The sequence below is a fragment of the Falco cherrug genome, chromosome 2 (genome assembly GCF_023634085.1).
Source record: "Falco cherrug isolate bFalChe1 chromosome 2, bFalChe1.pri, whole genome shotgun sequence".
Classification (NCBI taxonomy): domain Eukaryota; kingdom Metazoa; phylum Chordata; class Aves; order Falconiformes; family Falconidae; genus Falco; species Falco cherrug.
The window spans coordinates 47,344,535-47,416,623 of NC_073698.1; the positions used below are offsets into that span (position 1 = coordinate 47,344,535).

General features: G+C 39.4%; 1 protein-coding gene across 2 annotated transcripts; it reads left to right on the forward strand.

The window, feature by feature from the left end:
- The first annotated feature begins 527 nt into the window (after positions 1 to 527).
- Positions 528 to 48,019, forward strand: NDFIP2 (Nedd4 family interacting protein 2). Of its 2 annotated transcripts, XM_055701918.1 has the most exons (9): positions 528 to 671; positions 19,368 to 19,524; positions 20,944 to 21,071; positions 24,951 to 25,010; positions 28,163 to 28,250; positions 37,278 to 37,402; positions 40,491 to 40,557; positions 44,261 to 44,366; positions 46,206 to 48,019. In XM_055701918.1, the coding sequence occupies exons 1-8, from the start codon at positions 636 to 638 to the stop codon at positions 44,362 to 44,364; spliced, it is 765 nt and encodes a 254-aa protein (XP_055557893.1). In that variant the 5' UTR covers positions 528 to 635; the 3' UTR covers positions 44,365 to 44,366; positions 46,206 to 48,019. The 2 variants fall into 2 exon arrangements, with proteins under 2 accessions (XP_055557893.1, XP_055557894.1); XM_055701919.1 differs by lacking the exon at positions 24,951 to 25,010.
- The last annotated feature ends 24,070 nt before the right edge of the window (positions 48,020 to 72,089 follow it).

The following is a 72,089-nucleotide window of genomic DNA, read 5'->3' on the forward strand; positions in this document are numbered from 1 at the left end:
AATAGGCGGAGGACGGCCGCCAGCACGGCCAGCCGACAAGCTCTGGTCAGCACAACGTGCAGGCCTGCAGCAGAGCCAGGGCCCCTCACAGCCCTCGGCCTACTGCATCGGCAGGAGGCAGCAACCCTCAGCGCCTTCAGCAGCGGCAGCAAAGATGGCAATGCCACAGGCGGGAAACCGCAGGGGGAGACAGGGGGCTCAGCACCCGCGAAGGAAACACGGGGAAAGGAGCGGCACCAGGGCGACGGGCGGGGGAAGAACGCGGCGCGCGCCTCCCACCCCGCAGCCGCCAGCGACGCCGCACGCCCTCCGCCGCCGGGAGAACATGGCGGCCACCGCCCGCCCCCGACGGCCCAGGCACGCGCTGCCGAGCACGCACACGGCGGCACGTCACGGAGAGCGGGCGTTCCCGCCGCCGAGAGCGGCCGTGGCGGGCCAGGCACCTCCCTCGGCGGGGGCGGGGCGGGGCGGGGCGGGGCCGGGGCCGGCTCCGCCGTCGGGGTGGGCGGGAGGCGGCCGCAGCGGGGGAGGGCCGGGGCGGCGGTGGCGGCTCGGGTCGAGCGGGCGGGGGAAGGGCCGAGGGACGCGGGGTCGGTCAGAGGAGCTGCGGCTGTGCGTGTCGGCGGGCGGCCAGGATGGATCACCACCAGCCCGCCAGCCGCTACCGAGTGGTGAGTGCGGCGTCCCCGGCGAGGCCCCGCTCGCCTGCCCCCGCCCCCTCGGGTCGGGGCGGCGCGGGGAAGGGGGCGAGCGTGGCGCCCTTCCCCCACCCCCCAGCTCCCGGCTCCCACGCGGGGGGGTCTGGCAGGGACCCCCTGGCATTTCTCCAGCGCCGGTAAGGGCCCGCGCGCGGCCCCGTCCCCAGCCCTGCCCTGGCGGCGGCGGGGCTCTGACAGCCCGGCCTTGCCCGGGCGGCGCGGCCTCGGCGGGCGCCGCCTCCCCTCACTGCCCCCCCGTAGCCCTGACGCCCGACCTCGGCCGCGCTGCCGGCCTGCACGGGAAGCCGCCTTTGCCCGCCCCCCTTTGCCTTCCTCCGGCTGCCCCTCGGCGGTTGGTCCTGGCCCGGGGGCGGGGGCGTTGGGTTTTCCCGAGCGTCCGCCGCTGGTGAGGGGGCGGCGGGCCCCGCCGGGCAGCGGAGCCGGGGCCGGACGGCGGTTCGCGGCGGCCTGGCTGCGGAGGTCGGGAGGGGGTAGGGTTAGCTCTCGCAGGTCAGGACGTGCCTGGGAGCGAAGCGGCGTTTCGGCGCTAACACCTGGTTATTTTTCATAGTTCGTAGCTCTCTGGCACAGGGATAGAGCGTGGTGCGTGGTTTTGTGTTGTCATCTTTAAGCCCGTGTGTATACCCTTACACGTGCACGCAGGTTTCCTGCAGTTCAGATGCAGGGGGCTGTAAGCCGCGGAAGGCTGACCTTCGGCCAGCCTCCGTGTGTGTCTGTCCACGCGCACAAGCGCACGGGAGCGCGCTGTCCTACTGAAGAACAGCCTTCGGTGCCTTGCAGTTCACCGAGTCCAGTTCAAACGGCTGTTCTTTCCTTCCCAAACTTCACTACAGAAATAAATGATGCAGAGATCTTCCTCCTGCCCAAATTGTACTGCTTGTTTCTTACAGGCGCTACTTTAATGTTAATTATACTAACCTTAACAGTCATTACTTGCAAGCCAATTACAGTCAAAATACATAAGCTTTTCTGACAGTTGGTCACAAAAATGACTTGGGTCCAGTCAGCCTCCTCAAAAGTGTCCGTTTTATCCTTCAGTCCTTTGTACTTCGTGGCTTTGCTGTGTATGTAAGGATATACTACAGAAGTCTGAAGTCTTTGGTACTTCAGATTTCTACTACAGTATTCTAGCCAAATCCTGAATTATTTGGCTTAATGTTTGTATTTTACGGCTTAGGCAGTGAAAACAGTGTCCACAGAAGTGATCACATTTACTTCTGTACATATGTAGTACTAAGTCCTGATACTTATATTCAGATTGTTCCTATGTTATGATTAAAAAAAATAATATATGAAAACCCTTGTAATAGGTTTGGAATATTTCTTTTGATAGTTTTACAATGTGGGAAATTTTTGTATGCCTTTGGATGACTATACACTGAGATTGTCATATAGCTGATGAATACAGCTAGCACACTGTGACTCTTTGGGAGTGATATATGTCTTTAGGATGCTAGTCAGTTGCCAAGTGCTTTACAGGTCAGTGCTTTCTAGCACACTTCTTTTCCTGCACCATGCTGCCATAACCTGGAGTCAACAGAAGTCCTAAAGTTGTTCTTTTTTCTTTGCAATGGAGAATGAAAATGTTGGCAGAGCGCTTTCTTAAGAGCCCGCAAACACTGTCTTCACCGAGGCCTGAAGTAACCTGGGTATGATTTAAAAGGCCTTAAAAGTATATGCTATTAAACTTCAGACAAATATAAGGGAAATTTTAATTTGATTACTCAGAGGAGTAGAGAAAAACATGGTAAGATGGGACAAAGAAATAATTTGTCTCTTTAATATTTTTATGTTATATTTGATTAGGAATTTCCAGCAATTGTGCTGGTGCCTGACTTGGTAAGTGCTCTTTGGTGCAGCCTTTCAAAATGGGTAATCTAAATATTCAACGGCAGGAGTTGGCCTACTTAGTTCCCCATGTATATTAAACTTTGTGGTCAGTTGTGGCACTGAATTTTGTTACGGAAGTGTTCTCTGAAGCCTTAGCAATTGCAGCACATTAAGTTCCATTAAATTTGTTGTAAGTCACAATGAAAGTGCTTCTTAATCTGTGATGGACTCTAGAGTTTAAAATACAACCTTACTGATTACTGTCCAATAGGAAAGAGTGTGTTGTTTTATCTTCTCTGTGTTACATCTGACTGCTAGACATTGAGATTTTTGTAGCATTATTTATTTACTGTGTCGGGTTGGAGAATGGAAGGAACAAGGTAATTGTAGATATACTTTTTTACACCTGATTATTCAAGCATGTGATCTTAAATGTTATGGTGTATTTGCTTACACAATAGCTGTGATAAGTAGAAAACGATAGATTACTGCAGATTTTACGGTTGTGTCCTGATTTTTAAGGACAAAATATAGAAGAAAAATACTACTTAACGTGGCTAAAATCACATTAGTTTTGTGAACATCCCACTCCCTAATGCTAAGCTTATGAAATCTGACTGGTTCTGATATGCTCACTGTATGTCTTCCCCCCACTCCCGGGCTCCCAAACAGTAAACCACTTTTTTTTCAATTGTTGCCATTATGCTTTTACTTCTCACTGATTTGTTTTGCTGTATGCAGGGCAAGTTCTCTTTTAAGTAGAAAGAATTATCATCAAAAGAATTACTGACTTGCATTTCTGTTCCTGGCACTAACAGTAGCATTTCAGTGAAGTTAAAGGAGCTATCTCACTGCTGCCTCTTTTTATTTGTGGTTTCTTCCAGTAAATTAAACGAAAAGACTATAAGGATGGAATGCAATTTAATTTTGAACTTTAGCACAAAAAGGCAGTTTCATAACTTCTTATGAAATAGAAAAAGTCTGATCATAAAGATAACTCTCAGCTTCTCTTGTTTTTTATCTGTCAGAAGTAGCGCTAAAGCTTCTTTCTGCATCTTTTTCTTTCTTGTGCATCTGTGTTTTACTTAAAAAGTAGTTAAAAAATGTTCAAACCAGGCAACTGCTAAAAAGCCGGTACTTGGATTTGCAGCAAAGTGTGGGCAAAGAGGCAATACATCAGCATTACGTAACTATCTGCTTTGGGCATTGTCATTTGTATTGCATTCTGCCCATCCTTTTTTGTCCTGTCTTCGTAGGGCAAAAAGACAGCTAATTGATGGGTAAGAATTTGTCATGCTTCCCTGCAGGAATATGACATCAGAAGTAAATTAGCCAACCTTTGTTGGCTTGCTTTACTTCCTCCCCGCCCCTCCTCACTCCCTCCCCCCCGCCCCCCCCCCCCCCCCCCCCTTAGTCACCTGCACCCTGCAGTCCTGCTGTTGGTAAACATGCTTTAAAATTTACATTCATTACAGGTATAGTCAGGTCAGTTGTATAATTTCCTTATTGTTAGGGTTGTTTTTTTTTTTTCTTCCTCTGTACTACTTGTTGGATAAGGGGTCCAAGGCATCAACTTTAGAAAAATTATAAGAAAAATTCTTCAGTGATCATTCTCCTGATTCTTTTTACCTTCTAGCTCTTTGTTATCTGACCTTAATTTGTGCATTACTATCTTGCCTGAAATGTCTGCTCCTAGTCTAGCTGGTTTGCAGAAAAAGGAATTTGAATGATGCTTTGTGAATATATACCGAAACAAAGAAAAAAGAAATGCAATTGTTTTCTGTGGTGGGTAAAACTGGGTGAGCAACTAAGTACTGAAGCTCGAGATGGCCTTTTTTCTGTGAAATGTGATTTTTTCCAGGTAACTGAGTCATGACGAAAGACTTCACGTGCGTATGAGTGATTTAGGCACAGAAATCCTGTTGAAGGCTGCAGGACTTACATGCTGAACTGCTTAAGAATTATAATCAACTCACAGCCCCCCCCAGTCTATCTTAATTAAGGCTTTGAGTTATCACTATAACTCAAGTTATAGTGTATATATAGTGTATAGTATAGTCAAGTAGTCATCAGTCTTTTACTTATAGGGTGGTCAGAGCTAGATAGGTAAGTGATAAAATGGGTAGGTAGCAAACCAGGACAGATGGAGCAGTCCACATGGATGTCAGTTTAGCTGTCACTGAACTTGTCATGCCACTGTAGCACCTGCGTTTGCTGGGGTTTGTAAGTGATGTGATGCAAGGGCAGCCTGCTGTTGTACAGCACTTTACAGGGGTAAAGAAATTGTGATTTTTAAAAAGTATGTGAATCTTGTATGAATATAAATTGTGTGTGCTTTTTAGAAACAGGGCTAAGAGATGAAAATTGCCACTGTAAACACTTTATTCCAATCTATTTGCCTGCATAATGCTATATATTTTGAATAGTTTTAGAATTATCTCAGGTAATGCTTAATTTTCTGTATCTCAACTCCGTTGTCATTGACTCTTTTGTCTCACAATGTTATTTGGTTAAAAACCTTAATTGAAGTCAAGTTGTCATTGTAGGTCTCAAACACATGAAAGTCAGCCTACACAGGAAGTGTGCACAAAGAAAAATATCTTCCTCCATTCTTTCTTTTCACAGGGCTGAGCCTAATAGTGATTGGCAAATAAAGCCCCAAGTACTGTTTATTCTACACCTTGATATAAGACTCCTAGCTTATATTTAGCATGTTTTCTATAGTATGTATTGCCTTTGGAGAACTCTTATGTAATTGGTGTTGCTGAACGAACTAGGTTACGATAGGGAAATTCTGTTGCTTTCCACAGATCTGGTGGTGATGCTGTAACTGGAAGATAAAATACTTTATCTAGGGGACTGTTTATAATACTGAAAAATACTGAGTAAAGATGCCTGAAATTATAAGTGTTACTGTTGTTTGCATGTGTTGGTTGCGCTGATAGAGATATGAACCTCTTAATCATTGAAGATAAAATTTTTCAGTGCACTGGCTTTTTGCTCATGGAACACCTTTAATAGTGTAGAAGGGCAAATGAGAATCTTCTGAAGTGAGGTAAATGGCACTTTCAAACAATGGGCTATCCTTGCATCTCAGTTTTTCTTTGGAATTTAATAATGAAATATTTTAAATTTTAATTTTTCTCTAACTTTTTTACATGTGACAAATTTGTGTATTAAACATGTTTTGGTTTTTTTTTTTCAATGAATAGGTTTAATATTTTTATACACACTTTTTCCTGTTTTTTATGAAGAATTCTGCCACAAATGAAGCAGAAGAGTTGTGAATGTTGAGGTACATTTGCAGATATAGTAGTGATGCAGGTAATGGTTAACAAGTAATACGTTTTACATTTTTTTCAATTTTTATTTAAGTTTCTAAGTACTTTCATGTCTTACATGAGCAAGGAAATAAACCTCAGATCTCTTGCTATGTTTCTTTTAAGTCAAGGTGATGAGATACCAGACAGGTACAATCCTTTCTGTCTATTCCTCTTCGTAAATTTAAAGTAGGGTAATTTAACTTAGTGTATTGCCATCACGGTCTGTTTTTTGGATCTCTGTCAGAGGGCCACAGATAAAACACACAGCTCTACAACTGATTCACAGGAAGAAATGGTGGCTTACTGGTACAGGGGGAGTAACAGCAGTTAGAATAGTTTCCTGGTTCTTTATGTGGGCACAGGTTGTGCCGTGTAGGTAGTTTTCTTTTTGGCGTGGGCACAGAGGGACATAAGGTAGTTGCATACAAACTGGTTTAGCGTTACAGGACACCAGTTTTACTGTACTGAACAAAAGGAGTAGTAAAAACCAGCAGAAGGTACCTGGATTGCTATACTCAGGTTTTTCTCCAAAGGTCTTGTTAGGCCAGAATTTAAGGTTGAGTCTGCACAAGGGCAGTGCAGGAGGAGAGGACAGGAACAGGACTGTCCTTTTTGGTGGCAGCAAGCTGTTGGTGTGGCTGAGCCAATCTTGTGAAACTGTGGGGTTTTTTGGTTCTTGAAAGACACACAAAACCAAAAGAGAGGTGTGCCTGATCTGTGCAGTGACGCTAAGTCATGTAACGTAAAAGCACAACTTCAGGCTGTGGCAGGTATTGCATGCTGCATCTAGTAAGTCTTCTAATCCTATTTAAAAAAGCAGAAGTTCAGTAACAGGAATAGAATACCTTCAAATAGGACAGTTCTTAGCAGAAGTCAGCTGTGATGTTGCCAAGCTAGGTGCTTTTTTCATGCAACTTTAAAAAAGAGAAACTGTAAGCACTCTTCTCAGCTTGTTTGTGTCTGAAGAATGTGGTGGAAACCACATCAAGATAGTCTCAGAAATCACAGAATGGTCAGAGTTGGAAGGGATCTCAGGAGGCTGAGTCCAACCCCCTGCTAAAGTAGGTTTTCCTAGAGCAGGTTGCACAGAATTGCATCTGGGTGGGTTTTGAATGCCTCCAGAGAAGGAGATCAAATGCTATGTTAATATAAAATTTTAATAGCAGTCTTCCAGATGGGGAAAATTAGTTACTTATGACAAATGGCTAATTCTAGGCTTATTTTGAAATTTTCTTTCTGGTGACAGTGTTGACAAAACAAGGAAGATGTGGCAACTGGTAATGTCATTACACTTAACTTTGCAAGACCTCAGTGCCTAATTTACAGTCACAAATCTGAATATTGTATTGTGTTTCATAGCTTCAAACCTCCTGATCTTCAGGTGTGTTGGCTACTTTGGAAAGGGGAATGAACAATTGGATGTATACCTGTACAGCCACATTAGGCAAGCTATTTCCAATCAGAGGAGAAAAGTAACCTTAATAGCTTATGAGTAAAAAAAGAATGAAAAATTGGCCACTTGTTAGGTCGGAGAGGCACTGCTAACTCTTCCTACTGAAACTGAGCTATTGCACAGTCAGGACTGTGGGTTTGAGCTGCTGCAGGCTTAGGTCTCCCACTTCCTGGGCAAGTGCTGTCACAGCTAGCTGAGTTTAGTGAAGTGGGTACCCCCTTTGCCAGCTGTGTTTTTAATGAAAATGATGAACCCTGTTTTGTGTTGAAGTCATTTCAGACTTGCACAACTGGGGCTTACAGCACATGTCAGGATGCGGATGCCTTATGGCTTTGAGATTTACAGTGAAAGCGGAAAATATATTTCCCTTTTAACATTTAAGCGTTTATTCCACTTAAGCGTAATTTCCATTATTGTACACTAAGATTAACCTAAAACTGGTACAGTCTAACTTAATCACTTACAGCCAAAACATTGAGTAATTCCCCAACGCCATCCCTGGCTGTGCCTCCTCCAACTGTGTGTGTAATGGACAGAATGATTTAGAAAACTTTGAGTGGCGTAGACACAAGAAAATCTGGTCAATAACCCATATGTTACTTGGTTTCCATTTGTAATCCCATTTTTCTTGAGTTACTGTTCCAGGTGCTTGGCAGAGATTTGTCATCTTTCTGCTTGTAAAACGTGGCTTTCCAGTGAAAAAAAAAAAAGAACAACAAATTTTGGTCTCCCAACTGTTGAATGGTAATTTAACACAGTTTGATCATTTTAGCTCTGAACAATATTTTACCTTTTGACAGTAATCCTATTAATACTGACTGATTATTGTTGTAAGAGAGGTCAGAATCATGTCCTTGGTAAAGATGTATATGAAGCTTGAAGTATTGAATTTAATTTTGCTTTTCCCTGATTAATCTGAAAAGTTTAGGTAGATCAGACTTGAGGAAGGGTTGTTAACAAGGGGATGCTTACAGTATCGGTTATCTCCTTACTGCAGAAAATACATTTGGTGTTTTTTTGTGGTTTGGTTTTTTTTGTTTTGGGTTTGTTGGGATTTTTTTTGGTAAAGTAGCACAAGCTTATGTTTAAGCTTTGGTTGTGGTTAGTATAGTTCACGTTTGTCATCTTTGAACAATGCCTTTGGTAAAGCATGAGGCAATTGGGATAGGAGTTTTGGGTGATACTGAAGCCAGTTGTCCATTTTGACCATGGTACTTCGCATTAGTTGTCATATTTTTGAATTTAAGGGGAACAGTACTTAAAAGTATTTTTAAGGAATATACTGAAGCATTAAGACTTAATTGAAACTGCAGACTTGGGGTCACAAAACTGACTTGCATCAAATGCATAGAATAAATTATCAGGAAAAAGACTTGCACAAACTGTTTACTCTTAAAAACCTGTTCCAAATTCTAGAATGAGAGTTCATAATTTGAACAAACAAGCAGGCCGCTAAAGCCTTGCAGTGCTGGGCCACAACTGATGATGAGTGATGGGGTCCGTGTTCCTTTATTGCTTCCTGGACTGCCGCTTTTTGTGGTGTTGTTTTGCTTATCTGCCTTATAATCAAGCAGCCTGCTGGAAAGCGCCTGCTTCCAGGTGTGTGCATCATCTGTCTAGCAACTGCAGGGTCCAGAGAACTGTCCTTGGGGCCACATATTTTGTATGTTTGTTTCAAAGTGCTTAGTCGGCACTCTTTAACAGTAGGGTTGAAAAAACTCAGTACTATCTGTTGAGACATAAACATACATTTTTCAAAGAAAGGGCCTTTAATGTTCATTGCTGTTGCGTGGGTTGTGTTTGTCTTTGCTACTAAACTATATTAAACCTGTGAATCCCATAGTGGATGGAGGAGAAAGAAGACTGCAAATCAAAATGAGAATCTCTTCAGTAGAGCCTGTTCTTCTGGATGCAATGCACAATAAATGTGTTCAGCTGGTGTTTTGTATGTGTGTGGGCTTTTTAAGCTGTTTAAATTTCTCCGTGTTATCTCTGTAAATTGAGGAGCTTGAATACTCCATTTCCAGTTACTAAGAAAATGAGTTACGCTGAAAGTCAGGCACAATTGACCTGCTAATAAAAATCGAGAATGTTTGCTCTTATTGATTAATAATATCTTCTGATCTATATTTTATGTAATTAATTATTTATTTCATTTTGGGCTACTCTGTACTATTGAGTAGGAAATTCTTCTGCTTGACTAGCTTTATTCAAGTACGCAAGCAATAAAACTGTGCTGTCAATAAAGTTGAGACATTTGAAGTTTTTCTTAGAGTTTTCCTGCAGAATTTTCAAGGACGCGTAAGTACATGTGATATAGGAGACACAAGCTTGATTTCTTTTTTTCCTGCTTCTCTGAAATCAGGGACTTAAGGCGAAGCTGTGTACTGCTTTTGCAGTTCAGTTTCCATGATACTTGTCCAGGAGGAAACTCCTCTTTTTCTTTATCCCTCCCCTTGCATAATGAATTTGCCATTTTTAGCATCCTCCTCCATTGTCTTCATTAGGAAGCTTTGTGCGTAAGCCTTCCTACTGTACTTGGGCCTCTAAGTGAAACACGAATAATATATTTAGAGAAATATTCAGCTTTTTCAATCACATTTGAGTTTTTCAGCCCAGATGAATGTAGGCTAAAATGGAAGCTGGAACTAACTACTGAATATTGAGTTTGTTTTTGGTGATGGCCCTGTCCATTTCCTAATTTTACAGGCTTTCCTATTCCCTCGGCTTTTACAGTTTATATGTCTTGTATGTTCTATGTGACTTTAGAGTGACTGGGATCTGCTTTCTGTACTGACTCTATAAAGCTGCTGATAAGTAAAGATAAGACCTTTTTGACTTGCAGTTCTTGGAGCTGTCACTGACGGTTTGCTGAAGCTGTTAGTGGCAGCTGCCAACAAATCCTGATAAAATGTTGTCTATCATCAGGGAAGATAGTGAGAATGAACAGAAAGCATCATTGTATTAAACCAGGGACCTGCTCGCTTGTTGGGTGCTGTATGCATTTTTGGTCGTTCACAAGAAGAGCTTATAGAGGAGCTACAGAAGTTAAAGGGAAGCAGGTCTTAAAAGTGGTGTCTGAACTGGGTGGTGGGGCATGGAAGTGATCCAGAGTTGCCAAGGCAGTGGATAAAGCAGTTGTGGAGCTGTAATTCACCAAATTGTGCAACAGTAAAACCAGGGAGCGCTCGCCGGTGTTTGGTTTAAATCAAGGAAAAGAAAAACCACAAGGAGAAGTGAACATACACAGTTTGTTAATACACAAGATTGAGGCAGATATTATTAGCAGATTCAGGAACACAAATTTGTATGGATCAAATCCATAACATGCAAATGGAACAGGCAGAGAAGGATACTTTACCAGCCATAATATAACAGCTGTGAATGTCAGGGGAGTCTGAAGAAAATGGATGGCAAATAAGTGACTAAGGCTTGTGTGCTGTCCATGTATCTCCTGGTGATTGTATTGGAGATGGAACACTTCCTTAGACTGACTGCTGGTCTCAGTAACAAACTTCTGTTTAATTAGTATGTCTCTTCTAACTAGAAAGCACTCAAGGAGGAGAGCCTGATTTTGTACTTTGTTTATAGAATTTAAACCAGTTTCTCAAGCTGTTCTCAAGTTACCATTTGACAAATAGGAGGCTACATAGTAATCTTTTCAGTAACTTCTAAATTCTAGAGTAGATCAGAGCTGCAGTACCTCCTTATGTACAAGCTCTAGAGTAAGCTTTTACAAACTTTTTTTTTAGAAATATTTTTTGTATCCATGCTTCAGGATTTGAAAAATGTTGGTCCCAGCCATAGTCTTTATTAGTATTTGAGATACCAGGTTTTTGTTTGTGAATGTCATGATTAATTTCTGTAACAATGCAGTAGGAAAAACTCTTGGAAACCATGGGCAATTTATAATTTTACAACAAATATGAAGCATATATTTGTTTGGATCATACCAAAATTCCAGTGTTCAGAGTTATTTCTGAGGAATTCTTTAGGAGAGAAGAAACCTAAAAAACATAAGTGGGGAGAGATGGCTATATTTTCAAGAATAACACTACTTTTTTAGTAGCATTAGTCTCAGAATATTTATTTTTCTAGAAGACTTCTTATATTGACACATGGTATGTTACTGTCCTTAAAAGCAAAAGTAGAGCTATTAGTAAATGTGGGGGACAGGAAGGAAAAGGTGTCTTAAAAGTCATAGGGAATGAATGCAAATGTGTACGTTGTGCTGTTAAATGTGTAATTAATTGTTTAAATCTGGATTGTAGTCAACAAAAAATGAAAGAGCAAGTAAAATGTTATATGTAAAGTAGCCATTGGGATGGAGAGATATATCTATATATCTATCTGTACACATACATATACATAATAATTTTACTTTTTTTCTTTCACCAATTCATGTTCACCATTGTTTAGGGTGGTTGGGTTTTTTTCTTTTTTTCTGACATGCTTATAACCGTCTTTAAAAAAGCACTTGAAAAATCTAGTAGGTTAAAGATCCCTAGTTGAAGAGAACTGACTAAAATGATTTAACTATCGCTTAAGTGAAGTGCATGTGTAACACTTTCATTTGCTATTGATCACTTAAATTTAACCTGAGGAGTCTCCCTTTGACAGAAAAAACACTATGCTGCAACATACTTTCCAACAATATTCAGTATAAATCTCTGGTAAATCTTTTCGGTAGAAGTTTGCCTCCAGAGGTTGTGGGTTTCCATGGTACCTAATCCTTATTTAGCAGACACATTTGGTATTTCTACACAGCTGTGGTACGGCAGCAATGGACTTCTGTTCTGCTTTCTTGCTTCTAGTGCAGAGTTTGCACCCTTGACCTTCTAACCTATTGACTACTGTTGAAAACTTTATGCATCAATATAAGATACATCAATAAAAAAAACAAAGATGAAGGGCTATTGCTAGATCTGGGTATGTGATAGCTGATGCTTGCCAAGTGGTGGGATGGTGGGGAAAAAATGACGTGGATCTGTTCTGTGCAGTTGGGAATTCTGATCAAATCTGATCACTTAGTTTAAATACGTAGAAGCAAAAAGCTTAAATATGCTGGATTTCTGTGTTGTGCTGGAATGTACTGAGGTACCTTATAAGCTTAATTGCTTAGTATTTTAGTATTTATTAATTTGAAGGCTCCCCCATCTCTAGAGGATGGTGTTTCTCTGGAGTGTTGTGGCTCTGGCCAGGACTGTGTTTCAGGAGTGTGTTTGGTGCTGAACTGCATATAACTATCTTCCTACTAGTTGGTCTGCACAGGTTCGTGGTAGGTTGGTGTTACAACAGGCATTTGAAGGAAAAGGCATGATGGTGTTATAAACTACCTTATTGGTAGAGGATAAAAACTGATACTGAGGAGAAAGCTAGTAAGTTAAAATACAATGTGGTTTTGTGGGGTTTTTTCCCCTCAAGAAATCTTGTATTTTACAAAATTGTGAAATACTTCTTTCAAAGGCCATTGTGGCTATGTTTGTTTCCTGATGAGCAGGAAATTTAAAATATTTATTTTGCAGGAGGATTTATCTCTTCTGCTCTTATAATTGTTATCTAAGTGTAATTACAGATTATTTGTTTTAGTTTTGATTGCTCAGTGGCTGCTAGTGACCTAAATTAGGCTGATTGATCTTAGCATGATGGCATTTGAATGGGTTGATGGTATAAGTTTTATGGGTTTTTCTAAAAATAAAAGGTAATAGTTGATAGTGTGAGCTGTTGAGACTATTGGATGTCATTCAGAAACAACAGATAGGTAGACAGAGGTCAAAGCTGTCTCCAACATGAAGTATTTTTATAACAGGTTCAGAATTACACTTTATTTCAAGATTTCCTTTGGTTTTTTCCCTTGAAAATCCCTAGATTTATATTTTGCTGCTTACAGATGAATAAACCTATTTGTAGAATACTAAAGCTCAAAACTGCAAAATGTAGTTACAAAACAAGCATTTAATACACAGCCTGTATTTGTTCAAGTGAAATTATTTTTATGTAGGTAGAGAATTCTGCTATTGAGCCTCAGTCTCAAGCCTCATTTGTAGAGAACAGTTTAGTACAGTTTTACAAATCACTACTACTAGGCAGGTGTAAAAGGCCTTTGAATTTTTCAGCAAATGGAAACATCAGGTGTAACACAGAGAGCTAAGGAGCTTCCTGAAAGCTTAATGAAGATGATAGCATGCTGTTGGTTACACCTCTCATATTTACTACAATAGAATTTTGGTGGAATAAATGTCCAGTATGGAAGATGTAATGAATCTAATGCAGAAACATTGGAATAATTTTTGTGCATTGCACCAGCAATCTTGAGATGAGTCTTTCATATCCATCCCTCCAGCACTAGAAGCTGCAGTAAGTGGATATTTTTGGTTGACCTTTTGGCAGTCTGAAAAACTGACTGTGGAAGACCAAAGGGTAAACTTATACAAAGTGAAGATGGTAAACCTCTGTTGCTGAGTGTGTTGCTTTTTCTGGAGGAAGTGTGTCAGCTGACTGGTTTGCACATGAGGGTTGAACTTGCATGATCTATGTGGTCATCTCCACGCTTCTACTTAACACAGAATACAAGGTCCAGCATTACAGAGCTTTTGTGCACTTATTTGTTTTAAGGCAGTTTGAAAGAAGCCATCAACTGGTCAGTTTAAGGTCAAAACTGGAAGAGCCTGACTTCAAAAATTTAGTGACATTTGAAAGATGAGAAAGGAGGGCACATTAAAAACACTTGTAATTTATGGTTGCTGGTGAGAATTGCTGTGAAGCTCTGTCTTTGGTCCAGACAGAACCATCACTACTAAAACATACGCAAAAACTTACCTAAAAGTCAGGCTTTGTCAAGATAAGCTAGTAATAGAGGTATAAGAGGAAACAGGAAAAGAAAGCTGGCTCATTGTTTGGGTTTTTTTTATCCCTATATGGCAGTGCATAATTTTATGCTATACTAAAGAAATGATAAAAATAGCATGAAAATAGTTTATGTTTATAAAGAAGGTCTTTTAAAATGCTCGCAATATGCTGATGAAGTTAATTATATTGCAGTAATTTTATAATGTATTGGTTTCTGTAAATCATATTTTATGAAATGGGAAAACAGCTTTTGAAATGTGCATAAAATCAGGTAACAGAAATAGTGAGTGCTGTTTGCGTGTTACATTATGAGTATGACTAGAGCTAGCGTGGGCTACTTCAGTGCACTTTATCAGAAAACGTCATTCTAATCTTGTGTATTTATGGTATAGGTGACGTAAGACATCTTATTATATCCTTTTCCCCTGATTTTTTAAAAAACTGGCATATTTTAGTAACCTGCCTATGTTGTCACTCTTGTACAGTCAGTTCATCACAAATAAAGAAAGCAAACATCTGTAGGTTGGGCAAAATTACTATCTGCAGGTAAATTAAGTGTTAAGTAGAGAACGAGATCTTCCTCCCAGTTTTAAATTTTTGTTTTAAAAAACTGAAAGAGTAAATCATCTACATCAATCCCCCCAGTAAAGGCTTCTGTACTAAGCACTTTCTTACGGTTCATGTTCTTTGGAGGGTGTCAGCTGATTTCAGGCATTGCATCTGATTACTTCGGAAATAATTGCACAAACAAAATTACAAACTTAAGGAAATAAATTGCAGGAGGAGATGCAGTATTTCTTTAAAGAAATAATTTAATTAATAATTATAATAAGATAGCTGTATTTTCCATGATATTTTGGTGCTGAAAAGTCTGACATTGATTTAAGCAACTTCTGAAATGAAATAGTGAATCATTGTTTTATAGTACTTTTCTGGGAAAGAAACTGAAGATCGTATAGGCTAAAAATCATGTGAGGGTAACTAATGTTTTCCTGTACTATATGCTCTTTAATGGTTACTGTGGGATTTTGAGTCATTGATGGCAGGAGAGCCATTGCTCCTGAATTGAACTTGTAATTTTAAGTATCCTAACATAGATATATCTTGAAAATATGAGCATCATGACTTTTGAGCCTGTAATGTACTGTAGTTTGAGGGCTGTGAAAGCAGGGATTGAAATCCTTGTATAAACAATTCAAGACTAAGATGTCTAATAACAAAGTGTTCTCTTTTTGTGATTGTAAAACTCCTATATAGGAGCCAGATACTCTGTGTACAGACCAAGATGTGAAGAGAAAAATGTGTCTGTCCTGCTTTTAAAATGTGAGGGTGGGGGGCAGGGGAAGGTATTAATTTACAATTGTCGGTAGTTTAGTAGGTCGTGGCAATTGTTTTGACCATAATCTTGGCAAAAACAGCTGTATTGCTACTACCATATAATGGTTCACTGGGGGCTTGGGAGGGGGCTGGGATGATGAACTGTGAGTTTTCCTTAGTCCTTTAATTTTAAAACTGGGCAAAATAATCTTGGATATGATTTCTATACTTTTACTGTTAAATGCTGTTTCAGGTAACATTTAAGTACATAGCATAAGTGATGCCTTGAAACAGATGTTTTCTGTTCCCTTCAGAGTGTTTTTAACTTGGTTTCTATGGCAATGAAACCTATGCAGAGTGTCAGGCCTCTTCTTCCACTGTCTCCAAAAATAACTTCTAAATTTACCAGCCAGTATAAGCCAAAATTAAACGGGAAGGGGGAGGCTCAAAGGTAGTTGGATTCCTACTGGTTTCAAGCAAATTGGTGACTTCACAGAGGAGAATCGGTGCCCTGGGAAGGCAAGGCAGAGTTGCTACAAGACAAAATGACATAACTAGTGCTGTCTGCCCTGCTGGCACAGGCAAAATTTCCAGCTTGTTGGGGCAAGTTCTGCTGCAGTTGTAGGTATTTATTGTTCTGGTATGGGTTTTACCCCAGTGGAGTCCCCTGAGAGGAGCTGAAGTTACTGCCTTGGGGTGAGGCTAGGAGACAGGACACTTGAACAAGAACTAACAAAAGCTGGTTTCTGTTCATGGAACAACTTGTGTTTATTATTCTAGCTGTAAACGCTCAAGCTGTGTAATCCACTTCTTGTTATTTTTATGATGGGGGTATTCTGTAAGGAGTCTTAGAATTTTTCTTTAAGTTGCTGCATTAGGATAACCTTGCTGCCTTTCAGAATTTCCAAAAGATCTGTATAGTAGACAAGAAATGCTTGGTTCCTGAATGGGAGTCCTATACAAAATAGAGACCTTTTGACTAAAGGGCATAATGGGACTCTTTTGTATGGAGCCTTTAGGATGGAATTCTTCTGTTTCCTAATTGCAGTTGCTATACAATTGAATGACTTAGTCTTTGAAAGCAAGAAGTCTCATGTGCGTGTTCTCCCATCCTCATGTTACATCCACTGTTTGTAACTGTTATTAAATTACAGATGATTTGGAGAAAGGTAACTTTCATGAAAGCATGTATAAGACAGACAAAATTAATTTCCTTGGTAATGGCAAAGTGGGTTTTGAGTACTAATACTCTTTTTGAGCAATGAGCTGCTGTGGATCTGTGTGTCTTCAGGACAGTGACAGCACATACTGTGGTTTAGTAGGGGAAAAAAGTTGCAGTGATTGAAGTGGAGAGTAAAAAGAGAGGAAGAATGGAGGTAATGGACAGAAATCTATTAACTAGGGTTTACTTCTCCTGCTCATAGACCAGGTTGTTGTGGTGAGGTACTTGCTTTCTGTATCCCTAAATATATTAGGTTATTTTTAAGTGGTTTTGTTTTCTTTGGTCTTAATTACCCTAAATGTCTATGCATATTTCTGAGGTTGCTACTTCTTCTGGATCACTGATTAGCCATTGAATGATCTGATTGCTCAGTGCACAAAAACCTTCAGTGTCACCTTCAATAGAACTGATAGGGGTTAATATGTGCTTGTGTGTATTGTGCCTGTGTGTGTATATATATACTTACATATGTGTGCATATATATGTAGTTTATACGTATAGATAAACCCTTTAAGCTATAGTTGTCTGAATGCAGTATTTGGAGGGACTCCTGAAAAATTATGAAAAATGCTTTAGCAAGTAACTTTATCACTTTTTCTAATTTGACACACATGAAGAGAAGAGTGTGGTAGAAGCCATATGAAAATTGTGCTGCAGTTGTTCTGTTGCACTAACTTCTTTTGAAGCATTTTTGGTTTTCCCTTGAACTGTTTTTTTCAATTTTCCTGCCTACTGTTGAAATGTTTTCTATGCTTCTAATTCTGCTGTTATCCTTAGCTTTTCATTAAAAAGAAAAGCATGGAGTATGTAACCTGCAGAACTTGGAACACAAGCCAGCACTGTGCCCTTGCCGCACAGAAGTCCAATGGTATCTTGGGCAGCACTAGGCAAACCATTGCCATTAGGTTGACGGAGGTGACCCTTCCCCTCTGCTTAGCAACAGTGAGGCCACAGTGCTGTGCCCTGGTCTGGGCTCCCCAGTACAAGAGACACCTGGGCATACTGGGGAGAGTCCAACAAAGTGCCACCAAGATGGTGAAGGGCCTGGAGCATCTCACATATGAGGACAGGCTGAGAGAGCTGGGACTGTTTAGCCTGGAGAAGCGACTGTCCGGAGTGGGAGTCTCATCAGTGTCTATCAATATCTGAAAGGAGGGTGCAAAGAGGATGGAGCCAGGCTCTTTTCAGTGGTGCCTAGTGAAGAGGACTAGAGGCAGTGAGCACAAACTGAAGCACAGGAGGTTCCCAGGCTCTCTCTGAACTCTTTTTTGAATAATGTGAGGGTGACTGAGCACTGGAACAGTTTGCCCAGGGAGGATGTGGAGTCTCTGTCCTTGGAGGTACTCAAAAGCCATCTGGACATGGTCCTGGGCAACTGGCTGTATGTGGCCCTGCCTGAGCAGGGCTTTGGGACCAGATGGACTGCAGAGGTCCTTTCCAACCTCAGTCATTCTGTGAACTTTGGGATACAAAACAATTTTGGTGTGAATGTTACACTACTTAACAAGGAATTTAGCGTTCATTCTTCACATAATGTGCTTTTTTCAGTAATCTGATTGTACTTTGCCTAATGTGAAATTAACGTAGATGTATTCTTAATATTTTTGTTACTGAAATGAAAATAATATTTTTCTGTAGGGTGTCATAGAAACTACTGATTTGAAGTTACAGGATTTTTATTGAGGTCTGTTCGTCTTACTAATCTTATATTCTGGGGTTTAAACATGGTGCTTCAGTAATTGTCTTCTAGGCATCTTGTAGTTTACACTAGAGGAAACTAGCATTTTTTTCTTTAATGTTAGTACTTTTCCTTCTTAAAGCTTGGTTCGTATTCTAAACACTATCAAGTTAGCTAAAATAATCAAAAATACCTTCTCTAGCTGTAATAATAAAACATACCTTCTCTAAGAAACAATATTAGTTGCTGGATCTGAATTTAGGTTTTAACTAACACTCTTGATTGTCCAAATTCTTATTTCTGTATATACTTAACTGGGCATGTCCTTTTAAAACTGCATAAAAAACCCCCAAACAAAAAAAACCAAACCAGCAACTTAAAGTTTTACAGGGAAAGGATTCTTTCCAGACTGTAAATAAAAGCAGAATATTTTGAGAAGTCTTAGAATTTAAGCAGAGAAGCTCTCTGACAAGATGCAAGTGTATAAAAATCCCAGTTACAGAAGTAGAAATGTGTCTTATTTTCTTAATTTCTTCTATATTAATACAATAAAAGATAGTGTTGCTTACATGTTGTATTATAAAATAGGTTGATACATTTAATGAATATGTTTAAGGAAAAGATGTAATAATGTTAAAATATTCATATAATAGAAAGTATTTTATAGTCAGCATTTTCCCATATATAGTAAACATTAAAAAACCCCAGATTTTTAAGAATCTGAACATCACTGATGAGAAGAAACCACTGATGAAAATAAATCCATTTCTGGGAGGGGGGAAGAAGGCAGTTAAGATTATTTTCAGCTGTTTGCTTAAAGGGATTTAACCGAACTACTTAAAGTAGTCATGTGCCATTTTGTTAATCATTTTTGGTTTTTTGAAAACTCTCTTTTTGAAGATCGTTCTGCAAGTACTAGGTTATCATGGAAAGTACTCCCTAAATGTGTCTGAAATTTGTGTGTTTTCCTTCTAAGCTTCACAATGAGGATGATCCCCCAGAGTCTTCAGCAGCTGAGCAGCCTTCCACGTCTACAGAGACGACGCAGATTCCCCAGACAGCAGCCTTATCTGAAGCAGATACTTCCCCTCCACCTTACTGTAGCATAGCTGTGGAAGCAGCTGCAACCTCAGGTATTTTTCTTACATAACAGCTTGTCAGGGAGCAGTGTGTATGAATCAGCATTTGGTTCAAAGTGGTATGATGCTGCGGTATGGTGTGGGGGGTTTTTTGTCCTACACACACAATTGCAGTAAAAAGCTGTGCTTTCATGCACAGCTCTTTGTCTGGTTTGCTCAGAAGAAGCACACTTCTAAATTACAATGATTGTTCCAAATTACTAGGCTAAATGAATGTTCATTAATTAGTATAATAGGTTTTATTTAAGTCTGCATGTAGTACAGTTCCACATTTAATCTACATCTTTGAGTAGTGCTCCATTATTAGACCTCATTAGCAATTTTCATTGCCTCTTTAAAAAAAAAAAAGGGAAAAAAAGCCCAACAACAAAAAAGTCCAACAGAGCAGTGATTTGTCAAAACTCGAACTTCTTAAGTGTGTGCCATTGTTTGGTGAACGTATCGCCATGAAAAGATTCATTTTGCTTTAAAGGCTCTTGATAAAACTTCTCGTGGAAAATAGAGTAACAGGGGTCTTTTTCTCCATTTATTCACTACTCCCTTTCTCATGAGATTGTGACTTTTCTTTGGGGTATGGGAGACTTGGAACAGCAGGCTACATTAGAGTCCCTGTTTAAGCAAATATATTGCTACGCAGAATTATTCCTATATGTGACATCTTTATGTTGGTGCGCTGGTAAATCTTTTTACCATATGACCTGTGCTCACAAATTCTTGCCACATAAGCAATCTTGTTACAAACTACTGCTGGCTGTAGGAGCAAGATCAAGGTGTGTTTTGAATTGTTTTTATTAATTTTGTTAATAGTTCTATTATATATGATGATGTTTTACTGTTTCAATATATAACAATGAAGTCTGTGGTCCATTTTGATAGGAGGAACATTTTTAAAAGAATGTGGTGAATTTGAAATCTTGGGGAAAAAAATTACTTTCACAGAACAGCTGGAGTTAGCAACAAGACCATGCTAATAAAAATACAGCATGATTATTACTGGACTTAAGTAACTAATTGCTGTTGATAATGGAAAGCTTTTTTTAAAGGTGTTTCTGTGCATGTCTCTTGTATGATTTTGATAAAAAGCATTTGGTTGGAACACCTAGGGATGTAACTCAGCAAATACAATTTCTTGTTTATAAATTTGTTGTCTCCTTGCAGCATCTAGGTTAAGGTTTCTGCCTTGAGTAGCAACTAGAAGCACCATCAAGCTCTTCACTATTTTATTTTATAAAAATAAAGTTGTTTTTTTTTTAAACTTCCAAGAACTTGAAATACAGATATCAACAATTTCAGCCTCTTGGAAAAAACACAGTTTAAAGCTCAGTAGTTATATGCATGTAAAAAATAATATTAACATAAAATAATTGACATTTTTCTGGCTTGAAAAGACATAACCTCTTTTATTTTGAACAGAAACACACAATGAATTTTATCCTGTACCACCTCCATACAGTGTAGCTACCTCTCTTCCTACTTACGATGAAGCAGAGAAGGCCAAAGCTGCAGCAATGGCAGCTGCTGCAGCAGAAGTTGCCCAACGAGTAAGTGATACAGTTCCGCTTTATTTCAGTTTGTGAATGTGTTAGGCTAATCTAATTATTTGTAACAATTGGGCCCATATTATAGCCTATTTATTAAAATAATGGTGGGCTGGTGATTTAAATATTTTAGATGCTTATGTTTTGTATAGATAGTGTATGTTAATTGTAAAATACTATGAAAAGCGTTATTATATTCACCCTTTTCTAAGGCATAGCTGCTGTCTAAAGAGCTTTAAAAGCCAAATTTTGTCCTGTTTTAATGGTTTATCCTGTAGTTCATCACCTTTTAATTAGGTATCCACCGCTAATGTTATTTTGTAGTTATTGCTGGTATTTAGTGTTTCAGATGGTAACAATACCCCAAAAACCAAACAAAGTAGATTTTCAGAGAAAACGAAGAATTTGAAGAGTCTGGAAAGCGCAAAACCCCAAATAATGAAGATATTTTTTAGAAGGAAAGGTTCCTGTTGTTTGCTCCATGAAAACTTTTATATTTAAGTTCAAAGATATGTTCCAAGTACTTAAAAAAGGGAAAGCACCACCACAAGTTGGGGTAAACAGTAAATTAAGTAATAGGTATGTATATATTCAGTATTTATAGTTTTATAATAATTTACATTATAAAGAATACAGTCTTCAAAATAGGAAATTGATACCTGCAATTAGTGTTAAATGTTAGTTTTGTAAGTGAAGTTCTTCTTGTTTTCCTCCCAAGTTTTGGAATGTGGAAATTCTACTGTTTGGTAGTGTTGGCCATAACATACTATACCCAAATTAGGCTTCCAGTGCTTTCACTGAAAATGTCCACCTTGAGATCAAATGTGATTGCATTTGAGATGCATTTAAAATCTTACTAACTGCAGTATGCTTGTGACTGGAAAAAAAATTCTGCTCACCCAGTGGGAAGCTATTCCTTCCTTAACTGTTGTGCAGTGATCAGTGTACAACACTCATTTTAAGGTATGCCCAGCTAAGGTCAAAGTGCATTTGTGTAACATTGCTAATGGAGGTGTTACACAAATCTGTTTTACTAAATAGGGTAGGGAACCAGGGACGTTTGGTTACTTGCCAGGTTTTTCCTATAAGGTGATTATCTCCAGTTATAAGCCTTTAGCTGTTTTATCAGGAGCATGTATGCTATGTAGTCTGTCCTTTACTGCTTGTTATGTAAGTAAAACTTCTGCTGAAATAATAGTCTGTGACTAGTCACTAATAAACCTTCAATCTGAAATTATAAATCTTTAAACTTGCTTGGAACATTAGCAACCCAAACTTTAACTTTTAGGATACCATTACTAGTTCTGTGATGCTTCAGACAGGACATGTGCAACTCTTGCAACATTCCTGTTGCTTTTAACTTTGTATGTCTAGAATCTTGTGAGGTGAAAGTTACAGACATAAAAGCAATGTTCCATGACCTGAATTTCACAGGGAAAACCTCAGGCTGGGGTTCAGCCAATTTCAAGAATAAAACTAAGGATAAAAAACCAAAACAATCTGTGTTTTTTGCCTTGTCATTTTAAGCTTTTTTACTTTGGAGAACTGTTTCTCACAGGTTCAGTTCACTGAATCAGAAACATCTTTTGCCCTTCCTCAGATGATCTACCTGGTTTGGGCCAAATTACAAGTTTTTGAAAAATGAGTTTCCACACGTGATATGTACACCTTCAAGTTTAGTAAATGTGTGGAGATTGTCTTGCATGAACAAGTTTAGACTGCTCATAGCACTGCAGATGTGCTGTCCACAGAGAACATTCTCAAAAGTCCTGTAACAGAGTGGAACTACAGGACTAGAAGTAGATCCACTTTATGACTGCTGTTGATTGCTTTTGGTGAAAACACTGGAACTGAGAAATGGGATTTCTGGTGTGCCCTGAAGTAGTTTTATTATTCTTGACCTTTGATTAGAAGGGGAAAACCACTTGATGCAACTGCATGGGTATCAATGGTAGGTGGAGGGAAGAAGGACAATGAGTCTGAAGCTTACATGTGGGAAGAGAAGTCTGGGTTTGGTTGAGCAAGGAGGTAACTGGCTCAAAGTGAACACAGGCAGGGGTCAGAGAGGATGGATCTGAGTCAGAATAAGTAAAGGCAAGAGTGAATGGAGAGCAGTGGTATGGAGGAAGTACAGTAAGATTTAAATAAGGAACAGGAGGGAGAAGGATAAACAGGGGTTGGTGGAGAAAGGAACCCAAGTGGGGACAAAATGTGGTACTGGGAAAGGAGCTGAAGGTGGTGTGTGAGAAAAGAGGAGCAGAAAGGGAGGAGTCTGGAGTTAAGAGGCAGGAGAGTAGGATATGGTGACAAAGTGGAAAGTAAACTCTTGCATAGTCTGCTGTTCCAAACCACACAGTAGAACTTGATGTGCAAGAACTAGGTGCTGACACCACAGTAATTTTTACTGATGAAGAATCAGTAGGAACACACCATCATTCCTTCAAAGGAGAGATTGGCTAAAAAATTGTAGACTTAACAGCAATACTAAGTTAGTATCAGAAATCTACTTAGTTTACCTAAAAGCCACAGTCCTGCTGACTGCTAAAGATCTCAAGTTTGATAGAATTCCTGCTTGGTTTGCTGCTCTGTTTTTTGGTTTTTTATTTTAAGCACATGCATGCACACAGACAAGCTATATTAAAGAAAGGGTATTAAGGTTGCAAAGTGGAGATTTGGGGAAAAAGTAGAAATGCTGAAGCTGAAATCTGGTTTTGTAGATGATATTAAAATTATATGCTAGCGCGGTTTTAATTAATGCCATTTTAATTACATCACCACATGGTACTGCCACAAAATCCCTTTTATTTAATACCTCTGATGGACTTATACTGGGGTGGACTAAGACTGTGTAATAAGACTGTCTTAATCTGGCAGATGACCGAAATAGTGGTAAAAGGTCACGTTACGGTTAGAGTAATGGTTTGCCATCTTGAGGGGAAGGATTTTGATCCTTAGCTCTGAATACCTGTGGAAGAACAGATAAGTGACTTAAACTTTGCACGACTGCTATGTAGTTAATTGTTTTCTCACTTTTGCTGCCTTGGGATCACAAGCAGTGACAGCTGCAGGCAGTATCTGACTTGTATATCACACACTGCAAAACACATACGAATGATTTAACATGCAAGTTTTTTGGTTTTTATTTTCAGCCTTATGAAATTAGTGCTCTTATCACTGTGAACTCTGCTATGATCTGTGCCTCTAGTTTCTTTCTTGTAAAATGAGGATATATTGCCTTTTCAATGTAATTGTGAGCAGTTGGGAAAAGTCCTTTGTACTTCTATTACCTTGAGTGATGCATGAAGCTCTTAATTCTCTCATTGTATAGTCTGAAGTGTGCTAGTAAAGAAGGCTACAAACCTACTCATTGAGCAAAAGAGAGGAAAATGGTATAAAAAAAAGCAGCACATTTAATAAAGAGCTTTCATATTTTTTCCCCAGATCATGTAGGGATCTTAGAAAAAAAATATATTAATATGATCACATTAAAAACTTTGTCATAGGCCCTGCATCCACAGATTGTATGAATAATCTAAACTGAGCATTTACTGAAACTTTCAGTACTTGTTTTTGTAGTTTTTGTGTAGCTTGTCTTACAAGAATAGATTGTGTATAAACATTTACTACTTTCAAATGCTCCCAGATAGCTCAACGTAGTAAAGAATTACAGCAGCCCTATGTCATCAGTAGTGATAGGATTAGTTACCCTGGCTTTTGATGTTTTCCTTTTCAAATTCTCAAGGTCAGTTTTGAATGGTCAATATAAATGCATAAAAACATTACTAACAGTTAAATGACTTGTTTGTATGTTGCAATGAATGGCTTTTACTTAATGCTTTTCAGTTGCATTTGTCTTATGTTTTTCTGTTTTTACATGCTTAGCACGCCCAGTTTAGGGAGTCTAGGAGTCTGTTTGATGAAATATTCCTCAGTCGTCCAGAGGTATGGTATAGTTCTCTCTAGTTTAGACTTTAACTATGAATTTTCCTGCTGGCAAACAACTGCTTCTGGGGTTCATTATGCCTTTTTTCTCCCATGATTAACTTCTCCATATTGTTTTGTATGCTGAAGGTATCATTTATGGGGCTTTTTGAGTAATTTGACCCTTTCCTCAGAAGTTTTTCTCTGTAAATCCACTGCATTGAGAAGAGTTGTATCAGTTTAGTTATCCAAGCGGTTCCTGAAAACTTGGGTTCTTTACTTGTTTAAAGGTGGTCATCTCACTGTACACCATGCTAGGTTTCAATTTGAAAGAAGTTAAAAAGTATTGGTGGGGAAAAACAGTCCTCTTTTTGCAGAGTACTACAGAGAGCAATGTAGTTTCAGAGGAGTTAATAGGTGCTTCATTACTTCAGTAGCTGCTGTGTACCATATTATGTTCATTGGTTATAGGAATTACCGTGTGACATACCATTTATGTTGATAATATATTTTGCTGTTTAGATGTTTCTCTGCTCATAGGAGCAGTGAGTTTTCTGTTTATACATATCTTAGCACATTTAGCAAACAAGAAGTATTGTTCCCGATCCTTAACATGGCTAAATTTGTTAAAACCCAATTTGAGATACTGAACAGTATTGTCTATTTTATGGATTTGTATGTATTGCTATATGCCATTCTTATTAAAAAGAAAAAATATAAAAATATAATTATTCTATTTGATAAAAATGTTAACATTAATAGAAGTATTACTTTGAAATTACATTTAGTTCTAAGCATCAGGAGAGAGGACAGTCATTCTTCATTGTCCCTTTTCATTCCTTAGTAAATGGTGGCAGGCAACTATATTTTGAAGAAATTCTGAGGCAGGTGACACCAACTAGATCAAATGAGAGCACTGTGAAAGACAGCCAATATTAGCAGGCCTTGAGCAGTGGCCAGTTAGTGTCTTCTGTCTGCAGGATTGGTCATAAACCCATGTAATACTAAATGATGTAGATATAGGTTGAACATGATTCAAGTGCAGGAAACTATTTCATTTCTTAAACATTCTGATAATTTTCATGTGCCAGTTTTTGGAGACAGTAAATAGAACTCAGTTTAATATAATTTCTATTTAACAAGGCATATGATAAATTACAACTCATTCATGCTTTCTGCAACAGTGCCTACTTGCAAATGCCTGATTTCATGTCCCTGGGATGCAGCACACCTGTGTTTCTCACATGTGTAAGCTGTAGAGAGGCCTGTGCATATAGAGGAACCTCTAAAACTTGTTACTGTAGTTGAGGAAAATTTTCTTTTTCTGAAGCAACGCTTTGCATAGAGCATAATTCACTAATTGGTTTAGAAATGCCAGTATGGAATAACGGTAGTTAGCAGACAGTTTAAAAAGAAGTCCAAACATTGTTCTGTATGGTGTTTATAGACCTTCTGAAATTCAAATTGAAAATATTTTTTGTTGTCCTGACTTGAAAAAGGAACTTTTGTGGCATACATTTCAGAGATAAGCACATTCAAATGCAGCTCTAACGCATTTTCAACCCTTCCCCTTCTCCTCTCCCATCAGTCTTGCAGCTGCAGCAAAGTTGAGCTAAATGAACTAATGCTTTCATTGTCACTTAGGGACACCTGAAATTATGTAGAGTTGAATTATAGCCCCTTAAGATTTTCATTCAGCTAGCTTTTTGTGCTTTCCTTGGAGTTGTCTATCTGATTAGCAGTGTTTAAAGTTATCTGATACAGGGTCTTGGTTAATCTGAAATAAAGAGCACAGCTAGAATTTCATGGCCATCTTGCAAAGGGTGAGACTGGCTGCCTTGAGTTGGTACAGTTCATGCTAGCACATTTTTAACCATGATTGGTATACCCTGGAAAACTATTTTGCTGTGTTGACAAAGGTGAACATGTCAATCACATGACAGAGCTATAGATCGCTGTCATTGTTCTAATGCCCTTTTAGTTATGAACTTAATATACAGAATAACATTTGGTACATTGACTAAATAATGTTAAAATCAGGATTACGTTATTTCAGTACTAAGTGTTTGCTGTGGGTGAAACAGCTAAGTAAATCTCACTTGAACTGATCTCCTTTGATTTAATTTTTTTTAATACGTTATTATCTCAATTCTAATACATTATGATTAATTGGAGAAAAAGTAGGAAAAGAATGTTACTCATGCTTATGTCTATACCATATAACTGTTGCTGACAGCATTATTTAATTTGTATCATCCGGCATTGTTTTGATGTAACTCATGTATAAAAATGGTGTGTTTAACTGTTTTTACAGTTTTTATTAGGCTCTCTTTAGTTAAGTCCCGTGATCATGAAGACTTTCACTTTTGTCAGTCTACAGTTGCAGCTATGTTTTTACTTGTGTGCAGAACTGCATATATAAGATCTGCCAAGTTCTGTTGAAAATCAAGTACTGAGAAACAAAACAAACTCATACTTTCAGTTTTTGAAGATCTAGTGTTTTGACACGATGGGAGAAGTCTTTGGATCGATTTGGCTGACATCTCTGTTTAGTTTTGTGGGTTTTGCGTTCAGAAGACTTTTACACACTTCTAATGTGCTCGCGCCCTCTAGTGTCCCTAGAGGTTTTCCTTGCTTTGCATATGTTTTTCTGTGGGTTATAGTATGGACAACTTGGTTAGTGCAGTGCTGTTGCATCAGCAATTTATGTTAAGATACTAACCTTACTTTAAAACTTCATATTTTTAGAAGCTTAAAGACTTTTCTGGCAGGAAAAAGACAGAACATACTATGTGATGTATTAAGTATTTTCAAAAAAATACTTGATAGCTGGGCCTTCATAGCAAGACAGTTACAGTAAAAAAAGATTTCTGCTGGTTTTAGTTGTCAAAGTATTCATCTGAAATAATTTCTATCTTCACTTAAGACGAACAGGCAGTATGTACATATGTTGTAGAGAAACGTAGAGAAAATTTGGGCTCTATCAATATAAGCAAGAAATAAGACTTGTTTTATAGATATGAATTATTTTCCTTTTAAACTTCCTTGATGTGGACGTGTTAAAGAAATGTCAATTTTCATCTAGCTTCAGAAACATAATTAATAGTTTAATCCTACAGATAGTTATTCTAAAATAAACTTTTCACTAAATTATCACTAACCTGTAAATCCAGGAAGAAGAGTATCCACCACGGGATGATTTCAGTGATGCAGATCAGCTTAGAGTGGGCAATGATGGCATCTTCATGTTGGCATTTTTCAGTAAGTTATCTTGTATCCCAGTCCTACTGAGGTATATCTTAATTGTACCTTTTTTCTACGGAATATAAAAGGTAGCTGTGATAAACTGCATTAATGTACTTTCAATGAATGGATCTTTCGTACCTGTACACAAATACTTCCTGTTCCAGATGTAGTAAATATGTTGCACATTTTTTTCTGTGGCATCTGTCACAGGTAAGGGGTTAAAGTAAAATCATAGTAAGTGTTTTGAGGCATAGCAAGGCTGCACTGTTCCCTGTAAATTGGGAAATTTTGTCATCTTCTAGTTGGACTACCAACTTGAATGGAAGCCTGGATCACAGAAATCTAGCAATTGATTTTTAAGTAGAAAAAATCTGAAACAGAGATGGTGTGCCATATAAAAGTTTCTGATGTTAGTGTAGTGAATTAAATAGCTGTGGGTTTGAACAAATCCAACCATGCTCATTTTCAGGTTGAACTAACCACTAGCATGTAAAAATATACTGTCTTCGGGTAACGTCTGATTGCAACCAGCACTGCTATAGCACTTCTTCAGGTACTGTGTGTGTGCACTGTGCATGTCTTGTAACTTATGTACCACATTGAGCAAAGTTAGATTTAGCCACTCAAAGTTACTCCTAGAATGAAGCTGCTTCTGTTTTACCAAATGCGTATTTCTTTCTAATTTCTGTGGTTATTTTCCTTTTCTGAAATAAATGTGTGTGACAGCCTGGAGGAAAGCTTGGTGTTGGGGATGTAGCTGTTCTTTTTTGCTGTTCTCCATCAGGATGAAACCTGATTGATTATCCACTGAAATCTCCTTTGTCTTTCAACATAAATCTCTTCTTAGTTCTTTTTTCTTTAGTGTCCTCCACAGTCTTTTTATTTAACTGTTACAGGTACTGGTTACCGAACTTTCACAGAAGGTTGTGTTGGTTTTTTTTTTCATGTTGGTGTATGATGTACTGGGGCAATGTGGTGATGTCATCTTGCAATAAAAATATGTCTACCTTGCATAACAAATTATATAAAGATATATATATATATATATATAGGGTAGCAAAGTGAGTTTTGTAGTCTGGCCTCTTTGTGTAGTTGTATCATAGAAAGGTTATATATTCATGGGGGCAAAGAAGGGTATAGCTTCGTTTATCTTTTTCCCTTTTTTCCCCTTCCCTATGTGCTACAACTTTCTGTATTTAATCTATTTAAGTTCTGTATTGTGTGACTTGTTCGTGCTATTAAGTCCTGGTTCAGACCTTCATTAGCACTGCACTTGGAGGTCAAACGGATTGTTGGCTGGCTCTAATACATTTTAGGTCCTTAAAATCACAGTTGTCTGAAACTGCATGCCCAGAACCTTGTGTCCTCCTTCAGGAGTGCAGTTGTTCACTTGGGTAAACTGGCAACTTTCTTTTCAAACAGCTGTTTAGCCGAGATTGACTTCACAGAGCACTGCTTTTACACATTTGATAAAAATGCTCTGTAGCTCCTAATTTTCTTAATTATTCTGAGACTATGTTAATGCCAGCTTTGCTTGCCTATAAATGAAATGCATAAAGTGAGTGCTTACGTATTGCAAGATATTTATACAAGTGTATGTTTAATTGGGATCTCTGGTGGCTGTTATGGATACTGGGTACGTATGGAAATTGATAATTTACAAATTTGCTTGTTGTTTGTGTTCATGGTATGAAAAGTTCACAAAAACTCAGCATTTATAGACCTAATTTAATTTTTTTTTAAATAAAAGAAGATTAATTGAATTTCAGTAGTTTTTCATGGGGAAATCAGAGAACTAAGTGAAAAATGAGCTTAGTTTAACAAGAGTAGATCATAAATAGTGGGTGGTGTATTTCTGTCCTCTAATAAGGAGGGAAAAGTCTCCATGTGTGGAGATTAAGAGAGCAGGAATTATGGCTATCTTCTGGGGTTTTTCTGAGTGGGATATGTTTAAACACTTCAAGTAGAGGTGGCACATCACAGAGAGCCTAGAATAAGTTTGCTTGCTCAGTTAAAATGCAGGAGAACGGTGTCAGGAGCTGTTCTGTAGTGAAAGGAGCATGGAACAAGTGGCTTGTTCCAGATGTGCTCTCCCACATCCTCCTGTGACTGTTATATACAGCGTTGGTAGAAAGATCTTGGAGGGGTATGAGGGTGATCTACCTTTGTTTTGAATACAAACCCAGTGAAATTAGCTTTTAAAATGTCATTTTAGTCAACTGAAGTATAATAAAGTAAACTTTTTATGGAGTTTACCAGCATATCACAGTCAACTCATGATATGTAGCTACCATCTAGTGGTAGCTGCCCAAGTTGCATAAAATTGCTATCTTGGGCCCATCTAGTGGGCAGATCTGTTTGTTTGGAGTTTTTGTTTGTTTTAGGAGCTTGGTGCTTCAAGTTATAAAACTGTTTCGCATCAAAGCTGTAAAGTACAATTCTGTTTAGCGTAACTAAGTAGAATGAGACAATTCTAAAGAATAAAAGTCCTTTGCATGAACAGGTGGTGATTTTTTTTGCTTTAGTACTTGATTCAGAAACTTAGTGGAAGAATTTGGAAAACAAACAAGTTTATTTCTAATAGGTGGTAAAATCATATGTTTTGAGAAATTGATGTTGCTCTTGAAATTTGTGATTATGTTGATGAGCAAAAAGTCTGCTCTCTTATGGTCAGGGCTGGTGTTTGTCAGTTTCCGATTTTGAGGTAAATACATATATTAATGAATGTATTCATTTTTGCTATGAATGTGAAATGCAGCAAATTATGCTATCAGACCATAATATATATATTTTTTATTATGTATTTTTAAGTCAGCGGTGCCTTATATAGCATAGTACAAAATTTCCAGAATGCCAGAGAAAGTTGTTAACAAGTGAGTTTCTCAGAGTGGTTTGTGGGTTGGCTGTTTTTTTAAATTTATGTATTTATTTTCATGCATAACAAAGAAGGTGAATCTCTGAGCTTTTTCTTGCCATTTGGAACACAGTAGTAATGTGAAGAGCAATTAACTATTGTGACCCAAAGGGTTTGCTTTTTATACTTGGTCTGCCTGTAGTGGAAGTCTTTTGAATCCCGATTGGCTCATCCTGGTTCGATTATGTGAAGGAGGTCGTTTGGGGCAGTAATAAAAGGCTTATGTGGTTTTCCTTAATATTTAAGGACTGCTTTAGATATATCAAGCAGCCTTTTAACCTGTGGGCCCCAGAAGGAATTGTGGAGCTCATCTGGATTCTATGAAACCATGGAAGGGAGTTTTGAGTTGTCCTACAACCTAGGAAAAATTAATATTAATTTGAGCCTCACAGCTGGGTTAGTAAGGAGAGAGAAATGGAAAAAAGTGTTTGATCATACAACTGGAGTTTTAAGTTCTCATACATCGATCTGATTAGTTCTTTTTGAACATTTGTGCAATATAAACATTGTGTACAACTGGCACCAATAAAATCTCATGATGTGGATACTATATTGGAATAGATAATAGCCATAACAAGATATTGTAAACTGATATTCATACAGTTTTCAAAACTATTAGATGCTTCAGTCAGTCAATAAACTGCATACAAGCTAAGATATCTACTTAAGGTGTTTCACGTGGGTGCAGGTTGGGAAGCAGAGTTGTAGCACAAGCTCAGGGTGAGCACAGCCTCCTGTTGATGCTTCCCAGGGAGTGGTAAGCACAGTCTAAATTTCCAGTGGGAGGATTACTCTGTGTGAATTTAGGAAACCTAACTTCTTGTGTGTCCACATCACAACTGTTATGCACGTTTCCTTAGTCATGCAAGAGAAGCTGAGGGGAAGTCATTTGACTGAAATTCCAAATGGTGAAAGGAGATAAAGGAACTGTTTTAGGAGTGCTTATTTCTCCCTGGTTATCAGGGAAGCCTGACTGACCTTCATATATAGTCATCTGACTTCCCCCTTAATGTAGAAAGAGTTTGACTTCCATCTTTTCTCCATACATGTTGGATGTCATACAGAATAATTGGAAGGAAGCTTGTCGTTGGGCATTAAGAAAAATTTACTAACAAGGGTAATAAAGTGGTAGAAATCAATGGCCTAGGGAAGTTTTTGAACATGTCTGTTGAAGTTGCTAGCAAATGCTTCTCGTGATCATCATCAGACAGATTTAGGTGAGCTTTTCAGGAAGGAGCAAAAATGTGTCCCAGTTCAAGAATAGAGTAAATTCTGTGCAGGAATGGGAATAGTGATTTCTAGTGGTGCCTGAAGATCTAGAAAGTATTACTTACTGCAGTATGCTTAGTAAACCTAGGCCAGGTGTGAAACAAAGTTTTTTGGTGTTTGCTGTATACCAAGTCATTGGACAAACAAATTGGGGAGTAAAGGATATAATTGGGCATAGTTGCTTTTTGTTTATATAGCTGCCATTATAGTCTTACCACAGGGTTGAGGTATGGTTAAAATTTGGAACCAGTGTAGGTCTTCAGACCAATTTTGCTGGCATCTTTTCAAGATTCTGAATATAAACTTAAGACAGGTGATTAATGTCTAGCTGTGGAAAGCGAAGTAAAAAAGATCAGCAAGTGAGATGCAAGAGCAATCGAAGAAAAAGCAGATTTATTCTAGTATGCTTGTCAGTATGTTGCATCTTCTGATGTGTTACAATACATACAATTCAAAACCTTTGCATGAGATTGCTTAACTTGAAAAACTAAGTTTTATTTATTGTAAATTGTGGGAGTAGAATGAAAGGAAGTGTGAATATTCCTTTGCAACTTAATGAGTGCTGACAAAAAGCAAGCATGGGTTAATAAATTTTTAATGACAAAGTAGAGCTTTGTGCATCATCTTTGTTGTGCCCCTGTAGTTATCGGAGAATAAAGAATGGCAATGGATACAAGCTTGTTTGTCAAAACCAAGTTGAATTATTTTACTCCAGCTTCTTAGGAATTGCTGATAGATAGACTTGATTTCTGACTTAATTTTTTTATATGAAAAATCGTATGTTAACCACTGCCCCTCAGAAGAGGGCTTCAGGTGTGGAAAAAGCTGGATAGCCATATTTTGCTTGTCAGATTCTGAGGCTTTTACAACATTTAGAACATCCTGTGCTTTATATTTTGGCTGGGATTATCCTGCTACAAAACATAAAGAGAAATACAAGTACAGCATAATTTTTGTGGGTGCTAAACTGGATATGAAAAAGGCTTTTTATTAAAAAAGACCTTTAGTCCAACCCGCCTTCTCCCAAAAAGAAAATTCTTACCTGTTTTTCATTATAAGTTTTGTTAGCATGATGAAATAACTCAAATGGTTATATTTTTTTTAATGTGAATTACATTAATATAGACTTACTTTCTCCTCCTGTTGTCATTTCAGGAATGCATAAACCTCAAAACCTTACTTTAATCAGTCCCACTTGTCTGTATGGTGTTAGAGTAGCCAATAAAGAGACTGAAATAATGATGCCAGTGCAGTCATTCCGAGTTTCATTTAAATATCTGCAATTTATTAAAGCAAAGAGGACAGTAGTTGAAAGTTGGGCTCAAGTATGAATAAATACTGGCAGTCTCTGGGATAGGAAACAATTCATGTTGCAGAGTGGTTAGTTTTGTAGTGGGAGTCTAGAAGAACACAGAACCTGGCTGCATGAAGAGGGTGGGCAAACAGAAGTTAATGCCTTTTTAGTTAAAACCACAATGTTGTTGTAGCAGCTTCTTAGACTTTCTATCAGATTTTTATGAATGGCTTTCTTCTTTATGATAGTGTGTATGAATGTCAGACCAGGAACATTGTCTGTATGAGGATGTCATGGGAAGCTGAAGCGGTATGAGGGATGAGGCTATCTCTAACTGCTGAGAAGTGTCATTCACATTTCACAAAGAAGTGGGTGCAGGCAAATAGTGGAGGATTACATTTGTTCCCGTAAGAAACTTGCACTACTACTTAGTTGTCTCTAGTAGATAGAGAGAAGGAAGTTGATACTTCTAGAGAAGAGCAGACACTTTCTTTTACTAGTCTCTTCCCTCACCATTCTGTTTTCTTCCTCAGCCTGATAGAGAAGTTTGTGCTCTGGCTTCTCTGTGGCAATATAGGGATGAAAATTAAAACAACTTTCATTCTAGTAATTAGTTGAGACAGGAATTACACAGAAATAAACTTTAGTAACTCTTACCAGATGCAGCGTAGGCCATAAAGTTCAGAGAACTTGCATGACCTAGTATGCGCATGGAAATCATGATGGAAAAAGACATACAGGTTGGTGTAGATGAGGCTAATTTTCATGTAGAGAAAAACAATCAGAAAATAGATAAAAATCTCATTTGTTGCAGTCTGCTTAGAAGCTGGAGATGCATTTCTGAAAGGAAATTATGCATTTTGTAACAGAATGAGACAGTGAAGATGATAGTGACAGAATAGCAATAGGATATCGGGGAGGTGAGAGAGAAGCAATGGAAAAGATTGAAAACATATAGATATTATCAGCCATCTTAAGTTTGTTAAAATGCTGCAACACCAAGGCAACATTAAGAGAATCTCCCTAATATGTTGCCTAGATTTTACAGATGTGGAATACCGCTAAAGACAGGGAATCCTGATTAGGTCCTGACTGCAGAATTTTTCCAGTAGATGGTTACAGATAGAAACTTAAATAGCGAGATCTTTCTTCTGTTTATAATTCAATTTTATTGGGATGTGTAAACTTGCTAGTTTACAATGTTTGTAGAATCTGAGGCTTTTTTTTCCTGCTTGCATTGTCTGATTGTATAACTCCATGGAACAGCACACTGGTTAAAGGGAAGAAGAACTACTATGAACAACATTGGAACATGCTGATGTCTTTTCTTTCAAGAGCTGGGCAAATAACTTGGTGTTAAGTATCCATCTAGTACTTATCCAGTGACTGTGGATTCTATTTTGAATATTCCTTCACCTCACATCGAAAGAAAAATAGAATTGTCATTGTGTTTAGTTTCGACTATAAGAACTAATATTTTTTCCCTCCTATATTTATGATTGGGAAATCTCTAATTTTTGTATGGCACATACAAATTGGTTCAGGTGCTATAAAAATCCTTATTTTTTAATATATGCCTATTAAAATTCTAAGTTCTGAGAATTCCTCTAGTCTGCTTAGTTCTTTAGAAACATGTCTGCCTCCTGCCCCTTTTAACATACCTATCTTTGGAACCATAATCAAATTCACCCTTTGTGGCTTGAGTAGTGGGAAGAAAGAGAGAGATATTATGTACTTACATAACAGTAAGCTGTTATGCTGAGACAAGGACAGCGATGCATTGCAGAACTAGCTTATGAATCTGTTACTCTTAAAAGTATGGGTTTGGAGAGTTTGATTAAAACAGGGAAATCCTGTTCTCAGTACAAGTTATCCAGGCTTTCTCAAATGTAAATGCTTTTCTGGTGTTTTGGAAATATAGGTAAATGTTAGGATGTTAGGGTCGCAATGTTGTTCTGTATTTCTTACGTAATAGAAATGCTCTCATTCCCTACCCCCACCCCCTTCCTTATACCAGTTTGGATTATTATTCAGAGTTATTTATGGGTTTGGGGTGTTTTGTTGTGTGTATGGTGTTTCTTTGGGTTTTTAAAAGATTCATAATTAGCGTAAAAGTAAGCTTTCTCTTTGCCACCATCTATTGTTACCTATGGCTTTGCCTGAAATGAGATGTTTTCTCTCTTCTAAAAAGTGACTGTGTTGATGTAAAGTCTTCCAAAACTTCTCTTGGAACTTCAATTTCTTTACAGTTCATGGAATCTCACTGCAGTTTTACAGACTAATTTTGCATTTGTGTGCAAATCATTGCATCTTCACATTGATTGTTGGAGGATTTGTAACAAGGTTTTAAATTAAAAAAAAAAAAAAAAAAAAAAAAAGTGGTTGCTTATAGATAATCCTCCCAAACTGACTTTTGTTTAAGAAAACTGTTGTTTTCTCTTCCCAATGTTTTGCTCTAAGTGTTCCAACTTTTAGTGAAAAGAGACCTTTTTTTTCCTGTGGCAATTTAATCTCTGAATTTTGTGTGGGTTTTGTTTTTTCCCTACGTTTGGGGATTTCAAACATTAAGGATTTGTGTGCAGGGGTTTTCTTCTCCTTTGCCCTCCTTCCTTGCTCGCCTCTTCATTAGTTTTTGTGTTTATTGTGGGCTTCTCTAATGTTTCCGATTTTCCACTGTCTTGGCCTCTCCAGAACTCCTGCATTGTCATCTTCCAGCAGCTCTCCCAGCTCTTCTGTTTGGTGGTTTTCTTTTTAGTTGCCCTCACTTACTCCCAAAGCTGGGACATCACCTAAGTGGGAATTCCTGCACTTTCACTTATTGCACGCAAACTGAAGTCAGTACAAATTAAGTTGTTGATTGCAGAGTACATATGAAGATATCAAACTTTAAATTGTAAAACTACTGGGAGTTGTGTAAAAGTGTTAATTGGAGTAACAGTGGTAGTAATGCTCAATGTCCTTCTTGTTTCTTGATTTCTTAAGCTTCCGTGTAAAACTTCCAAGGCTTCTTACATCTTATGCTTGAATATAGATCTAGAAGAGAAGACAGTAACCAATGAAACAGCAGCTTCTTAACTTATCTTCATTTCTATACTATGTTTACAGAGCAAGAGCTTATTCTGTTTGATCCAAACTGCGTAACACTGAATATGCAGCCTTGATAGATGCACGTATGTGTGCATATAACTATATTTTTGGTTATAAAAGTGTAGCAAGGTTTTTTCTTTGTTTTAATCCAAGTCTTGTGTGTTACAGTCCTTTGTTTGCATTTACTCTTTATGTCTAGTGTCACCTGGTTAGATTTCTGTAGCAATGTAATACTTTTATGTTGGAATTTTCTCTTGTTTAAAGTGGTAGGTTCCAGCCTGTTTACCATTTGCTTTGTTATTAAGTGACTATACCATGGGGAATGTCTGGGTTCAAAGTTAATCTCTGGAAGTCTGAATTACCGGAAGGGAATTACTGTGTAAGCATGTCCTTGTTTAGTTTAAAAGTAAAATTAATGTTATGTCTGTTTGCTTAGCTATACAGATTAACAGCAGCAACTGTTTCTTTTATTTTATAGTGGCATTTATTTTCAACTGGATTGGATTTTGTTTATCCTTCTGTATAACAAACACCATAGCTGGAAGGTATGGTGCAATCTGTGGATTCGGTCTCTCCCTGATCAAATGGATTCTGATTGTACGGGTATGTTTCTTGATGCACACTGTACAGACTCTGTAGAACCAAACCATAACAATTTATTCAAGGATGTATAATAATGGAGTTTAAAAACGAGTATATTAAATTCCAGTGCTTAACAGAGGGCCTAGAATTTTCCTAACTTCCACTTCAGTAGAGAATTTATTTGCTGTATATTCATGTATGCTTACTAATGATGAAGGTTAATCTATTTTTATCTGACATAGCATTTCATATTCATGTTTCCACTAAAATAAATGCAGAATGACTCATTCTTTGCACAAGTATATAAAAGCCTGTAGAGGAAGTGGAGCTGGTATTCTAGTTACTGGTAGTATAGTGTCCTATATGAAAGATCTATACTGAATCAAGTAAAAATTGAGTATGAAGTGAGTCACATTTTTACTGTCTTAGATACTCAATTTCTTTATGTTTTCACTGCAAGACTAATACTTTTCAAAGATATGTTAGCCAAAGGGAAGTTACTTAGCTGGACTAAGTGGATGCCAGGTGAAATGTAATGATTCTTTCTGAACTTGAATTCTACCTGTCCATGAGACACAACATTTAAAATCTCATCGTGTTTAATGAAGAAAGAGGTCTTGGATAACTTAGTTACCTTTTATGCCCTCAAACTCTGCTTTATTTATTTATTTTTTCCTGTGTGGGTGCACTAGTAATTTGATTTAGTCTTAGCATGGTAGTACAAGGATTGTAGAGAAAAGAGGTTGCATGGTCCTTCCTGGACATGTCCTGTATACTCCTTAGAGCTAAGTGATTTTCTTTCTTCCTTTTTTTTTTTTTTTTCTTTTTTTGGGTTGTGTTCTTGGGTTTAGGGGGCCGGGGCATGCTTTGGGTTTTGGGGTGGGTTTGTTGTGTTTTGGGTTTTTTTTCCCCAGGGCAGCGGAATGGTACTGGACTAGATGTGATTCTGGTGTATTTAGTTAGAATTCAGGGTTTGGAATGAAATTTATCTTAAGGGAGCAAGAAGACATGTATTTTTCAACTATGCTTTTGTTGGGGATATTTTCAGCTTCCATTGAGACATACTGAACAGAGGGAAGAGCTTGCTTATTGTGTCAGTTTTATTATTCCTGTGTGCTTGAAAATGTTCTTGTAACACACACAAAAATCCATATGTGCTAAACTTCCTTGAAGAATTACTGTAGTCTAGACTATATTTAAATTCTTGTATTTAATCGGTTTCTCATTCTAAAATATGAGAGCTGATCAATTCCGAGACTTCAGGGGTGAGGTTTTTTTCATAGTGAGGACTGTCATCATCCTGTGTTGTCTGTCTGTCTGGAGACAACAGCAGAAAGCTCATAAGGTGTATGTCAACAATTTTTGTTTATGGCGACACACAAGCACTCGGGAGTGCACAAAACTCTTCCGTTCCTTTGTTTCAAGCTCCTCCGAAGGTTTGTGCTGCCCTCTGCGCTCAGCGTTAGTAGTACAAAACTTTACTAAACAGTCCAAGTTCCCATGTACTTTCTCTGTATCAGTTTTTACAGGTGGCCCGGGGCAGGGGGGGACGACGACAAAAGCACAGTTTTGCTGTTGGAGAAATTCTGAAGCCTTGGCCACTTCTGCCTAAAGAAAGTGTGAGAGTAATGCACACAGGCCATTATTTAAATACTGGTTTTAGTAGATCTTCTTTCCAATTAAATGAAACTGTAACTTTTTTAAAAAAGTGTATTGATATATATGTTTAGAGAATTGAAAACACTGACCATCAAGTGAGATAGGATTAATAATATTGTCAGCTTTCTGGGAATTGAGTATTCATTTGATATTTTAATGAAGTGTCAAAATGTGAAATGTTTATTCAGCCCAGTCATAGAAATGCTAGTATTTATGTAACGATAATGTAAGTAAAAATTCTTTAGTTCAGCTTAGCAATTCTCAGTATTTTTTTCTTGAATTACCCATAGAAGTGAATACAGTACAGGATTAGACCTTTAAGGAATTCACATGTCCTGGCTTTATTCTGAAGAAAACGTTTATCTCTGTGCACAGTTACTTGAAGAAAAAAATAACAATTATATCTAGAGTTCTTTAAATGTCTTGGAGTTTTATCTGGTTGCGTATATGGTCCAGTATCTTCTTTTTCAGAGTAAACTGAAATACATGCCTGAATTATGTGATTTCTTGGTTGATACTACTGAAATGTCCTAGAAATGGCAAATGGGAAGCACTGTGGCAGGGTGCAGTAAACATACCGCATGACAGTAAGATGGGAAGTGGACGAAAAGTGTGCAGAGCTACTAAATAAGTTACTTTATTCCTTCTGGTCACTTTTCACACATCTCCTCTTCCTACTTCTTATGTGAGTTTTGGAGACATTTGGTTAGTCTTTTTATCAGTGAAGCATGCAGTCTGGAGTCTGGTAAAGGCACAGATACCTGTCTCCAATACCATCACACCCTGCCCTCCAGCTGCCTTCCACATCACAGGGAGGACAAAACTGTCTACCATGGTCACTAACAGGAGCAGTTGAAATGCCACTTCAAGGTTCATTTAGTTGTGTTCAGCTCACTGCTGGGAACTGAATGCTGGTTTGAAAATAAAAAGACTTTAATGAGTTGGGGGGTCTTTATGGGCCTGGTATTCTTGGCAGCGATTAACAGTAGGGGGTATACAGAAGGTCAAAAGCTCTTCTTTTGAGGGGTCAGCAGAACATCCCTGTCTGATAAGATTAAACTAATGTGGCTTTTCGTGTTAATATCTAAAGCAGCAGGCTGCTGTAGTGTGTTTGGGATGGCAGGCATTGGGGGGGGGGGAAAGAAAAGCGACAAGTGGTGATTCATTATAATAGAAAATGTCAGATGACTCTGGCAAGTAATAGCAGCTTTATATATATATATAAACACACATTTTTTGAGGTTTTAAAATAACTTTGTCACAGACCAATCAACATTGGAAGTTAGTGTATATTAAACTGCTTCACAAATACCAGTTTCACATTTTTAGTTGTATATGTTACTTATATTTAAATTTGCTTTTTCCTCTGTGCTTTCTGAATTTGCATAGTACATGAAATGTTTCTTAGTCATATGTCTTACTGCAGCTAAGCCTTGTGTATGAAATTCAGTTTTCAGAGTATTTTACTGGATATTTCAATGGACAGTACTGGCTTTGGTGGATATTTCTTGTACTTGGTAAGTGGCAATTGGAAATATTTCTGTTTTGATGTGGAAGTTCTTAAAGATGAATCATGACATTGTAAGTAACAGTTCTGTAACATGTTTAGCTATGTGTTTTTCTTTAACTGCTGATAATTGTGTGTGTTGTTTTTTATTTCCATACTATTCATGAGGTTATTGGTTGCCATAGTGGTGTTACTGTGTGAACTGCGGACTAGTAAATAACTTTCAGCTCAAAAAAAATTTGTTCTACATATGTAATTATGTACCGATCTGAGACTTGTAATTTGTGCTATTTAAGCTGCTTCTACTGATCTAGGGGTGCAGAACTGTGTAATTAAATTTCAGCTTTATGTAGAGAACATATTTAAGCATAATATCTAGTACTGACGTGTATAAACCTGTATGTCAGCTATTAAATTTTAAGAAATGTGACTGATCCTAGGAAGGTGGAGTCTGCCATTTTGTACATAGTTCATGAAATGTCCTTTTCTGGTTCTTTGAAATGCATGCTGCATCAGTAGTTTCTCAGTCAGACAAGAGAATATTTTCATGCTCTCTGATCACAGTGCTCCCATGATGTCAGCTTTCTCTTAAAGAGATCTGTCTGCCCTGGTTCAGAGTCTTATACACATCAGATTCTGCTCTTCTGTCTGTTCTTAATTAGGATATACCAAACCCCAACCACTATACCTTTTTTCCTACTGTGGATTTTGTAATTTGAATACGGAATCTGATTTTCTTTTACAGAAGTGAATGCTGCTATCCATTTTATTTTCTAGCTCTGGAAGCATCGTAAACTGTGACTGGTTCAGTAGGTGGCACTCTTCCCTTTGAGTCAATTGACTCAAATGGCTAACAGCAAATGTTAGAATGAAATGATGAATAAATAAAAAAAACCAAAACAACAAAACCCAACACTGAGATCCTGATTGTGACTTTCTCTCTCACAAGAAATGCCAGGAATCTTGAACAATTTTACGTAAAACTTTCTCTGTCTGCATTTTAGTAAAGTTCAAGGGCATTCATTAGACTTCTTAATACTCAGCTTGCTCTACTGTTGTGCACTTGGTTCCTCGAGATATATAGGAACTGCAGATGCTTAACACATCACAGCATCAGTCCCTCAAATGCTTTCATATTCTGTTTGAGGTAATTGTATTTAGTTAGGAAGTGAAATGACTCTTTACAGGTACAAACGTCTCCAGATAAATCTTTAATTAAAACAAAGCCTTGTGGTGCCTGAGATTGAAGTTTGATACTTTTTCCAGTTGCATGAAAACAGTGTGTTCTTCCCCTAACATTTTCCTGCACCATATCTATGAAAAAGTGGTGTGTTTGTAGTTCCTCTTCTTACTAGTCTTTTGCAGCACTTGTTCAGAAGGTAGCTCACTTAGATTTGGGAAAGTCTTATTTTCAGTCTTAACTTTTGAAGATGATTTTTTTTTCCTTTAACTCACAAAGTTTATAATATGGCTTGGAATAAAAGGCACTGTGAGGCATGCAGTATGCATCCAGCAGTCAAGTGTTCCCTTGTCTTACGAATGTTTTGCCTGAAATATGCCAACAACGGTTTTAAACTGTTAAAGTAAATATATGGAGATTGCTAGAACACCATAGAAGGATTTAACCCAACAGAGCTACTTAGCAGGATATGGAGTAGTACTGTCAAGTCACGGAGCACTGCCAAACAGATCTGTACTTCATTGTTAGAGATAACTTTCCCAATTAGAGCACATGAAGTAGCATGTCCTGTGTCTCTTCAGAAGTGAATGAACTGAGTTGGCTTCTTTCTTTTGCGTAGTCTTCTGATATACTTGAGCCCTCCTGTTGCCATCATCTCCTCTCTTCTGGTGTTCACCTATCTGTTTCTGCTCCCTTCCCTTCTTTCAACATCTGGAAAAATACCATGCTTTATGGAAAAGTGATCTGCTTCCAAGAGGCTGTCATATACAGTGAACAAATTGGGGAGAGATAATTCTAATTTATAGATTTAAAGGTTAGATGATGTTTCTTTTTGGGGAACACAGTGGAAAGTGGAGTGTTGGTGTTCGTTGTTCAGGGTTTGTTTTTTTTGTGTGTGTCCCTAAACAGAGAAATATAAAATATGGGTTGAACTTAGACTGATTTTTCCAATGTGTAATGCAGAAAACATGCTTTCAAGGACCTTAAGAGCTGCCTGCTTGCTTTTTCAGCTGCTTTTCAGCTGAACATGGGACTATCTCTGGTAATGTCTGGGTAGCAGCTTTTGTAGTACACTTTTGATCCAGACCTTACTGCTTTCTTCTCCATGTAGAATTAACCGTAATCACAGAAATGTGTCTGGTTTAGGTCAGGGTTCCACTGGTTAGCAGACTGTTCTCTGTTGTGTGGGTTTTGGGTTTTTTTGTATGTGTGTCCTAATGAGGCTTTGGTTTAAAAAAGCAAAAATAAAGTTAATGACAATAATAAAAACCCCAAACCAACCCACAAGCAAAAAGCATTTAGAGAAGAAATGATCATAGGAAAAAGTCAGGGTCTCTGCCAGGACAGCAGGAAGAAAAAGCACATCCCTTAGGAAAATACCAGTGTAACCAAAGAGATTGTTGATTAGGATGTAAGAGAAAAGAATGTAATCTGTTGCTAAACTTGTTAAGCCTCAGTTTAGATTTTTATTTGAAACTTTGGAATCTTAATACTTACATACGTATATACACACATAAACATGTATCTTCAAGGTACCTGTGTGTTCATTCAGTGAGAATTGCTCTCCAGGCTCATGTTTCTCTCCATGGGATGAGGAATTCAGATTTGGACCCCCCAACTCTTTGGGCAGATTGTTTTATTTCTGTTGGGTTCTCCCTGATCCAACAGATTAATTGATTCATCTGTTGAAGTTTACTTACTCCACTTACTGAAGTGGAGGAAAATGGACAAAAAAGCTGTGTACATTATGCAGCAATGTGTTTTTCTGGGTTTGTTCATATGTCCAGTGTATCTCTGAATTGGTAAAATGATGTTGACATCATGTTAATGATTTCCATTTTTGCGGCTAGAATTTCTGTATGGCTATTCTGTATACCTTGTTCCTCTAACCAGAGCTGAAATATTCTTTCAAATGCAGTTAAATTTAAATATTTAACAATAATTTGAAATGTGGAATTGACCGAAAAAATGTAGTCATAACACATGTTGAGTAATTCGCTTTGGATTGATTGTTGTTCTTCCTCCTCTTGGACAGGTGTGTTTTCCTGGATGGTTAAATCTCAAGCCATAATCTAGTATAATTTCTTACTGGCTTGTTGCTAGAGCAGTCTGTACTGTCTGTCTTTGCTCCCCCCCCTCTACCTCTTTGACATGCAGTATGTTTATCTTGCACGTTTCTAAAGGCACATTATATAGTTCAGTTAGTCTTCTAACACACTAACAACTTACTTTAAAAATTCTTGGAAAGAATGTGCAGCATGTATTTTTTTTCCTCTTTAAGTATTTTCATGCAGTCTTTTTAGCAGTTGATACTTGAACCAAGAATGAGTATAAAATTTCTGAAAAGCCTTCCATAACGCTGTCTCCTTATATCACAAGCAGGAGACTCGCTTGTTGAATTGTGAGTGATGTGTAAGGACCTCACTTTACTTTGTATAATCTAGATTTTTTAAAATTCTTTTAAAAATAATAATGTGGGACAGCTTGTAATTAGGTTGATATACTTAATTTTGTGCATTTTCTACACTTTCAGGACTCCTCCTGTTCTTTCGAGGCTTTGTTAATTATCTTAAAGTCAGAAATATGTCTGAAAGCATGGCAGCTGCTCACAGAACAAGATTTTTTTTCTTGTACTGAAGGTAAGCAATTTTTAGTGATAAGATTTTCTCTCCCAGGAAAATGGAGAAGAATTAAATACTTACATTAAAAATAATTGATGAAGTTGCATGGTTTTTGAACATGTGTCACGGACATGGTGTGTATTCTACATGGACTTAGAAATATCTGAAGTCTCTTGAAATCATGACGTTTGAAAGTAAATAATACATCCTCGTTGCCTCTAGTTCTCCTTGGAACTAATGTTTAGTAACAAAAAAAGAAGAACAACCTGTTGGTTTTCCTGAGCAAGAAACAGTATCTACTGCCTGTCAGGATACTGTCCTTTGTGTTGGAAAACTGGCATTAGTAGCCAACCTGTTGTCAGCCCGTTAGGAAGCACTAATCTGCCTGCATATTAAATCTGATTGACGTGCGTCTGAACACGCAAACAATAGATGAGTATTGTCTCTCTTTACATAACTGGATTAAGACAGTCATGTACAAGTGTGATTATTGTGTATGCAACAATGTGCTTTATATATCCTTCAGGTAGCTGACTAATCAGTCTGGCACATACTCACTTTTTTTCCCCACCCTTTAATACTTTTTATCCATTGGGTGGTTCCATTGGATTTCACTGTGTAACTTAAACCAGGGATCTCTGTTTTTGTGTGCAACTTTTTTACTTAAATTGCATGATGAGGTAAATTTAAGCCTAGAAATAAGTATTGTAGTATTTTCATTACTCTGCAGTTTACTTAAAACGCTTAAATAGTGTGTTTTGAGTGAGAAGCTATGTTTGATGTATAAAGCAGGTTTTCATAACTTTTCTCCAAGATTGGTCACAGGATCAATATGAAGTAACCAGCAACACATTATTGAAGCCAGTAAAAAAAAAGAGACAGCATTTGCCTAGGAAAAAAAAAAAGATTCCCTTTATATAAGACAGTGATACACAATTAAAAACAGCTAATGATAAATATCTATGCTATGCTATATAGTTCTTGATCACAGAAGAAATCTGTTAGCTTAATGTTTCTTTTTAATGTGCCACTTTGTCAAAATTATGTGGTAAGTTAAAGTTAAATAAGGCATATATTGCCTTTTAGTAAGCAACCTAAATTAGCAATTACATGGCAGCATTTCCTTTATACAATAGTTACATATTGCTACTTTTCTTACTAATATAACCTTCAGAATACCAAAATGTGTAGAGATGAGACTGAAAATACCTGTTAGCTTTCAGTACAATAAAGTGCAAAAAATACTATTTCAGCAATACTTGTTATGACTAATTGGTATTTGAAAGCTGTAGCTTGAAGAGAATAACGAAAGCGTAGGATAATGTGGTCTGGGATTCTTTGCTCTCCTGCTGTTAGAATTCTGCCTTGGGACAAAACACTGTTTAATTCAGCGTTATCTGAAGTTTATGAGTTGTCCAATCTGCATTCAGTGTCTTTGAGTTTTGACTTTACCTGTAAGCATCACTGAGATGTGTGGGCTGATAAGGCTTGTGGAGTGTTTAGAGAGCTGGACACACAATTATTTTTTGTTTGAAGCATCTTAAGTATTGAAATAAGAAGTTCAAGTTAATTGCTGTCATACTTAACTGTCCTTGCTCTTGCATAGACAGGTAACTTCCTCTACAGTGACTATTAGTTTTAATAAATAACAGATATTACCTCTACAGTTACAAAATATTCTAAGATGTTCTTTTGAAATAATAAAACAACAGTCAATTTTTGCTTTTTTTCTCCCATCCTGAAATGGTAGGGGGGGAAGCTGATTCTGTGCTGCTTCTAGGTTTAACATCAATTAGCAACACCAATCTTAGTGAATCACTGCGATGAACTAAAATACAACTCTTTCTTTATCTCCAGACTGCATCGAACAGACATTCCTTTCCTATACCAGTGTGAAACTTCCAGATGATCTGTAACCCTCTGAGTTTATAGGATAGAAGACTACTAAAACCAGAAGACAAATTAGTGAAGATAATGGCTTCAGAAATGAATGACATGATGGTTTATGCTCAAATACCAGTTCTGGTCATTCTAGTAAATATTTATAATTGCTGCCTTTTATTTTAGCACATTTGTGTATGTGCTTATTAAAAAGATAGTACTGAAGTAAGAACAAACCATCTGATAGTATAGATTAGGTACAGTCAGACTCAGTTAATCTGTGCTTGTTGTATCTGAAAGATTTAAGTGGTAACTTGTTTCACAGCGTGTATGTACCACTGACCTGTTGATCTGAAATTTAAGTAGAATGAAATGCATTAAAAGATTCAGATTAACCAGTTCAGACAGGTTTTTTATATGTTAGATTCATCTAATGATTATGTAGAACATTTTTAAGTTTACTAAAGCCCAGAATTCCTTGTTGTCAAAAACCTACATTCACCAATATTTTATGAAATTCAAACCAGTATACTGGTTTGCTTAAAAATGATACTCTACTTCGAGTCCCCTGTAAATAACTGCATAATGACTGTTTGAAATGCTTCTTAGGAAATATGTCAAAATATATTTTGTAACAGCATATTCTCTAAGTTTTGTTTAACCTTAGAGCTATATACATATTTTTTGTTAATTGGCTATTAAGGGTATAGTTACTATTAGATGTAATTTTGGACATAAAGGTATTGAATTGTTTCGTCTTATCCTAACTTTCCTCACACTATTATTAACTGGTTTAGGCTTCAGCCTGAAAGTTGTTATTCATATGCATGGTCCCATCAAAAGATAGTTTGTTCATGGTAGCAGGGATGGACAGCCTTACATCTTTAGTCCTCGGTTATGCTGTTGGACCCTTGTAGGTGCACCTTTGTTCCTGAAACAAAAGTATTGCAAATGTATTCCTGGGTTATAACACTAGCTCTGTTTAAGAGGTCTTGAGTTCAGTATAAATCTAACATCCACCATGAGGTCTTCTCAAAAAAAAGTTCACATAACTATTTTACGATGCTTGTTTAGAATAAATAGTTTGCCATTTCCTAAGAGTAAACTAATTTAAATTAAAGGTGATTTTGGAAATTATCTATGTAGGAAAAAAAATAATCTTACTTTTAAGGCTCTGAAAATAGGAAATGTGTGTTGTACCTCTCCCGGTATTCATTTAAGGTATACCATTACTTTCTTACAAATATCATCTCTTTAAGGGGTACTGTCTGCTGTTCATGCATGTGTGGTTTCCTTTAAAGTTTGTAAAACTTATGCTTCTCCTTAAGTAGGAGAATACATCTCTTGGTCCTTTGTACAACTGGAATCTCAGTTGCAAAAATACATTGGTTGTTGCTTGCACCTTCGAGGGAAAAAAAACCCCCACGAATACTTCCTCCATTTTTTTTTTTTTTTTAGTTCTGCCTTTTTGTTACTAACATTAAAAACAGTGAGGTTTATGTTGTTTTAAGCTAATGCTGTATTCAGTTTTGTATCTATAATGAATGTTTAAAATATATATATGTAAACTGGTCACATTATTCATTTTCTTAATCTTTCAGAGATACTGAAAGTGACTAAATCTTTAGGGGCACCTCCACTTCCCAGCTTTTTATGGAAAGAATAAAATCAAGTATTATGTTCAATATCTAATTGGGATTTCCTTCTAAACTTATGCTTGTTTCTGTGTTCATTTGCATTTGTTGTCCATATGAAGAAGCAGATAATAAAACATTGCTTTGTTTTGCTAATTGTCTTATGCTTTTTGGGTTTTTTTGTACTTCGCATTGGAAAATGCACACTGGAATACTTGTGCCAGCATGGAATTACAAATTACCTGGCAAAATAGGTACTAACCAATCCTCTCTACTCTGGTCCTTTTCATCTCATATTTTGCGGCAACACTGTAAGGACACTTATTTTCATGAGTTAATACAACTGTACAAAGCATGCAATATTGATTCATTTTTTCTTTATCCATATCAACTTGTACTATTTTCCAACTATATCAATTTTCCCAAATTAAGTAGCAGTCTTCTGATGTAATTACTTCTGTTTGCTCCAGTGCATTTTACAGAAAGCTTGGGTTTGTTGTGGTTTTTTTCTGGACTACCTTACAAAAATTCTCATTTGGACAGAAAGAATACGTAGGGTTAAAAATGTACACGTTATCTAATCCGCTGTAGTTGATGCAGCAGTTTGGTAGCCTGAAATCTCATCAGCAGGAGGAAGGGAACTGGGACACTGTTTTCAAAGACTCTGCAATCTATTCCAGATGTGTCAAATGCTGCATATTTTCCTTGCTATTTCCTGTGAGCTTGGTTAAGAGCAGCTGGCTCTGTGGTTTAGAGACACCTGGCCAGCTTTGCCTTGTGTCTTAGTTGGAGGGGGGAGCTCCAGTATCACAGTGAAGTTGACTGTAAACAGATTTTGTATGAATGCAAATAAGGCTTTGAAGTGTGGGGCGAAAGCTAGGGGAGGGGAGGTGGGGAGAGAGAATACCATTTTATTCAAGCAACTGGCATGAACATGATTTCTTTAGTTTTGTCATCTACTTTTATTGATGTGGACACCACACTTGAATACGATTCAAGTAGCCTGCAACTCTATTAATGCATTTCAGAAATGATCCATCACTCACACTTCCACTCCCCTTACGGAGAGAAGGTTGTCTCTAAGCTTTCATTTTGCTGTCTCATCTAGAGTATGGACACGTGATTAGCATATGTACATAGCTACCCAGAAAGAGTAGAGTCCAGTGTATCGTTTGTCCTATGTATGTTGTTCTTTTCCACCATCCCAAGTTCCCTCTTCTTTATAGTTCTGAGGATGCCATCTCTATCTTACCAACTTAGCATATCCCTTCCACTTCCATGTCCCTTCTCCTCTCTCTGTGCACTTGCTATGCACCCTGCAAGTTCAGGCAGAAGGCTGCCCTACTGCATGTTGGCTGCAGTTAATATATATTTATTTTTTAAAATTATTTTTTATTATATTTTTTTAAATTATTATTATTATTCTTCTCTGTAGTGATGAGAGGTTTTTTCATACATCCATGTTTTACAGGTAAGCCAACTTTTTAAAATCAATGACTTTAAGTCTGTGGTATATTTTCTGCTCGAGGAAACTTGTATGCAGTGAGGCTTAAAAGTATTGCAGACTGCGTCAGCTTTCCAGCTATTGTTCTTTTGTGTGTAAAACAGAAAGGCCTATATTAAAAAAAATTTTAAATGTTTTTGTTCTTTCGTATTCAGGGATAGTTACAGTTATCTCCATGGTTTTATATCTGTTCTTGTGGTCTTCACTCTTAATTTTCCTTGTGGTCAAAGAAACATTGTATTTCTGGGGATATCCTTAGTGTAATACGAGAAGTTGCTCATTGATTTTTTTATTATACAAGGCTGTGCAGGTGCCCATCCTTCTTAATTTTCTAGGTTGGTGTAATCCCATGATTTCCAAATGCCCAGTTTCACGTGGAACAGAGTGCTGCTGCTATAATTTGTTTATTAGTAAAACAACTATAAAGCACACCGCACTTGGGTGTGTTCATTAATTCAGTCTTGTAGTTAAATATAATTGCAGTAGCATTGCTGGTCAGTCCACTTCTGCTGCTGCTGTACGTAGCTGGTGAGAGCTCACTCCTGGAGTCAGAAGTCTTTGGTGTATTTCTTCCTTTAGCGGTGACTGGGTCTTTGAGCAAAGTCTGTGGGTCTTACTGGTGGAGGCATTACTGGGAATAAAGCCAGTGCTAATTGTCATGTAATCAGTAGCATGAACACCTGCAGGACCATTGCTAAGCTTTTCTTTGAGTGTTTAACTGACTTATAATTAATTAATTAATTTGACGCTATGTCTTGGAACTTTCATAGAAAACCTGTTTTCCCTGAGGAGTCAGAGTTTTGGGGTTTTGGTTATTTTGGTGGTGGTTTGTTTTTTGATTTTTTTTTTTTTTTTTAGAAAATTCACAACACCCAGTTCTGCTAGTGTTCATCATAGTATGGACATATGTTAAATGCAAGAAGCACCGACAACATAATACTGTGGTTAAAAAAACTTTTAAGTGTATGTATTCAGCAGACTTAAATGTGTCTGAATTCTGACTGAAAGCTACATGGTGTGCTGGACTTGGCAGGTTACATATGGCTCGACTTGGGTCTCTCCCTGGTTCCTCCTTCATAGAGATAGTGAGTGCTGCTGTGCAGTGCTCAAGGTATACCATGGGTTCAAGCTGAGATTGCTGCATATTAATCAGAGAGTCACTGTGAAGAGAGAAAGAGGAACGGGGAGAAGGAGTGCTTGGACCTTTAACTCTGGGTTTGCAACAGCTGATGTAGCAGGTGTTTCTGGCAAGATGATGGGAGCACATCTGGGTGCAGTCCTCCACCCTCTTCCTCCCCAGCTGACCTGCTGCTTTGTGTACCTACATAATCTGTGAAAAGGGCCCTTAGGTTTTCTTTTCTTCCTGGAGACAAACAGAATTGCAAACTCCCCTCTGCTTGGGCAGGGAGAGGGGGGGTCCCAGCTGGCTGTCCAAGAAGGCACTTGGCCAGCTAGTTAGCCTAGCTGGCCCCATGGGAAATGCCCCTGCCTTGCCAGCAGGAATGCAGTTTGCAAGCGCTATCTTTGATTCGACAATCTGCGTGGCGTACACAGCCTTCTCAAGTCTTGTAACGCTGAGGTTTACGTTAATGAAGAAATCGGTGTTGTTGGCTTTGTATTTTGTCACAAATCTTGTGATGCTGGGCCGGTTTCTTACCATTTCACATAGTGTGGTAGCTCCAGGAGGTTCAGTTTAGGGTGGAAAAAGGTATGTTGCCTCCCAGCATGTTTTCCAAAATCTCTTACATGGATGCAATGCACTCATGAACATTTGCTCCTGATCTTGGGTGGACCTCTCTAGAACTACCTGGTACAAAGGAGTCACTAAGATTTATGACTGATTTCTAAAGAATTACCATTCTATTCATAAAATATACATCTTTTAAGAGAAACTGCTGCTTATTAGAACTATTGTCTGTTCAGTAACAGCAACAGCTGTAGGAGAAACAGCCCAGAACACTAATAGTACTTACTAATACTGTCTAATATAATACATATTTTAGTGAATGAAAAATTGCAAGTACTGTCTGTTAATTTTTTCATGTTGGAGTGTTTTCCTTTGGGTTTCTTTTTTTTTTTTTACTTCTAACTTTGATTTTTACATTTAATTTGTATGTATGGAGTCTTCTTCCTTTGGGGGCTGTAGATGGCTAAAGGGTGAATGTTGCAGTCCTCAGAGGCTGACAACGTTTTTTTCTAGAGAGTCATGCTTCTTTGAACTGTGAGTGTGAAAATTACTTAGAGGTGTTTCAAGAGCAATGAGTTATCAAGAATTTAAGAATCACACTGACAAAAAGGCATACCCAAGAAGTAAAACAAAGAAAAAGCTACCTCACCCACCCCACCCCCCCAAAAAAAATATTTAAAAAAAATCAATCTTTTTGCTTTTTGACGTTCATCATGGCCAGTCAGGCAAAAGTAACTTTAGTTCTGCAAAGTCTTGCTTTGCAAGTCGTCAGTGTTAATAAAAACAGCAGAAGAAAGGGTCCTTCCAATTCTGCTCTGATGATTGAATTTGTGTTTAGAGTCTTCCCCCAGTTACCATACATATATATCATGATAATAAAATTCCTTACAAAGAAAATTCATGATTTTGTAAGTCAAGGAAGGTATCTGTCCTATGTTAATAACTAACTAAAACTTTTGTGCACTTACCATTTCCTTATAAATATCTTCAGTAAGGTGTCAGGAGTTTTATTTTTACGTTCGTGTTTAGACTTTTCCATGGGGTGTTGTGAAGTGAGTACAGTCCTTAAGACTAGGTACGTATGTTAACTCTGACAAGTGCGATGCAAGATGTGTAATTCTTGCCTACTTCAGTCCTTTTGAAGATGTGTAATGCAGGAAGATCCTTCAGCTTTGGCAATTCTGTGGTATAAAATTGAATCACTTTAGAATATGGGAAGAGACATTGTTTTGAATTTGCTTTTTGCGTTCAAAAATGAAATAACTTTGCAAGGTCCTGCACCTGGGTCAGGGCAACCCCCAGTATCAACACAAACTGGGGGATGAAGGGATTGAGAGCAGCTCTGCAGAGAAGGGCTTGAGGGTACTGGTGGGTGAAAAGCTGGATGTGAGCCATCATCAATGTGCACTTGTCCAGAAAGCCAGCTGAATCCTGGGCTGCATGAAAAGAAGCATGGCCAGCAGGTCAGGGGAGGTGATTGTCCTCTCTACTTGGCTCTCATGAGACCCCGCCTTGGAGTGCTGCATCCAGCCTCAGGGTCCCCGGTGCAAGACAGACATCGACCCATTAGAGCAGGGCCAGAGGAGGGCCACAAACATGATCAGAGGGCTAGAACACCTCTCCTGTGAAGGAAGGCTGAGGGAGTAGGGTTGTTCAGCCTGGAGAAGAAAAGGCTCTGGGGACATCATATAGCAGCCTGCCAGTACCTAAAAAGGGCCTACAAGAAAGCTGGAGAGGGACATTTTACAAGGGCATGTATTGATAGGACAAGGGGTAATGGCTTTAAACTAAAAGGGGGTAGATTTAAACTAGATAAAGGAAGAAATTTTTTATGATAGGAGTGGTGAAACACTGGAGCAGGTTACCCAGAGAGCTGGTCAGTGCCCCATTCCTGGAAATGTTCAAGGCCAGGTTGGACGTGGCTTTGAGCAACCTGATCTAGTTGAAGATGTCCCTGCTCACTACGGGGGGATTGGACTAGATGACCTTTGAAGGCCCCTTCCAACCCAAACTATTCTATGAACTTAGTAACTCCTACATGTGCTGCCAGTAAATGTCACAAAGCATTTTTTATGTATATTGTTATTTCCCCACAGCTTTTGTAAAGTCTTTCTCATCGTGATATTTGGGCTATACGAGTACTATATAGAGAATTTGATCTGTCTGTAGTCCGTGCCTATAAAGTGACCTACTGTATTTTATATGCATGCAGTATACATTTCTGTTATGATATCAAGAGAAAACATGGTGTGTGGTTTGGATTTTTGTTTTGTTTGTTTGTTTGGGGGTGGTGGTAGACTTTTTTGTGTTGCTTTGTGGGTTTTTTTAAATCTAGTGAGGTTTGCTTTCAATTTGCTTTGGAAATTTCAGCAGACCATTACTCTATCTCAGCCCTAAGCCATAAATTGCAGTGACAATTGTGATTTTTGCATCTTTATTTCCTTGGAGCTTTTTCTATTCTGTTTTTTTTGAGGCCAGTGTTAATGTTTGTGCAGTGTTTAGCATAGTCCCACTCCCCATCTTTTTTAGAGCTTCTAATTATACAGCATCTGTGTTATAAAAGTGAATTAAACTGCTAGTGTGTGTGATTTAATCCAGATTTGGGGCTTGTGAAATGCATAAAATGCGATCCAGTAGTATTTGTGCTCCTAATTAGTACAGAATTGTTTTGCCCTTCAAATGAGAAATACCATACGGTTAGCTCTCAGCTATCCAGAGGCAGCTTATCTGGATGATGAATCAGTGAATGCCATGGGCTGACACCTGCACTGGTCTTGTTTGGCTGCCAGCTCATCAGTTTAGTCATGGCAACTATACTGCTGTGAGCTTTGATTTAGGTTTGAGTTTGGAAAAGTTACCATAGCCACCAGGTCCTGAGTTAGTAAGTCCTTTGCAACTGTGCTAGTTGTGCAGAGCCGTCTTTGGTTTCCTAGGCTGTGTCTCTGGTATCTGGACTACTGGGAAATATCATGCAGAAATTTCAATACAGAGCCAGCTTGGGTCTGACATGGCTGGTCGTAACTCAGGTAAAACAAATTTGGTCAGGCTCAAGCATGTGCCTTTTGGGCCAGTCTGAGCGTCAGCATCATGCTCTTCAGCACATTTTGAGTACCTGTATTAACTAGATCTTTTTTCATGATAGTGAGAAATGACTGTCAGGCTGATGTATGTAACATTTAAGTTCCTTTATGAACCCAGTTTTAGGTGCATTGTTTGGTTATACAACAGGTTGAAGCTGAGTTCCTGCTCTCAAGACTATTTCTATATTTAGCATAAACAAATATCTCCTTCCCTGAGTATCCCAACTCCTATCTGAGTCCTATAGCTAGGTTAAAGGGTTGGATAGCCTCCTACCTGCTTTCCTTTGGACCAACAGTTTCCACACTCGCTGCAGAATCAGTTATTCGGGTTGGAGGGGACTGCAGGAGGTAATCTGGTGCGTGCTCCTGTTCAAAGCAGGGCCAGTGCAGAATTCAGACCACATTGCTTAAGACTTTGTCAGCAAGGTCTTGAAAACCCCAGAGCACAGGGATTCCCCACGTTCCCAGAGTGACTTGTCCCAGTGCTTCATTATTCTCTTTCATCATCATCACTGGCCAAGTTTTGATGAGGGATGTGCTCAGTGGCTCCTTCTTCGGCACCCTGGAGTTCCAGGGTCTCTCTTGACCGGTGAATCCTGACATGAGTGAGGGTGGATGTAACCTTGGTCTCTGGGTTACTGAGCAGCTGTCAAGTGACAAAGGGGAGAAAGCATTCTGAGATATTGTCCAGTCTCTAAAGAATTGCTCACATTTCCAACGCTGAAAAGGGAAGGTGGGTCTTCCGCTGTTTCCTGCCAGCTTGTGTAAGCATCTTAGTGTTCAGAGCACTGGGTGCCGTGAATTCTCTTAATCGTTCCTAAAATTGTCACTTTCCTGAAGTTGAAGCACCTGGGTATTTTCCTGTGATTCCTATTTCAAACTAACTATAAGTTTAACTATCTGGATCACTTGCAGCAGGACTCGTGTCATCTAATTTCATTTGCCTAAAAGTTCAGTCATCTAGTCTAAGCTAGTCACCAAGGATTACTCTGTAGTCAGATCAAGAGCTGCATCTGGAATGATGCTTTTTGCAACGCAATGCCTTATGTCCAAAATGGAGTCAACTGAATCAGCGCTGAAAAGTATTTGAACTGCAAACTGCTCTTTTCAGTACCTTTTAAAAAAACATGCCCTGCAGGTTCTTAAGAAAACAATAGCGTTTGGTCACACTGAAGCTTGCTGAAGAGTTCCTCATTTATAGGAAAATTGATTTTCTTTCTTTGAAATTCAGTTGAGGAATTTGCCTCAGCTTCCAGTGTTCCTGCCTTTTGGGGACATCTGTCCTGTGGCTCAGGATACCACAACTTCCAGTTGCCAGTTCCCTGGGTTCCTCCACGATCCTGTCTCATACTTGGCAACAGACTTCCGTCTGTTGGGTTTGAAATGGAATGGTTTGGGCTTTGTTAAATCCTGTTTTCTTACAGACTTTGTTTCTTAAGCAAATAAGAATCAGCTGTTTGCTCCCTTCTGATCCAAAAACTGAAGGGACATAATGAAGCAAGTATGCAGATCAAACTTTTTTCACAAAACATGCCATTGAGCTGTGGGACTCCTTTCCCCAGTATTTTGGTATTTGTTGTCATTAGAGTGGCTAAGTTCTTTACAAAGGCCAGAGAAACCAATTTCCTGGGCAGCCTGTTCCAGTGCTTGACAACCCTTTCAATGAAGAAATTTTTTCTAATATCTAAGCTAAGTATTTCCTCTGTTGTGCTCCAGACCCTTCACCAGGTTTGCTGTCCTTCTCTGAACACGCTCCAGCACCTCAGTGTCTGTCTTGCAGTGAGGGGCCCAGAACTGAACACAGCGTTTGAGGTGCGGCCTCACCAGTGCTGAGTGCAGGGGGACAATCACTCCCCCATCCCTGCTGGCCACACTGTTTCTGACACAAGCCAGGATGCTGTTGGCCGTCTTGGCCACCTGACTTTGAACCTGTGAAAGCAAGAGCTTTACCTGTTCTGAGTCTTAGCAGCTTGGTATGAAGAGTAGCAAACCCGCTGCAGGGGGTGCTGCTCGGCAGCTAGACAACACTTTCTAGATAGGGCCAGGGGATTTGCACTGTCATGGTTTAAACCAATTTTCAGAGACAGCCTTGGGACTCTTAATATGTCACTAAACATCTCAGCTGCAGAAAGGGATCCTTGGCCCTCAGGCCAATGGTGCCGTGGTTTACGTCTGCACTACTGCAATCCAGAAGTCCTGCAGCAGGCTGGCTGTATCCACACTGCATATACATGGCCTTGGCTGTTGTTGGACCCTAAGACAGAGTATTATTTTGATTTTTGTTTTAGTTCAAAGCACCTGATACGTGGCCTACACTGCAGCTTTTCAGACTGGTGCTTTTTTAGTATGAAGCAGATGGTCTGCAATATTTTTGAGTGCTCAGTGGTTCTAAGGCTGCTGAGTTCATGTTTGGAAGACTGAGACAGTAGCCGAGGAGAGTCAAACTTGGTGCAGTCTTAGCCACACTGCCTGTTATGAGCGTCCTCTGGAGTAAATCCCTGCCAGAACTGCATCCAGGTTCAGTCACGGGGAGAGTGCTTAGCTAGAGCAGTTCAAAATAGCAACAGAGAATGACCTAGCAGCTAACCAGTGCAGAAGATCAAGGCTCTGGTGCTTGCGTTCAATCTCTGACTCCTTCATTCAGCAATGTGGGCGTCATCTTAAAACCTATTTTCACGATGCCACAAATTTACTGAGCTGCAAGCTCAATCAGAGAAAACCTTGAAAGAAGCCTCTATACTGTTCAAGAAGTTGTGCAGATTCCCTCTCCAGCTCTGGGAAACTGGTTCAGTTGCTCCAAACTAGGCAGGATTTTCTTGTTAATTGGAAGGTTAAGCCTGAATGTTTTAGTCTGTTATATGAAATGAGAAGTGATCCAAAACATAGTGCAGTAAGATGGAGGACTTGAGCATTTAATTGTGGTCACTGGGCAAAATGAGGGTCTACCACCGCTTGAAAGCTCAAACCGGCCCTTGCCACCACTATGCCAAGTTAATATGCTATGACCATGTGACTTCCATGCAGGTAGCAGAAAGTGCACATTAATATTTAATTTTCATCCTGTGCTATGTAGGAGTGCCTCTGCGCTTCAGACTCACTCTGCATCCTGTCTTCTGGCAGGCTCGTTTCCATACAAAGGAAGGGATTTGCAGTGAGCTTTGAAAACATCCCCAGGTCCAAACAGCTATGAAAAGGTGTCTTACCGAGTATGCTCACTCTCTCCAGCCAGAGACACCACATTTCAGAGAGTTGCACAAGCTGTAAGGCTTCAAATCCTGCCAATGTTAGCATGTAATTTTTGCTTTGCATTTGTAAGTGGTCCCCATGCTTTCAAAGAGATGGGGGGTTAAGAAGAGGAGGCCTCTCTTTGTAGGACTGGGGTTTAGCCTGATTTTTAAAAATCTCAATTAGTGTTTTTGATTAAAGAAAAAAATGCAGGTTTCTATAAAGAGGTACAGAGTAGATTGCAGATCTGTTGATGCAAGGATAAATGTTAACTGGGCTTTCTCTGAGTGGCTGGGTGGGTGTCTGGAAGGTAGTGCTTCACCTGGGCTTCGTGTTCATGCCCCGTAGTTGTGCTCACCCAGAAGGCTCAATAAATAACTTTTTTCTTTGTTTTTTGTTTTTTTTTCCTTTACTATTGTTCTACCAAGAGGAGGCTTCCTGAATTCAGCTGTATAAACTTTTAATGAGTGACCTACTTGCAAGGCTCCTTTCCACATCAGCAAACAGCGTGGGTGGGAGGGAGCTCCTTGTGCTCTCTGCACCACGGCCACCCTCTCCTCCCCATCCCCTCTCAGTGGGTCCCAACCAGGGCAGCAAGAGCTTGACCTGAACTCACCAGCCATGAACTACAGCGGCTGGACACGGCGTTTCTGCACCTTACTGTATCAGCACCCAAAACCATTGGGACCTTGTGGTGAAACTGGTGGTGTATACCATCTGCCCCAGCCAATGAGAGGCTTCTCAGGCATAAAGTGAACAGCTCTCGGTAATGATGAGGCCTGCATTATTGTTGACATAGTGATAAAATAATGTTTGCAATGTATAGTGTCCTTTCTTTCACTGCTTTTGAAAAGTGTACTGCGTTCGAGCACCAAAAAAGCCATGGATTTGGATCTCTTGTGCCATGCTTTACAGGTAGAGATCCCAGCGTCTGTCTGCATGGGGCATAACAGTGGTCACTCTTGCTTTCTCCTCCTCTGCCTGCTGCTCTGAGGGTTGGCGTTTTTTCTCCAAACATAGGAAACTTTACATTCATTTCTCCATACAAAGTAAAGACACTTTCTTGAAATAATATTTATTGTATGTTGATACTCTCTAGGCTTAATGTATTCCTGAAAAGGGGATTAGAACAAGAACGGGGGGGGGGGGGGGGGGGGGGGGGGGGGGCGCGAAGCTGCAAACCTGGATCCAAATAATTAACAAAAATGATTGGAAAATATAAAGATGTAATTTTACATGTTCTTTGAAACCCAGATGACTTCATACTATGCAAGACAATATGGAAAAAAAAGTTTCTAATGAATATTCCAGTTCATCATATGAAATTCCAGTAAATACTCAAAAACAGAATTATTGCTCAAGGTCATGCAGTTAGGTGTTTTTGTATGAAAATATTCCTGAGGTAACTTCTATGGACAACTCAGATCAGAATTTGTCCCACAGACAGCTAAGACTTTTTAAGGAAAATATCATCAGTGGACTTTAATTACTTATCTTTTGCTTTGACAGGAAAGAGTTCGTGGGCTGTACTGATGACAGCTTAGTTCTCCGTCTCTGACAGACTTGAAAGATACTCTTACTGCTACAGGGAAGATGAAATGTGTACATTACATATGTTGTAAAGAGACAGGATATATAAAGAGAAGAGTAAACAAACATCAATTAACATCTGGTTTCACCTGAGGCAGATGTGGGTTTCACATCTTGGACTTTGTTCCATTTTAGCGGTCACATACAGGCTTTGTGAGAGACCAGATGCATGTGTTGATTACAAGCAGAATCCATCTTTCATGTCTATGGTACCTAAAAATGCATAGCTTAATGCTATGTGCAGGGGGAAGGACAAAAACATCCATGTCTGTCTGGAAGGTGTATTCAGAGAGCGAAAGAAAAATGCCCATTTCTGCAGTGTCGCCCCCTGTTCCAGTGGTTTTCCAATGAGCTGCTCTGTAGGCCCATTTGCAGCTCTGTAAAAAATTGTCGTTACAATTTGCTTCCCAATATTACACCCTGCTACTTCTCTGCAGTAACTAATAATAATAGGTGCAAGAGTAGCATGCATTTGAATGAGTGGCCTTGAAATGCCAAATTATGGTTGCAGTGCAGTTCAAGGTTTGTGTAAACATCTTCATCCTGAAACTTGATGTCAAACGTTGGTTAATTCAGCCTGTTGCAAAGAGCCTGATAATTCATTTGTGTGCATCTCAAAACCACTGTGTAGTTTGGCATGGGAAGGGAATAGCAGCGAACTGGTGGGTCAGAAGTGAGGTCAGCTGGCAAAATGGTGAGGAAGCTTGCACCATACCTGCCTGCCATCGGTTTTGCTCTAGCTGGTGCTAATGTCTCTTGCTGTCAGGAGCTCTGAAGTCACCCACAAATCAAACAAAGTTAAAGCAACACACCGTGTGTTGCAGATGCATGTATAACACAGTAAACATGAATCAATTTCGTTAGTGGAATGTGTTTTATCAATGGAAATGGGAACCTGGATTTAGAAAAAGGAGGTTGATGGGAGATGGGGATTTTTTGGGGGTTGGGGGAAGAGGAGTTTCTTCTGTGCAGTGAGATTCATTCCTCTGGAAGGTCCCTACCAGGTGTTTTGGTGAAGTCCTGTGGAGGAATGTGCAGTAATAAAAAATGGAGATTCAGTGAACAAACCAGGAGGCAAGGATAGATTTATGTCCTTAGCGACTCAAGCCAGTCTCCATATGTTGTTAACATTAGATGGCGAGAGAAATTAACTGTATCATGGGCTATTGCACAGCCTGTATTTTGAGCCTCTCCTGTTTAAAAACAGCTTAAAACAAATGGAAAAGATAAAATGAGAATTTTCCTCAAGTGAGAACAGATGGCAAAGTTTTCAGGCTCTGGAAGGCTGAAGGAGATGTCTCCGTGGCCAGGAGGAGGTGAGATGAGGAGTTCTCCTGAGGGTACCGTGTCACCTCTTTCTGCAACAGGAAAGTCAAAATCCTTCAACAACGGGCTTCTTGTCACAATAACTTACCTTTTGTAGCCAGCCACCCTCCCTTTGCTTTAGTATGGTGCGAAGCTGAAAATATTGTGGACATAAAGTTACTTGACAGACATGGTCATTACTCCTCATGACACTTGGTTCATTAAGCTGCATTCTCTAATTCCTCCTTTGGCAGGGCTCGGGGGGCTATAATGCAGTACCATCAAGCATCTTGGTCTTCTTCCTTTCTTATATATCAGGAAATGTGGGAGTTTATTATTGATTTTTGTGGCATCTAAGTCGCTCTCAGGTGGTCTGTCTGCCCAGCTGGCACCTCTGGCTCTTCCTGAGCTGCAGTGCCGGCAAGCCAAGGAGCCATACCAGGCATTGGTGGGACCTGGAAATACCCTGCCACCAGTGTCCAGAGCCTCCATATAAAGCAGGGAGGATGCTTTTAAAACAATTATTTCAGGAACTGTGCAGTTTGGCCCTATGTTTAATTAATTTAGTAAAGCTGTAGGCTGGCTCAAGTTCCTTAAAAGCCTTAGTTGCAGTTATTTTCTTTTAAGGTGTGGGCCTTTTTACAGCTCTGAAGCAAACAAACAAGCTCCGCTTCCCATTTTGTCACTAGAGCACCTGCCTGGAGAGGCTTCAATTCTCATTTGACGTGCAGGAGGCTTTTTAACTTTTCTCCATTTGAACCATGACAATTGCCCCCCACAAAACAGTGCTCCCAGGTAACAAGGTGTCTAGGGGCTATTTTCACAGTCCCTAATGATGACTTTTTTTTCCCCAGTAAAAAATTATTTGGTCACTGAAATAACATGATCATTACTGAATTATTCACTGGTTTGCTTTACCTGCCAGTAGAGTGCCCTAACTGATAGGCCTTAAAGTTATTTCCCTCTGTCTTTGTTCAATGTATATTTAAGTAATTACTTCATACAAAGGGGTGGAACAGCTCCAGAAGGGGAGCTTGGCAGAGCAGGGCTGCTTTGTCAGGGCGGGCACGATCCTCTCCCGAGAGATGACTGCTGAGAATTTCACATCCCAGTAGAGAAAAGACAGAGGTTGAACGAGTATCTCCCAAATTCTACATGTGGGCTGTTGAATAAAAGCACTACTGCCTTCATTTTGCAAATGATGCTGAAGCACAGCCATTTGAACATTTTGTTTGCCCTGAAACAAATTGATTTGGTTTGGTTTAATGTCAGTGAGGCCACCTCTCTTCAAGTCTCGTTTTGCTTTGGAAAAATATGCCTTTTAATTTTTTCAGTGGTGTACTTCTAAGGCTTAAGTAAAATGAAAAAAGAAACCCACTCAAAACCCAAAGAATGTATCGACACATCTATAGCTAGCTGGGCCTTGCAGAGAAGAGGCAGAGAGGGAAATGCAGCTGCAGGTTGATCCCTGCAGGGCAAGGAGATAGCTTTTCATTTTCTGTCTGCTGCAAGATGATGAATTTCATTGCATCTGGAAAATAGTCATGGCTATAGGATCACAGTTCAGCTATGACCTTCTGGGTGGTTCATATCGCTGTGGAGGCTGGGGGTTTGGTTGGGTTGGTAATCACCTGTTGCACCACCTTATGCTCAGTAAACATTTTGAAAGCCAACTGCAGCTCCAACTGCTAGAGACTTTATTTTTTCAGTGTAATCTGAGATCTGCAGCGTGTTTTGCAGAAGGGCCAAACTGTGGGCACTCTTGAAATATACAGCAGAGGCTGCCGTTGCTCGTGCCTGTATTTCTAATTGCTGACAAACCTGGTAGCAACCAAATCACTGTATAGCCGCCGCAAATGAGAACTGCTGAAATACTAGGCCAGCCAAACACCATGGTATGACTACAAATAAACTACAATGTCTGGATGGATCTTGGGTGAATTATCTGTCTAATCAAAACTTGTAAAGTGTATGCAACAGTACAGAATCTGAATTTCTCAGCAACAAGCAATCAAATAATTCAACAGTTGGCCAGGAAGTTAATTGTTTACACTAAAACAGCTTTCTTTCAAGACCTTGGGTGTGGATGAAGCATAATATTTATTTAAAGATGGAGATAAAAATTTACCATGCACACATAATCTTGTGTGTACATCTCTGATGTAAATACCTTCTTATCCCTAATGCCTCTGACTGCTGTAATTCTGTATTGCACTATTTATACAACCAGGAAGATATGAATTAAAAAGGAAATCCTGTACATCTTTTATATTGGGGCACACAAAAGCACCCAAAGCAGGGAATCAGAGCCTTTGTTTTCATACGGATTTTGTGGTTTTTAGCAAACAAAATGGCTTCTAAGCACATATATTTTCCTCAGCACATAGTTTCTAACAGTTACCATGTAGGTTGTGTCTAGAGAAGATCAGTCTGGTTTTTTTCTCCTTTCTTTGGGCTAACAGTATAGTAGAGGGTCACAGGTTTGGCACTGCCTCCTCTGCCTTCTTTGCCAGCAGGCATGGGCTCCATGCTGCAGCAGCCCTGGGAGCAGCTGATGGCAAAGTGGTTGCTGCCATGAGGAGATGCTTAGCAGGCCGGTCCCAACATGGCACACGTCTCCCTTACCAAGGATTTTAAACTTGTTGACTGGGAAAACCCTACTTGCCAGAACATGATCTTTTCACACACAGTGAGAACAATCTCCTATTGTCTCTGGGGATAAAATGGTGCCAGTAAAAGATAAAACCCCCATGCCAATATGGTGATACATAACTACGTTAACTGCTTCACCACTATATTTAACTGTGAGGTAAAAGCCTCTGAGAGAGGTGGAGTTTTTTGATCTCGCATATCCAAATAAGTGGAATGTAGCAATTACATTGAAAAAAAAAACAAACCACCCAAATGTTACATTCACAGCTATTACTGGTATTTTTTGTTTGTTCATATGCCCTGGCTGAGCATCTGTATGGCAGGGCAGGAGCAAAGGTTGAAGTGTCTCCCGCTGCCTTCGCAGCTTTGTGGGGCTGCTGTCACAAGTGAAGCATTCATATTTTAATTCTCTGTAGATGGAAAGAAGATGCTCTGACCCACTTCAGTTTTTCATGGGAATGCACCATTTCTTGTGCCTCCTGTCATGATGGTTCCTCTCCTCCTGCAGAAATAGAGGCTGCCTCAGTTTCCCCTCACTAGGGCAGCCAAGCTCTGTGTGAGCAATGGCTGTTTGGTGTAGCCAGCCATTTTCAGGGAACGGAAGGAGACTGGGCATGGGCCTTACCTAAGACATGCATTAGCTAGAAAATTGTGGAAGCTGGATCTGGTATTTCTGATCCACACAGACACCCTCCAGCTTAATGTCCTGACGATAAGCCTGTAGGGTTGGGTCTCCTCTGTCCCTGACTCCTCTTTCTCCTCTGACTCACACTCTTGGTGGCCTGTGCCCATCAGGTGAGGCATCAGGCCCTGGTGGTGGGGCTGTCCAGTGGTGAGGTATTTCTCTGTACCATGGGCCCTCTAGGCAGACTTGTAGATGAAGCCTGAAACATCTTTTCCAGAGACGTCATCCATGTACGGCACCAGAGCAATTCCCAGAAGGGATCCTGGATGCAGCAAGCACCTATTTGAAGAGGAAGAGTGTTTAGCAACATCCCAGGCCTGTTATATTCAGTAGTGTAGATAAGGTCTGCAGGACATGAAGCAGGAGCTTGCAGAGCCTGTGTGGAAGGTGGCCTCTTCCTGGAGAGGAGTGTGCTCAAGACAAGGGGCTCTTCCCAGGCTCACCAGGGAGGTACTGGGGGACTGTAGGGCCCTCAGACTTTCTGCTGCGGGCCAGTATAGGCTTCCAGGATCTTTTGGCTACTTGGATGTAGGTAACCACAAGGAGAATTTGGTGGTCTGAATCTTGCTCTGTGCTTTTGCCTGATTTTCCCTAGATAAAGTGATGATTGCGCTGACAGTTTTGAAACAAATCTGTTGCTTTTCCTTTGATCTCCCATTGCTCTTCCTGTCCTGCTCAAGCCCATTTTGTAAGTTAGCTAAGGGAGTGATGGTATTTTTCATGCTGATAGTACTGGCATTGCCTTTAAATGGTCCTCAGATGTTTGCTGAAGGGTGCTTTACCTTGAACCATTTCAGCCTTTCCTTCTCTTTTTATTCCTCCCTCCCCTGCTCCAGCTTCTCTTCACTAAGCTCAATCAATCTTTCTCCCAAAGATCAAGTAGAGAGGCAGTTTATAGTATATATTGTGTGTATGTGCAACACACATGTGCATGCACAAATAAGGTGTATGTATATGCACAGACTACAAGTTTATATATGTATATGCATATATAGAGTATTGCAGAATAGCTCCAAATGCAGCATAGCCTCTAGATGCTACTGTGTTACAAGCAACCAGCCCCTCTTTCAAAATGTCTTTTTTTAAGTTTGGATGTGCTCATTGTGGAGAGCTGGCCCCATTATGGGACTTGCCCTTTTCCATTGATTACATGGCACCAAAATGTAGAATTGAATGCAAGTCTAGGTTCATGCTGAGAAAACCCTGCTAACCTCAGGGAGAAGGAATTAGTCGGTTTTGGAATTTTAATTTGGTCCCAACTGTATTTCAGCTTTCTTTCAAAAATCTGAAAAGCGTAACAGTCAGGAAAACCATGCTACATAAATCCACATCTCTGAGTTAAAATGTTTGTTTGGAATAAATAAATGGAAGTGCAAACCACTGCAAACAATCTGGTTGTAGACTGTTGTCAAAATTATATACACACATGTATACATTTTCATTTCCTTCCTCCCAAAGATAAATTATCCTTTAAGCTTCTCCTGTGGAACACATGTGTCTCTGGAATTTCAGGAGACTAAAATGTGTGGAAATGCAACATGTGAAATCAGAATTACATCTGGTTACGTACTTTTTGACTCCAGTATGGCTCAGTCTCTTGCTTCCCAACAATGTTTAGATTAAGGCCTCCAAGATGAAAATTGATTCTCTTTGTGTCTCTGAATTTGCAGCCATGAGAATTAAAAAAAAAAAAAAAAGGGGGGGGGGGGGTGCGGGGGGCGCTGTGCAGCAAGAAAGAGAGACTTTTTCTGGTGTAATCTTTTCCTGTATTGCTCTACATCTTTTCTAATTGGTAAAATCGGCTGTTATGACAGAGACAGCATCATAAATAATAAGCAGCAAGCTGTCCAACTAAGAGCTTCTTTCTCACGCTATTTCCTGCAGAGTCAGATTGTATGGATGCCTGCAAATATCTAAACTTGGGGCAGTATTTGAACATCCCTATTACCTTTCTGGGCTTTAGATCCAGCTCTTTGATTTGTTCTCTTGAACTCCTTAAAGCTCCTTCTCTGCCAGTTTGGTTGATGTGTAGGAGTCTGTGATGAATACGCTCATTATCTAATACAAAGTGGCATAAAACACTCATGCCATGAACTCCGCCACACAGCTATACCCTGCTGCAATTCTGCAATTCTCTGATTCATGCTGTACGAGATTAATAGCATTTATGTTATTCATATATCTTGGTTGACCTTGATCTGTTAGAAACTCCCTCCTTTTTATCTCTGTCCCATACTGGGGAGGTTTTGTCCCACATTAACAATGGAACTTTTGTACTTCAAAGCACATTCCCCCCACGCCCAACATCCTGAGTTTTAATTTTCCTTACATATATAATATCTGTTCCCTTCTCTTTCCCTCTCATATTCTTACCTATGTTTAATGGACTGATACTATCTCAGGAGCTGTAAGCTTTCATTTTATTTTTTAAAAAAATCATCTCAAGTTAACCCTTTGGAAGCTAATTGCAGAAAAATATTTCAATTCTACTGGAAGAAATGAAAAAAGGCTCTAAGAATAAACAGTATTTGTAGCTTTTCACTGTGGCGTTTGTAGGGCAAATAATGTCATTTCAGCTGGGGCAATACATAAGAAGACGTGTGTGTGCAAGGGGAAAGATGGTACAGGAGTTTGAATAAGGGAAAAAGGGGGTCACATAGCTATTGATGTGACTTTTCAGGAAGCTACAGTTCCTGAGTTTCTGTTTGGGCACATTACAAAATGGGTACGTTCCTGCCTCTTTTGTTACTTCTGTTCTTGGAGGGATGAATTGCTCTCTGCAGTCCCTCACTTCTGCTCCCTGCTGCAGCACACTGCTTCCCACTCATGGTGATGTGAGATACCCTTCATCTGTGAGAAAATTTGGGTTCTGTAAGAAAACGCATCCCAGCGAGTCTGCCTTTGCTGGTTGAGCCTCCCACTACTGGTGATGCACCGGGAGGTTGAGAAGTGAGCAGGAGCTGGGGCTGAGGCTCAGAGGAGCCATCCCCTGCAGATATGAAGCCATCCTTCCCTGGTCCCTGGCACAGCAGCGGTGCCTTGGGGGCAGTTTGCTGCCATGCTGGTGGTGAAGGAGCTGTGGATGAGCCCAGAAGCTCTTGCCTTCTTGCCTTGGCTGTGTGGAGCACGAACTAACTAACTGCTCTGGGCAGGACGTGCCCAGGAGGAAATAGAGGAGCAAGAGCAGAGCTGGGCAGGGGCTGCTGTCAGTGCAGTGGGGCAAGGAAGTGCAGAGGAGCACAGAAACGGATGCAGAGGGAAGGCAAGAGAAGGGAAAGACCAAAAATGGGAGGTGGTGACATGCCTGAGTATGAGTCTAGTGAAAGTAGGAAGAGAGCCCTTACATACGGTGCAAGGGTAGACTCAACCTGTAGTTCTGGGGGCAGCCTCAACCTTGAGGAGTCACAGCTCTGCTGTGGACTGAACGTCCTACATCCTTACTGTACTTACTGGCCATCTTCCACCATAGCTGCAAGCAGGATCTAGCTCTGTCAGCATCCCAGTCTGTCGCAATTGCTGTGACAGCGCAACAGATAAGCTGGGAGCTCCAGCTACTGCCTCCCTCCCTTTTCCTCAGCACATGCCAATATTGAAAGCTTTCAAAACAGGTATATGCCTAAGTCCAAAAATTACAACTGGCAAGGACCACGTGGTTCTTAGGGTTATAACAACTTTCCAGTCTATTTGTTTATTTACATCTCCCTCTGACTTGTGATTGGTGGCTTGTTAATTTTTATTTTCCCATCAGCTTTCTGAAAGGCTGGATTAGAAGGATGTGGAAATATGTATGAACCAAGAGCTGTGGGGAGAGGCAATGTCTTTTATTAGACACACTGATGCCGCTGAAAAAAACAGACAACTTCCAGTTGTAGTGGCTCATCTTTAGGTTGTGAAATCTTGTCTTTATTTTTTTCCCCAGTGATACTGGCTAGGACTATTTAAAAGATAGGCTGTCTCCTTCCAGATTCTTCCTTGCTTATGTCCCTAGACCATCATCACTCCAGCAGTGCTTATCAGCGGATATTTGTGGCCGGAGCTGTGCTGCTCGGAGCAGTTCCTCCCTCTGACTCCCTCCCTCCCCAAGCTGTCATCTCGTTGTCGTGCGGCCCCTGTGCTGAGCAGCGGCAGCCCAAGGAGCAGGGGGATGCCTGGCTCCGCTCCACATCCCTCATGCTGCACCAGCCTGCAGCTCTGTTTGTAGGGACTTTGCCGAAAGGGAAATAAAACAATTGTGCTTCACGCAGAGTAAAAAAAGCAGATCCTAACAACCTTTCTTTGCAATGTACAGTGAGTTCTGCATATTTTTTCTGGCTGTTTTATGGGGTTTTTACAGTACATGAATTACCATGGATCAGAGTTTTTAAAGCAGACAGTGCTTTAAAATTCTTATGAGTTTTCCTTGTGTTCATGCCGTTGTTGCCCCCCAAGTCTGAAGCACATTAAAATCCATCTCTGTTATAATCCATTGAATTAGCTAAGGGAGAAAAAAAGAGAGACCAAGATAATTTTTTCTTATCTCTGCTTTAATCCTGGAAAGAAAAATCTGACACTTTATAAAAGAATTCCTAAGTGATAACAACCTTATCGGTATTAGTCCCACGGTTTAACTGTGCTGTGCCTGTGTTAAAGGAAAGCTCTGTTGACTCTGGCTTTGCAACAGAGCATATACTACTTTCATGGGATTAGAAGCCCATATACTTTGGCCTTGTGAAATTGTTTTGCTTTCTTGGCATGTTCGAACTTCTTGAGGAAGTGAAGGACTTCCTCTATGAAGGGCCATGCTTACTTCATTTCTTTGTGCTCCAAGTACTGAGACAGCAAGTTCCTTGGGAGATCTGTTCTTTGTTCACTTTGGGTTTATTTATGACATGCATCTGCCTGCCTTTTCCTCTCTGCATTCAATACTAAGAACAAAAAAAAGAAAAAAAAAGAAAAAAAGAACAAAAGAAAGAAAATCTAGGTATTTCTACAAAACCATATCCTCTAATCTTTATTCAGGGATAGACTGACAGTATAAGGCACAGTTCCACACTAAATGAAATTGCAGGGTGCAATGCCAGAAAGTGTCTGAACATCAGCAGGGAAAATATCCTACCTACCACCATCATCCTGGATTTTGAAGGAGCCCTGCTTAGGGTTTTTTTTGGTGTTTGGTTTTTGGTTTTTTTTTGGGTTTTTTGTTTTTTTTTTTTAAATTATAAAAAGCAAGCCAACCACCAGGATGGCCAAACTTTTTCTAACCTTAGGGCCTCCAGCAGGTCACACCTAATTAATAGGTTTGTCTTCTGGCTTTGCAAGCCTGAGGTTTTGTCTAAGTTTTTCATGTAACTCCATGTGATTAATTCCTTGTTTCCATGTAGGTCATGTGAATCCCCACCAGTGCTACAGCACTCAGGTACTTCTTGCAAAGCTGTGCAAAAAAATTCCTTAAACAGGATAGGGTCCCAACACACTTCGGGTAGGATGGGGCTGGATTATTGCTGTCCTAAAGCACCACAGAGGACATTGATTGAAAAGTGGTAAAAGCCTTCTTATCCTGTCCTCTGAAAAGTCTGCACTTGAAAACCACAATTTTTTGGCAGGAAGCAGGCATGTAAAAATGCAATTTGTGATCCCAGAGTTGATTGCTAAGGTTAAGGTCTCTCTAGCTTCAAGTTAAACATCTTTTAAGGTTCCCTTGCAGTCAGGGATGATGGATTCATCCCACTGAAGAGGAATGGTCTGAAACAGGGATTCTTCTCTCTCTCTCTCTCTCCCCAGGGATTAACTTCTCTCACTTCATTCAGGGCTAATCCAAGCAGTATGCTTAGGCTAGCTGACTACATGTTAGATACTTAAGTCTAGACAAGTTAAATCCTACCATGAGCAAACAAAGGTAGTTCCGACCTGAAAGTCAAGTTACCCAGGAAATGATCACGTTAATACAGAGACACTTGCAATAGCTCCTCAAAACATCCCACAGCACAAAGCCACACATAGGACTTCTTTAAGAGCTGGGTGGTGCTTTAATACATGTGACAGTTTGTACTTACTAAAGCTATTGGCTGGTTCATAGCATAACAGAAGAAGATGCAATGGAAGGGGTGTGTGTGATGATAGCATTTCAATTAAACCTCCAAAAGGAGGAGATTCCTCTATCCTATTTTAGAAACCAGGACATTTACTAAATGTCCATAGGAATGTTAAACTGAAGTGGAGAAGATTTTGGCAAAAAGCCTTTCTGACATAAGGGTGACTAAATGCTAAACTAGGCGGCCGTGGAAATCTACCACCAGAGGTTTGTCAATAAGAGGTTAAACAAACTTTGTTTAGTTTGTATAAAGAAGCAAGATCAGTTGAAGAAAGATGGGCCTGCTCCAGAGAGAAGGGAAGAGATTTAGAGAAAGGATTTCCCAACACTGACCTCTGGGCACTGAAGTCTCCTTCCTGCTGCTTAGTTCATACGGTGCTGGGGAATGGCTGAGCTGCTGACTCTGGATTTGGGGGAAAATTTTGCATCATGCTAAGAATGTGTGAATACAAAGTTTATACCAGAAGTCTGAATGGGCACTGAATTGCTGAATAAGGACTACTGAAAAGCCATTTGAATTAACTAGTTATATGACACAAACCTGGAAACTGGGCAGCCAAGCCCTGTCTGACATGAATTTACCAATTTAGCAAAACATCTTTCAGAATGAATGCAAAGTAACAAAATATTTGTAAGAAGCTCCAGGAAACACACTGAATGGAGGTAGCAGGCAGCATGAAATAGCAGTGATGGTATAACGTTGTGTCTTGCTGTGCACGTGTTTGTGCATCCATGCCACTGTATCCCCTATAACCATCTGCAGTTGCTGCCTGCCTTCTTTGGGATCTGGACAGGGGCTGTATTTTTAGCTTGACTTCAAACATCGTCAGTGCTTGGCTCCAAGTTGCACAGGCTCTTGCCATTTCTAACATTCATTGTTTGGGACTGGAAAGCCTTATATAGCCTTAAGTTGGAAGATAATGTATTCAGCTTCTACAGTCACAGGAACTGACTGATTGATTTACACCCACTTGGTGTTGAGGATTTAGGTGAAGTCTTCAAAAACCTCTCAGTGTTGTTGAGCAGAAACTGGGAAACTTTTCTAACTGGTACTATATTTCACAATTTCACTTTATCTTGTTTGTTTTAAATGATCCTTTTAAAAGTGGGTTCAACCCAGCATTTTAGATGGGGCTGTTGTGGTAAGGGATAAAGCACTGTATGGAAACACCAATTCCTCTTCACTTACTCTAGAGGGAGCCTAGAGGGCTAGTTTAGATTCGACATTCATCTTTCAGACTGCTGACAGTAAATTAGAGGAGCCTGTGTCATTGCCAGTAGTGAAATCAAACCACAAGGAGAGAAAGTGCCAGAAAGCAGATGCACAGAAGTTGGTACAGAGTGGAAAAACTTAGCTGGCTATTAAGAAATACTTTTGAGGTAGTGTGGTTTAGGCACTACTTCTGAAAGCGAAACACCTATTTTGAGGCTACAAAGAAACGCCTACTGCTAATGGAGTCCCAGCTATGAAACACCTCCTGAAGCTGGTTACCTTAGTGCATCTGTTCTCATAAAGGCTAGCAGAAGATGGGAGCCAGGGTTAAACTATCCTCTGGCAATGTCAGAAGTGTGAGGCTTTTCTTTCCTCTTTTGACTGCCACTTATGAGAAAGGTAAGTTTAATAGCAGGCATCCAGGAGGGGGTTCTTGGTGGTGAATTCCACATGGAGGGATGGAGGTCCCTGTGCTTCAGACTTCAGTGCCTGCTTTGTTTGTAGAGATGTAGAAAATTGTGGCGCGAAACCAGCTCCCAGACCAGCCTTTGCAGGCAGAGGGGTATGTAGGCTGTGAATTGTCTGTCTTTAGATGTGAATTAGGTGCCAGCTTGCTTGACATCATCAAAACTCAGGTTGTTGTGGGCATGCTTAGGAGGAAGATGTTTAGGTATTAAAGGAAGCTTATTACGGAAACCATGAATTGAGTACTTCCAAGGTGACATGGCACCTAAACAGAGAATTTGAAAATCCAAATATGTCCTTAGAGACATAGAATAGAAGCGAGACAGTTCTGCAAGGGCCATGTCCTGGTAGCTGCTCTGTATGGCCCCATGGAGCTTAGCCCAGGGTCGCTCTTGAGTCCTTACCAAGTTCACTTTTGCTACCTGCCATGTATTCCAGGCTGCAGGGGGTTATAAGGCTTCCAGTTCTCAAATAACAGGTCCCACCGGGTGGGCCTATGCTGGCCTTGTGGAAGTGACTCACTTCATTGTCTTTTGCTACCGGAGTTATGAATATTTCTACTTGTCCTGCAGTGCCAGTTCTAACTGTACAGGGGGTAGACCCCACAGTTTTTCTAGACCTTGTTTTTAGCCGCTGAAACTCAAAACCTGAGAGACTCAAAAACTGGAGCTCAAGTGCGCCTGAAATCACAAGACGTATCTCAGTTTAAGAGCTGTTGCTTTGCCTATATGGGCAGTGGAAAGAGCGAGA

Excerpts from the sequence above, each read along its gene's own strand:
- NDFIP2 (XM_055701918.1), top strand. The coding sequence starts at position 636 with ATGGATCACCACCAGCCCGCCAGCCGCTACCGAGTG. Across the intron at positions 25,011-28,162 it reads TATTCCTCAGTCGTCCAGAG|GAAGAAGAGTATCCACCACG; the intron begins GTATGGTATAGT and ends CTGTAAATCCAG. Across the intron at positions 37,403-40,490 it reads AATGGATTCTGATTGTACGG|TTTTCAGAGTATTTTACTGG; the intron begins GTATGTTTCTTG and ends TATGAAATTCAG.